The sequence below is a fragment of the Triticum aestivum genome, chromosome 6B (genome assembly GCF_018294505.1).
Source record: "Triticum aestivum cultivar Chinese Spring chromosome 6B, IWGSC CS RefSeq v2.1, whole genome shotgun sequence".
In the NCBI taxonomy this organism is placed as follows: Eukaryota; Viridiplantae; Streptophyta; class Magnoliopsida; order Poales; family Poaceae; genus Triticum; species Triticum aestivum.
Window position 1 is genome coordinate 704,212,733 of NC_057810.1, and position 72,089 is coordinate 704,284,821.

Consider the following 72,089-nt stretch of genomic DNA (forward strand, 5'->3'; position numbering starts at 1 on the left):
GAGGATGGGGGCATGGCGCAAGGAGGTGTGTTGGTTGAGAGGGATCCAACATCCCGCGCGCGACCAGAGCAAGACTTAGTTGGTTGGCCAGGCATAATCTTTTTCCTATAACCTATAAGGCTTCCTTTGTTTTGTAGGAATTTTATACAAATTTTATCAAAGATAATTTTGATAGGAAACCTTTCTTTATGGCCCTTTGGTTTGTTGGAATGAATTTATATTCCTATATAGGATTGATTTATATCCTCCACCTTTCAAAGGAAAGAAATCATCACCTTACACTAGTAGAAAAAGGGTCAAACGTGAAGCACATTAGTGCCGGTTTGTATTTGAGCCGGCACAAATGTGTACATTAGTGCCGGTTCCAACGGCTAGCCGGGCCGCTCTCATTAGTACCGGTTCGTGGCTAACCTTTAGCACCGGTTCGTGCCACAAACCGGTACTAATGAGAGTGGTGGCAGGATGTTGTCAGTCTGGGCCCCCTCCAGCACCTTTAGTACCGGTTCTTGGCACGAACCGGTACGAAAGGTCGTCCTACATAAACCCTTCGTCCACCCGAGCTCGCTCTGTTCTTCCCCTTTCCCCTCTCCTCTCTGTTCTTCCCCTCTTCCTCTCGAGCTCATCACACATTTTGCCCAAAAATTGTCAAGATTTGAAGGCCCCCATCCATTCAAATGATCACAAAGGTTATCAACCTTGTCCTTTCATCTCTCATTGCTAGATTAGCTCTTGCAATGCTTTATATAGTTATTAATTTGTGAGTTTAGTAATTTGGGAGGAAATATATATATGTGCTAGTATTTGATTTATATGCAATTTGAGGTTAAAATAACACTTAGTTTGCATATGTAGGTGTGGTTTACTTAGTGCCTTCTAAATCTCCGTCGTAACCACCGCCGATCGCCCGCACCGTCCCGTCGCCGGCACCACCTTGTGGTGAGCCTCTTGTTCATGAAATTTTATATAAAAAATTGATGTTTGTGTGATTTGGATATATAGTTACTCGTATAATAATTATCTTACCCCTACGTTATTTGTTATACATAGTGCCATGGTTTTGATATCCGTCCCCGTCGGCCCTCGTCCTTGTTATGATTCGGATGTGGTATATTCTCTTTTAAAACTATTTGTCGCATTTCGTGTTTATGACAAATTATGCCCATCAAGTTGACATAGATATTTTTATCTAGGAGGTATGTGAACCGGAAATTCCAACCGACCCTATTGTCGAGAGGTTAAATTTAGTTGAAAGAGAAAACGAGTACTTGAAAGAAAAATTGAAAAGAATTGAGGGGGAGAAGATGGAATTGGAGTTGCATGTTGCCGATGTCGTCGATGATCACAAGATCAAGAAGGAGAAAATGCGCTTGAAGATTAGAAAGATTAGAAAATATGCCATCGATAGTGAGGCTTGGTATCATTATCTGTTGGATCAATTGTTACCTTAGTTGCGATCTTGATCGCATTTGTTGTTGCATTTAAATGCTTTAGCTAGAGAGTTATTTGTTTGTTGCATTTAAGTGTTGTATGAACTTTATGTATGAACTTGTATTAATTTGGTCTATTCGGTGTTGTGTAATGAAGATGAGCCGGCAATGGATGTACGATGACCGATGCTCTCCCCAGTTCGTTGAGGGCGTGCATACTTTTCTGCTTGCGGCTGAGGCAAACAAGCGGGCGGATGGTTTTATGCCTTGTCCATGTGCTGGCTGTAAGAATGGTCGCAATTACTCTACGTCAAGAACCATTCACGTCCACCTATTTGAGTCCGGTTTCATGCCCCACTATAATGTTTGGACCAAGCACGGAGAAAGAGGGGTTATGATGGAAGACAATGAAGAAGAAGAGGACGACGACAGCTATCCTGGCCATGGGTTCCCTGAATACGATGATACAACAATGGGGGAAGAAGCTGAGCCGGTAATGCAGGAAGAAGCTGAGCCGGCAATGTGGGAAGAAGCTGAAGAAGAGGCATCAGATGAGCCCGGCCCGTTGATGATCTAGGTCGGGCCATTGCCAATGCAAAGAGAAACTGCGCAAGTGATTTGGAGAAGAAGAAGTTGCAGCGCATGTTAGAGGATCACAAAAAATTGTTGTACCCGAATTGCGTAGGTGACAAGAAAAAGCTGGGCACCACACTGGAATTGCTGCAATGGAAGGCAGAGAATGGTGTATCTGACAAGGGATTTGGAAAGTTGCTGGTAATGATAAAGGATATGCTTCCAAAGGACAACGAATTGCCCGAGAGTACGTACGAAGCAAAGAAGGCTGTCTGCCCTCTAGGGTTAGAGGTGCAGAAGATACATGCATGCCCTAATGATTGCATCCTCTATCGCGGTGAGTACGAGGATTTGAACGCTTGCCCGGTATGTGGTGCATTGCGCTATAAGATCAGCCGCGATGAGCATGGTGATGTCGAGGGCGAGCGCCCCTGGAAGAAGATTCCTGCCAAGGTGATGTGGTATTATCCTATAATACCATGGATGAAAAGTTTGTTCCAAAACAAAGAGCATGCCAAGGCGATGCGATGGCACAAAGAAGACCGTAAGAAAGACGGAAAGTTGAGAGTACCCGCTGACGGGTCGCAGTGGAGAAAAATCGAAAGAAAGTACGGGAAGGAGTTTGCAGATGAAGCAAGGAGCGTATGGTTTGGTCTAAGCGCAGATGGCATTAATCCTTTTGGGGAGCAGAGCAGCAACCATAGCACTTGGCCTGTGACTCTATGTTTGTATAACCTTCCTCCTTGGTTGTGCATGAAGCGGAAGTTCATTATGATGCCAGTGCTCATCTAAGGCCCTAAACAACCCGGCAACGACATTGATGTGTACCTAAGGCCATTAGTTGAAGAACTCTTACAACTGTGGAATGGAACAGGTGTACGTGCATGGGATGAGCACAAACAGGAAGAATTTGACCTAAAGGCATTGCTGTTCGTGACCATCAATGATTGGCCTGCTCTCAGTAACCTTTCAGGACAGACAAACAAGGGATACCACGGATGCACGCACTGTTTGGATGATACCGACAGTATATATTTGAATAGTTGTAAGAAGAATGTGTACCTGGGACATCGTCGATTTCTTCCGAGCAGGCATCCCGTAAGAAAGAAAGGCAAGCATTTCAAAGGTGAGGCGGATCACCGGACGAAGCCTCGCCACCGTACTGGTGCTGATGTACACGATATGGTCAAGGATTTGAAGGTGATATTTGGAAAGGGTCCTGGCGGACAACCTGTTCCAAAGGACGCTGACGAACGCGCACCCATGTGGAAGAAGAAATCTATATTTTGGGACCTGCCATATTGGAAAGACCTAGAGGTCCGCTCCGCAATCGATGTGATGCACATGACGAAGAATCTTTGCGTGACCCTGCTTGGCTTCTTGGGCGTGTATGGGAAGACAAAAGATACACCTGAGGCACGGGATGACCAGCAATGTATGCACGGAGAAGACGACATACATCAGGGTCATGCAAGCTACGCTCTTACCAAAGAAGAGAAGGAAATCTTCTTTGAATGCTTGCTCAGTATTAAGGTACCGTCTGGCTTCTCGTCGAATATAAAGGGAATAATAAACATGGCAGAGAAAAAGTTCCAGAACCTAAAGTCTCATGACTGCCACGTGATTATGACGCAACTGCTTCCGGTTGCATTGAGGGGGCTTCTACCGGAAAACGAATGATTAGCCATTGTGAAGCTATGTGCATTTATCAATGCAATCTCTCAGAAGGTAATCGATCCAGAAATCATACCAAGGTTACAGAATGATTTGGTGCAATGTCTTGTCAGTTTCGAGTTGGTGTTCCCACCATCCTTCTTCAACATCATGACACACGTCCTAGTTCACCTGTGCGAAGAGATTAATGTTTTGGGTCATGTATTTCTACACAATATGTTCCCCTTTGAGAGGTTCATGGGAGTCTTAAAGAAATATGTTCATAACCGTGCTAGGCCAGAAGGAAGCATCTCCAAGGGCCATCAAAATGAGGAGGTCATTGAGTTTTGTATTGACTTTATTCCTGACCTTAAGCCGATTGGTGTTCCTGAATCGCGGCATAAGGGCAGACTGGATGGAAAAGGCACGCTAGGAGGGGAACAAATAATATGTATGGACGAACATTCTCTCACTGAAGCACACTACACAGTTCTACAGAATTCCGCCTTGGTGGCTCCGTATATGGATGAACACAAGAATTTGCTACGCTCCAAACACCCGGAGCGGTCTGATGACTGGATTACACGTGAACAAACCAGGAGTTTCGCCAGCTGGTTGCAGACACATACCATGCATGACACCTCTATTGAAGATGACCTGTACTTGCTGTCCCAGTTACCATCTTCGAATATAATGACTTTCAAAGGGTATGAGATAAATGGTAATACATTTTACACGATCGCCCAAGATAAGAAGAGCACCAACCAAAACAGTGGTGTCCGCTTTGATGCAGAAACCAAGACGGGAAAGGAAACATATTATGGTTATATACAGGACATATGGGAACTTGACTATCGACGTGGTTTAAAGGTCCCTTTGTTTCGGTGCAAATGGGTTAATATGACACGAGGCGGGGTAACGGAAGACCCGCAGTACGGAATGACAACAGTGGATCTCAACAATCTTGCGTATGCAGACGAACCATTCGTCCTAGCCAATGATGTGGCACAAGTTTTCTATGTGAAGGACATGTCTACCAAGCCAAGAAAAAGAAAAGATAAGGAAGCGAATGCATCGTACGATCAGCCAAAGCGGCACATAGTTCTTTCTGGGAAGAGAAACATCGTGGGAGTGGATGACAAGACAGACAAGTCAGAAGATTATGAAAAGTTTGATGAAATTGCTCCATTCACAGTGAATATTGACCCGAGCATCCCGTTAAATGATGAAGATTTTCCATGGTTACGGCGCAAAGGGACACACGCGAAGAAAAAGTTTCACACCCAAAGATCTGGGATGTGATCGGCTTCACTAGGTATCATCACTTTCTTCTGTGTTTCGCACCGAGAGGGGAATCTCTGTAATAGTTAGGGTAGTTATGTGTTTTGGCATTTGAAACGCGAAGAAATTTTATGTGCAAACAAATTCACACTAATTTCAAATAATTCAAAATTTAAACTATTCAAATTTGAAAACTACGGGCACTAACAGAAAAAATAGCAGAAAAGAAAGAAAAACTATAGCTGAAAAGAAAAAAACTATATAAAAAAACTACTCAAAAATAAATATAAGAAAATAAATATAGCAGAAAAGAAAAAACTACTGAGAAATAAATAGAAGAAAAAATAAAGCAGAAAAGAAAAAAATTATTATTTGCTATTTTTCAATCGTTTACAAAATGACCGTGAAATTGAAAATCACTACAAAATGAACTCTAAAAATGTTGAATTTTGGCAAACTAGATGAAAAACTACTCACAAATAAATAGAAGAAAATAAATATAACAGAAAAGAAAAAACTATACAAAAAACTACGCAAAAATAAATAGAAAAGAAGAAAACTATAAAAAAATTGGGGCGCTGCCCTGTGGGCCTGATAGGCCACAGGTGTGTAATTACAGGCCTTAAAGGCCCAGCAAACTCACAGGGCAGCGCGCAGAGTTTAGGCCCACAAGCCTGCTAGCTATATAGAGGAGTTCGAAGTGGTAGCCGTGGCTGGGTTTATAAACCAGTGCGGCTGCCCTTCGCCCGGCGAGGTGGGACTAAACTTTGGGGTGGCAGTGCGACCCCTTTAGTACCGGGTGGTGGCACAAACCGGTACTAAAGGGGGGCCCTTTAGTACCGGTTTGTGCCACCACCCGGTACTAAAGGGGGTCGCTTCCCGCCGCTTGGCCTGGCCAAAACAGGCCTTTAGTACCGGTTGGTGGCTCCAACCGGTACTAAAGGTGCCTTCTCTATATACAACAGCTACGAAAAATTCAGTTTCCCTCTCTGTTTGTTCCTCTGTTTCCGTCTCCGTCGCCGTCGCCGCCGCCCTCGATCGTCTCCGTCGCCCGCTGTGAGCTCTCCCCGTCTAACCCCTCTCCCTCGCCCCCGGCGGCCACCATGGGCGCCGCCCCTCCCCGAGCCCATACACACACACACAAGCATGCATGAACACACACACACATACGTACATATGTATTTTGTATGTTTAGTTAGTTTAGATTATTTAGTGTTTAATTAGTATATACGTATTTTGTATGTTTAATTAGTTTAGATTATTATTTTTTCACTATTATATATGTATGAATGCATGTTAGATGGATATAATTAGTGCTTAATTAGTATGGAATTTTTTTATATAATGTTGTTTTTCAGTTTTTTAATGGATGTATAGAAGTTGTGTTTTGTGTTTTTAGTGTTAGATGCTTAATTAGTATGAAATAGTATATAGATTTTTGAAATAGTAGAAATGTTAGAAATTTTAGTTATCAAAATCCAATCATTAAAAAAATATTACTTTTTGCGGGCATATAACTAGTATTTGTTCTCGACGATGCCCGGCCCGCATCCTCGCCGTCGACCCGCCCGCGACGACGTCCAGCCGACCCATGTCCGGGACTGGGCTCCGCCGGGCTGGCACTGGGAGGTGCTGCCTGGAGGGGCGCGCCGCTTGATGAGGAACCCGGCCCCGGATCCCGTCGTCGACCCTGATCTCGTTTGGTGGCGTTCGCGTGGGCCAGTTTCGGTGCGGAGGGATCCGGCCCCGCCGGAGGTGGTACGTCGCCGTGTTAGGGAGGAGGACGAGCACGTCCATCGCTACATGGTTGCGTTAGAGGGCGGCAGGTTCTCCAATACCTGGCAGTATCTTCGGGGATCTCACTTCAGCTATGATCCTGTGAGGGTTCCTTCTCTTTGGGTGTCCACCGCCCGCGCCGCAGGAACCGCGAGTGTCCTAGATTCTTCTGTAGTATTCGATCTTTAATTAGCTAGCCAGTGATGTACTATTCAATATTATATATTATTTGAGACGATGTATTCGAGATTATATCTATTATTCTAGATGAAGTATTCGAGATTATATCTATTATTCGAGACGATGTAATTTGAATACTAAATTGTTTTATATTTCTTTTGAATTAGTTAAATAAAAGCTATGGCAGACAATACCGACAGAGAGGGAGAACAGACCATGTTCGATATGATGCGCGGGCCAGATGATGATCAGAATGAAGAAGATTATGACGGCTCCGAATTTCTAAACAACACCGGAGAGGGTGATATGATATTCGATCGCGACGACCGAATTGATGAAGTCATGAACTACGATTATGACGATGACGAAGAACATGTTGATCCTGAAACAACAAAGACCGGCGAGGTATATATATTTATATAAGCAGGTATCTGGTGATCATCACATGTTTTAAATGACTTGAAGATATATTAACGAATCGATCTTTCTTCTTTCAGCCATCCGGATCGAGCAAATCTTCAGGCAAAAGGACGAAACGAGGCCCAAACAAAAAGTTGAAGGAGGGCGTAAAGTACAATATCGAGGCAGTCAGACCTAATGGCGAACCATTAGCGCCTAAGAAGATTGCGGACAAGTTCATTCGTCAGTGCGGAGTTCTTGTGAAGGACCAACTCCCGATCTCCCTTCAAGAATGGAGAGAGCCAGCAAAAGACAAAAGACAAAAAGGCAAAGAGGACGCTGCTCCACGTCCAGATGTTACTTTTGTCGACAAGAATCAAAAAGATCTGCTTTGGGATACTCTCATGGAACATTTCACCCTACCAGATCATTTCACAGAAGTAGATGTGCAGAAAGTCAAGGACGCTGCTCTTAGGAAGATGGCGGTTGCATTCAAGAACCACAAGCATCGTGAATGGGACAAGTACGTCAAGGGAGGAAGGAAGACTCCAGTATTCGAGGGAACACTAGAGAACCAACATGCTCATTGGGACGATTTCGTGAAATTCAAGGATTCGGAATTAGCTAAGGAACGGTCGAGAATAAACAAGAAGAATGCCGAAAAAAGGATAAGTTCCATAAGCTGGGGCCAGGTGGCTATGTGGTGGCAATGCCTAAGTGGGATAAGTCTGAGAAAGAGATGGAGGATGCAGGTGCCACTCCAGTTACTAAGAGCAGACCCCCAGGGTCAAGACTTGGTTCTATGCGCATGGGGGGAGTTGGACCCGAAGACAGGCAATGTTTCGACGAGGGCAAGTCTGAAGGGAGCCGACGATGCGATACTTGTTGCAATAGAAGAGGCACGATCAGGGGTGTTCCAGCCCAACAGAGAGAACGACGAGCTTACGCGTGCCCTGGGATATCCTGAACACCCGGGAAGAACACGAGGCAAGGGCGCTATTCCGTGGTATGAGGGGTTTTCAGACTGGAACACCGACTACAGAACCCGTGCAAGAAAGAAGATTGCGGAGGAGAAGAAGAGGAAGATGGAGGAGGAGCAGAGGAAGCGGGACTATGAATGCCTTCAAGGCCTAGAAGCAAGTCAAGCGGAATTGGTAGTCAAATTCCAGCGGCAGCAGGAGCAGATCGACTCACTTACCCAGCAAAGGGGGTCTCAGCAGCTGCAGCAGCTAGCGAATGATCCGGCATTGGATAGCACCGCCCCATCCATGCCGAGAAGCATCGTGGGTTCCGCCCCGGACGACGCAATGCTGGGTAGATACCCCGTGGATGACATCACGGAGAACACTAGCTGCGAGCTACACGTCAAAATGAAGAACATATCCATGAAGGTGGCGGACGCATTTGCTTTTACAAATCCCCCCGAGGCAACCTTCCATTGCAACCTGATTCCAGCGGGCTATGCTCGTGTCTTGGTTGATGAGGTGGTGGACCCATATTCGGAGCTAGAGCTTGACTATCCTGGAGGTGACGACGAGCGCTTTCTCGGAGACGCCAAACATCGTATCATCCTATGGAAAAAGGATTGCATCATCTTTCGAAGGCCACCGACACCGCGTCAGCCGACTCCTCGTCGAAGTCCGCCACCGAGTCAGCAGTCTCCCGCTCCTGCAAGTCCACCAAGTCCGGCAAAGTGTCAGGCCACTCCTCCTCCAAGTCCGGCAAAGTGTCAGGCCACTCCTCCTCCTCCAAGTCCGCCACAGCGTCAGACATCCACTCCTCCTCCAAGTCCGGCACAACCTCAGGCCACTCCTCCTCCAAGTCCGGCACAGCTTCAGGCGGCCACTCCTCCTCGTCCAACTCAGCCCCGTCAGCCGTCTCCGCCGCCTCAGCAATCGCAGAAGAGACACCCCGCAGCTATGGTGCGTAGCGGTACGAGTCGAGGTAGTACAGGAAGTACAGGCGGAGGCAAGCGATATAAGTATGGTCCAAGCCTCATGCCTCTTCCGCAGAGGGCTTATGACAGGTCGGAGGAGGAAATCGCAGCCATATCGAAGTCCGAGGTGGAAGCCCATTTTGCACCGGAACCGCCACCGCCGCCAAGGGAGAAAGTGCCTGAGGAAATGATTGACCACTTCATTCGTATGGCTCAACCACCAGCTCCCAAGCCTGTTGACACAGACTATGAGCGCCACATCAGGAAGTTAAATCGAGCACGTCTACGTAAGGAGGCGAGCTCGGGATCGAGCAAACAAGAAGCAGCTGTCAAAAAATGCGGGAAAACCATTCCCCAGCTGGGAGAACAGGCGGCGCAATCGATCCCCTCGCTTGTTGTGCCAACAACACGTGACAGTACGCGCGCCCAATATTATTGTGGGCAAACAGTTTACGTTCCTGAGGTGGGCAATGTGGTAATAACGGAGGAGCATATAATGCAGGCTGAAGTTCTCAAAATCACTGTTGGACAACTCCTCGAGATCGAGCCCATGCCTGTGCTTAGAGAGGATGAAATAAAACGGAAATATGTCCGGGGCCAACCTTTGGTCGAGCCAGACAAGGTCAAGAACCTCCCAACGAGAATGTATGAATTGCATCAATGGTACATGAACATTACCAAGATTTCCGATCGATTGTCCCTCATGGTGAATGTCAAGGAGGGGCATTACTACCATGAGAAAGCTGTGTCCGTTGAGTATTCTGAACTGTTTCAGTTATACAATCAAGACGCACTCGAAAAATCTATCGTCAGTTGCTATTGTCTGTAAGTGATTTCTTTTTGTAATTTAAGTCTCAAGCTAGCTGTAGTGATCCTTTTGATCAATCATTACCTGTAATTATCCTCACTATATTCTTTTCTGTGGTATTATATGCAGGATGAAGATGTATGAAATGAGAAAAGGTGGACGCTATGGCATTGGGTTCATTGACCCAAACACCGTTAATGAATACACATGGAAAATAGATGCACGTCATCAAAAGGCCGTAGAGGACATCATGCTAGAGTTCTTGAAGCGCCTCAAATACAATGAAGATATACTACTTCCTTACAACTTCCAGTGAGTCACACTGTCTTGTACTACAAATTCTCTGTTTTTGCCTACTAGCTAGCTACATGTTTTTGCTTACATATGTCCGCTTAATTAAGACATGCAAACGTGTGTGCATGCAGATATCACTGGGTCTTGTGTATCATTAAAGTTGACGCCGGAACAGTTGAAATACTGGACTCACTACTCAAAGAAAAAACTGACTATAACATCTTGTTTGGGATAGTAACAGGTAATTTCAATCATTATTAACTATATATCTCGGCCTATTTACTTCGTCATTTCATGATATGAACTATTTAATAACCCCTTTATTCATTTTCTTTGTCGGCGGGCAGGGCTTGGGCAAGGTTCATCAGCGTCATGGAAGGCGAATGGAAAGAAAAGCTTAAATGGGAAAGACCCAAGGTAAGTAATTAAGTAGTACTAGCTAGCTAGTTAGCTGCCATCTCTTTAATTATCATGCTTGATTAATTATTATCTGATCAAATTCCATTCTCGTAAAGTCCCTGAAGCAGGCACAGGGGACCGATCTGTGTGCATTCTGCGTTTGCGAGAACATTCGCATGATGGCGTCCGAAAGGAGCAGATCTCAAAGACAGGAATGGGTACGCTTGTCAAAACACTATTCACAATTTTTACACCATTATCGATATCTAGTCACACAACTAATACACATGCATATTGATCTCCTTCTTAACAGTTCAGAGAGGTGTGGGAGAAGCTCCTAGAAACGAAGCGCGTAGAAGCACTTCAAGAGGAAATAGCGGGATTTTTGCTCGACCAGGTCATAAATCCGAAGGGAGAATACTATTACCTGCTACCGCCCCCATGATAACCACTTCCAATTGTCATCGTGCTCCGAAGGCACCAATTAGGCTAATGCCACTGGCTCCGAAGGCAACATGCATATGTAGGAGAAATTGTATATAGCTATACATGTGTGTATGTGTGAATTAATTAATATGATGGTTTGTGAGACATTGATGATATATATATATATATATATATATATATATATATATATATATATATATATATGCATAACGTGTATAATGTGTAGTATCGTAAAATACCAGCAAACGAAAAAGAATTAAAATGGAAACACAAAATTAAATGAAAAAGAAATCATAAAACTAAAAAAACCCCAAACCTTATAGTACCGGTTGGTCTTACCAACCGGTACTAAAGGGCTCCAGGCCCCTGGAGCTGGCTCGTGCCACGTGGTTTCACTTTAGCACCAGTTCGTGCTGAACCGGTACTAAAGGGGGGGGGGGCTTTAGTGCCCACACTTTAGTGCTGGTTATGGAACCGGCACTAAAGGGCCTTACGAACCGGTGCTATTGCCCGGTTCTGCACTAGTGTTAGTCATAATAGAAAAAAAATATTCTTTCATCTGAATAAAATGACATCTCTTTCCTTTACGAATTGAGAGAGATACATGCTACCTCATTTTCTATGAATTTTCTATTCCTATGATTACTATCCTATGACCAAAGGAGGTCTAAAATTTTATTCTATCATGCATTTCCATTTCTCGGTCATTTTCTTCCTACTTGACTCACTTTACTCTAACCTTGATTTCTAGGCCCCCTGATGTCTATTCCATTGGTTTCAACACCATTCCTCCTCCTATGAAATAGGTGACTCCTCGTCGCGAACCTCTTCACTCCAATGAGGATTTGTCAATGTTACCATTTGCCAACATGGGTTCGCAATCAACAATTTTTTCAATGTGACTTCCACACTCAATGTTATTTTTCAATGGGAATGTGATGAAGAACAAATAAAAACATAAAGCATCGACAACTACAACATAACAAAAGGCATCGATATCTACAAAGGAATGTCACGATGCTTAGAGAGTAGTGAAAATATGAAGGAAACATCGCTTAGGGGGTTTCTATAACACCATACAACGCAGGGGAAAACAGACTGGGTCTAAAAATTAGGGGCAAATGTGAGTAGTGGGTTTGATTTAGGGGTAGAAATACTTGCAAGAATGTGTATGTGAGTGTGAGGGCATGCACACCAAGATGATCTCAATATTTATCTTACTACAGCCATCTAGGATAATGTTTCTATAGTAAAAAAACCTTGAGGATCTATGCATTTAGTAGTGTTTTTAAACATCCAGAGAAACAAAAAACATAAGACGCTGGGGTGATGTTAGCCTTTATTTTAGTGAGGCCATGTAGGATGACCGCTGACTTGAAAGAGGTTGTGAAAAGACAAATGTTTCATTGGTGGACATTCTTCAACGAGATAACCATTAACTTTAAAGAGATGTAAAACGAAAATAAAAGTCTTCATCTTCACTTAATTAATGTCATCCTCTTAGCATGACGTAAGGTAGTATATGCTTAAGTTAATTGTGTGCGTGAGTGTGTGCCCGTCGGGAGGGGGGTGAAGGCGAAGAAGTTGGGGGTGGAGGTGGTGGCAGCGCATAACCTGATGCCCAAGGATAGGTATGGCTCCTCTTCAAGGTTTTTCCTATTCCAACATCTCTAGAATCACACGAACGAAAAGAAGCCCTAGGTATGGCGTCATCAAAGTAATAAGGAAACTATTTCAAGTCAGCAATTGCTATTAGTAGCTGTCGATCCAAATCTTCTCATATTTTCCATACGTACACATTCTAAAATCTGGTTGAAGGTTCAACATAACGACTAAAAAATAGTTATTTCTTGCCTGCTTGTAAATTATCGAAACAATTCAAATCACACTCTAGTTTGTCTTTTTTTTTGTTTCACTGGTCATTTTCTTCTCATGATCTTGTCTATTTTATATAACCCTTTTACTCGTCAACTTCAACCTTGGCTCTAACTCCGACAAAGTGTTTTCCATTTGTTTCAACACAAACCTTCCTCCAACGTCATAGGTGCCCCAATCTCGCAAACCTGGCCACCCCAACGAGCCTATGTCATTATCAAGATGTGGCAAATTTGGTTCACATGTGAATGATCTTTTTCAACATGTTCTCCGCACTCATTGCTGTGTTTTCAACATTACCGATACTTTACTTGTAATAGTGTTCATCTGTTCATTTACCACTGGTGGTAGTCAATAGTTTCATTTGTTGGATTTAGTTATTATTTTTTCATAGTTCAATTTTTAACATTAAGTGCGACAAAAACTTAAATAAGTAGCTGTTGTATATAAAGAAAATAGCCGGCACGTGCATGTGCAACGTGAGGGAGTGTACACCAGAGCAACATAAGCTTTCTTTTAGTGGATAATGCAGATTTGGAAAAATGAAAATAAATGTTTCTACGGTTAACTGTTTTTAACGAGATTTGCGCATTCAATGATGTTTTCAATTACCCAGTTCGTTTACTACATGTCGTAGTCACTCGCCTCATTCCATGGATTTAGTTACTAATTTTCACGACTCTACTACATCAAAGAGAAACATAAGACATAAATCGGTACTACTATAATAGCCACCAGACATACTTTGCAATGGGATGAAATATGCACTAGGGTGATTTAACCTTTCTGTTTTATGTTTGTAAAGCCAAGTAAGATAACCGTTCACTTATAAAAAGTAAACTAAAGGAAACATATATATCTTTATGTAATTAAGGGTAAAAATTCATGTCCCATAAAAAGTTCTTCTTTTACAACTAGTAACTTTTACATACTAATTTTTGAAGAGACAAATCACTAAATATGATGACAGGAAGAGGCGAAGAGCTAACATAAGGCTGGCTTTTTCAACCACGGTTTACTTAGCTGTTAGGTCCGTTACTATCAAATCTTGGTAACTAATTGATGGATTAATTTTGATGGGTTAAGTCGCATATCAAATGCATCCATTCCTTTTTATTAAACGGGATCTCCACACTCAATGATGTTTTAAATATCACGATACTTTACCGATAATAGTATTAACCTGTTCATTTACTATGAGTACTAGTCAATAGTTTAATTCAGTGGATCTTGTTATTAATTTTCATCGTTTCACTTTTTAAAGTTAAGCAAGACAAAAGTCGTAAATAAGTAACCATTGTATATAAATAGATAATTAGCATGTGTCTATGCAACGCGAGGGCGTGTACAGCAGGTTGGCATTAAGCTTTCTCTGATTATGTAGGATACATTTTTTATTTTACAACAAATCAATCTTTACAAACTATTTTTGAAAAAGACAAATCACTAATACATCTGATAAAGGAAAAAACATATGACAGGAGGCTATCTAAAAAAAAGCAGGTGGCTGGTTTTTTCAATCACAGTTTACTTAGTCGTTAGGTCCGTTACTATCAAATCTTGGTGGGTAATTGATGGATTAATTTTGTTGGGTTAATTCACATATCAAATGCCTCCTTTCGTTTATTAAACGGGTTCTCCGCACTCAATGATAATATTAAAATCAGCGATACTTTACCAGCAATAGTGTTAAACCATTCATTCACTACCAGTAGTAGTCAATAATTTAATTCAGTGGATCTTGTTATTATTTTTCATCATTCCACCTTTTAATGTTAAGTAAGACAAAAACGTAACCGGGGTATATAAATAAATAGTTAGCACGGGTCTATGCAACACGAGGGCGTGTACACCAGGGTGACATCAAGCTTTCTTTTAGTGGACAATTCGCACTTGGAAAAATAAAAAAAATCTCCATAGTTACCTTCTTTAAACAAGATCTGCGCATTCATTGATGTTTTTCAATTAACCAACTTGTCTAATTTATACATTGAATTTAGATTTTTAGTTTTCGTGACTGTACTTCTAACATCAGAGAAAAACAAAAGACTTAAAATGATATTACAACAATAGCTAGAGCATGCAAATTGCAATGTGACGGGATGATACATCAAAGTGACTATTAAACTTATTTGTCGTGAAGCCATGTAGGACAACCGTTGACTGAAAAGACAGGTAAACAAAAGAAACGTATTTCTCCTTATTCAGTTAATCAATGGTAAATTCTACTTCTCATAAAAGGATACATTTTTATTTCACAACTACTCAATTTTCACAAACTATGTTTGAAAGAGACATATCAATTAATATAAATCTGATAAAGGGAAAAGGAGATATCAGGAGGCTGACTTTTTTCACCACGGGTTACTTAGCCGTTAGGCCCTTTACTATCAAAATCTTGGCAGGTAATTGATGGATTAATTTCGCTGGGTTAATTGGCAGATCAAAAATCAAGGGACTGTCTATTGTCCATCCGGATGAAATTCAATTGGCCTTCATCCATATTTTTCATCCAATTACAGGATGACAACTTTCCACTGTCCCTTGTCATATGTCTGTCCTCGTAAGCAGACTAACGGGTCCACACATGCACGTTTTCAACCCGGAGCGAATAGACAGGCAGCCCCTTGTCCTCTGTTTGTCCTTTTCAGTAGACTAACGGGTCCACACATGCACTTTTCCAACCCGGAGCGAACAGACAGACAGCCCCTTGTCCTCTGTTTGCCCTTTTCAGTAGACTAACGGGTCCACACATGCACTTTTCCAACCTACAAAAAATACATTGACAAGAAAGAGGTAAAATTACAATGATATTACCATCAAGAAAACTGAGTGTAAAACCCACTAAAATAGACACTAATTTCTACCATGCCCCACTAAGAATTAGAGTGTAAGATGGCAATTGAAAAATGACACTGTAAAGAACCACTAAAATGACATTGTAAATCCACTAAAAAGACTGGTACTTTAAAAAATCCAACAATAATCCAGAAAGAAATGATAAAGTCAATTACAAACAAAGACACAGTAAAAACATGAACTCTATTAAGCATGCCAGCAAAACATGAATTTGGAAATGGGACCACACTCCCAACTTTACCAAAAGTCAGTCAAAAAAGCAGCTAAAAAAGAGGAGGACAAAGCCCCCAAGCTAACAGCCACAAACACATGGGGATCGCCTTGCTGGTCAAGGAAAGAGGTGGGCAAAACGCTAATAAAAAATCAAAATCCCTTGAGAATTACACTGTAACGCCAAGAGAGTTACAGTGTAAATCTTGTGAGAAATTACACTGTAAAAAATCAAAATCCCTTGAGAATTACACTATAAACAGTGTAAAAATACTTTGAGAATTACACTATAAATCTTTTGATAATTACACTGTAAAAAGTCCACAACGAGAATTACACTGTAAAAGAAAAGATATTTACAGTGTAAATCTTGTGAGAAATTACACTGTAAAAAAATCAAAATCCCTTGAAAATTACACTGTAAAACAAAAGATAATTACACTGTAAATCTTTTGATAATTACACTGTAAAAAGTCCACAACGAGAATTACACTGTAAACGAAAAGATAATTACAGTGTAAAAATACTTTAAGAATTACACTGTAACTCTTTTGATAATTACAATGTAAAAAGTCCACAACTGACTAATGAGTGCAAAAATCCTTTGAGAATTACACTGTAAAACAAAAGATACTACAACAACAACAACAACAAAGCCTTTAGTCCCAAACAAGTTGGGGTAGGCTAGAGGTGAAATCCATAAGATCTCGCAACCAACTCATGGCTCTGGCACATGGATAGCAAGCTTCCACGCACCCCTGTCCATAGCTAGCTCTTTGTCGATACTCCAATCCTTCAGGTCTCTCTTAACGGACTCCTCCCATGTCAAAATCGGTCGACCCCGCCCTCTCTTGACATTCTCCGCACGCTTTAGCCGTCCGCTATACACTGGAGCTTCTGGAGGCCTGCGCTGAATATGCCCAAACCATCTCAAACGATGTTGGACAAGCTTCTCCTCAATTGGTGCTACCCCAACTCTATCTCGTATATCATCATTCCGGACTCGATCCTTCCTCGTGTGGCCACTGTAAAACAAAAGATACTACAGTGTAAAAATACTTTGAGAATTACACTATAAAATCTTTTGATAATCACACTGTAAAACTTTGAGAGAACTCACTAAGGAATTAGAGTGCAAAATCTTTTGTGAATTACCAGTGAGATACAGTGGGGAAACTATCCGTGTAGTAAAGAAAAATTACCAGCTCATTACGGATATCTCTGTGGTATGATGAGTTCTCTCCATAAGCCGAATCGAGAAACACAAAAGCTCTATCTTTGATACAGACGACAAATGAGAACCAATGCTCATCGTGACCAATAGGGAAGTACAACTGAAATTAAGAATCAAATCAGTAAAACAACATCTAGAAATGCAGGAAATAAACAAATAAAAATGAGAAGAGAATGAACATGGACTTACAAAGTCTGATCTCCACAAAACAAACGCGCTGCAAGCACCCTCAAAAGCATTTCGGACAATATTTGGATTACGGGTCAATGGATTGTTGTTATTCAGAATGCACTCCTACAGCAAACAAAAAATAAAAAGTAGAACAGTAAAAAAAAGGGAAACATGAAAGGGACATAACTTCATAATCCAAAGAAATTAAAGAAAATGTTCAAGCTAGCATACCCCAATATAACTGAAGAAGAAATGTTTCTTTGATTTTGAAGGATGACACTTGTTGAAAAGGAATCGACAAAAACACAGAATGAGGAAGTTATCTAGATGACCACCTGGGCATAGGGATGAAAGAGAGCGATACGAGCAGAACGCTCTATCATATCTAATAGCTTCATATCTACACAAAAAGGAAGAAAATGAAAGATAAATCAGTGACAAAAAAATTAAAAAACATGGAGTACACAATCAGCAACAAAATCGAAAGAAAAGCATGAAAGGTACAAGGAGAAGAAAAGAAGAACATACTTGCACCAAACTTTGTCGCTGCCAATGCGATTCATTGCAAAATAATGCTTCCTTTCTTGCAAAGTAACAGGAAAACGATTCAACTGCTGAACATAAGGATCTGAGTTGAACCTAGCAGCTCCGACAATCCTACGAGGAACGTGCTGGGTCGTCGCTGTTGAACAATTAGAAAATTTGGAAATAGCGAGCTCATTGCGCTTTTGAGCAGCATTTAATTCAGCAACACCTTCAGGATCAGAGATGATAAGGACTTCAGGACTGTTTGAAACACCCTGTGAAAAAAATAGGGATTGTCAAGAAAATAAATAAGAAGTCCCATAACCTAGGAAATATGAAATAGAAAATAGTGATATTACAGAAATCCACTAAGAACTACATTGTAATTACACTGACAAGATAGGAAAATTACAATGAAAAACTACTACGAATTAAACCGTAAAAATCAAATGATAAAAAAGATAGCAACGGAAATACAATAAAATAAAAATAAGAATGAGTGAAAAAGCACAAAGAAAAAACGCACTGGTCTAACGGAAGAAGATGATGCTAAATTGTTCAGCCGGTTATAAGCTTCATTCGTCTTCTTTGCGAAATTAACACAACGGTCAGAAAATGTGGAGGTGCCAACTACTTGAACTTCATCAAGACCGACCAGCTAGAGAAGAAAACAAAATGAGGAACAATCACAAATAATCCGGAGAAAAGGAAGTTAAGAATCGAAAATAAAGAACACATGAAATTACATCATCTCCTCTGTTAAAGAACTCATTTAATGCTTCTGGAGAGCTGAGATCAACATGATTTGATTGGGATGCCTGAACTGACTTTGAAATGTTGGAATGAGGAATCGTCACCAGTTAAACACAGTCCTGATATAGAACAAAAACTAATAAGCAAATGGGGAGAAATAACTAAGATAAATAGATATATAAAGGAACTGGAAAAAGAAAGTAAACTAAAAAGCTGAGAAAATAACCTGTTCAAAAGGAGACACATGAGAGTTAAGAAGCCTTTCAGACACATATTGCGAACACTGAACTTGGTCGACCTGCAAGCAGAAACAAAAAAAATGGAACCAATCAAATACACTAGAAACAATTCATTTCTCTCCATTAAAAAAGACATACCATGGCAGAGATGCACTAGAAACAAACCCCACACATAAATGACAAAAAAAGAGAATCCAACCTCATCTATAAAATGCCGGGATAGCCTCACTGGAACAATAGGTGAAAGGTTGTTTCTAGTTGGGTGAAATTCAAAGTCAACATTAGCTGAACCGATATTCTGATCCGCCTTGGTAACAGGACGAGCATCCTTTGATTCGCAATCAAAATTGAAGCTAGCCATGGAAGGTCTTCTGTCATATATGACATCAACATTAGGCTTGTGCCTTTTCAAAGGGCTACCTGGATTCAACCACAAAGAAAAAATAAACCTCATGAGAAACATAAAAAATAAACTGATCATACAGATGTTTAGTACATACACATTGTCAGATGCATATAATGGATCATGCAAATAAGAAAAAAGAACACACGAACTAAATCAAAAGAACACGAGGGCATGCGATTAATTACAACAACTGAGCTGGAAAGGGACCAAATGAGGAATTAAAAAGAATACAATTACAATAAAAAATCATCACTGGATTACACAAAATAAAATGAAAATAAATTACACTTTATCCAGCAACTAACTATACAACACCCTGCAAAAAAATTAAACAAGGATTAGCATCAAAGCATGACAAAACAAACCTATGAAAACAAATAGAATGATCTAAATGCAGTCAGTAGTTGCAACATAATTCCTATATGATATACAGTGTAAAAATCAATGATAAGATAAGCAAAAAACAGTACAATGACACTAAGAATTACATAGTAAAACACACTAAGAATTACAGTGTGAATACACTGAGAAATACACTGTAAATCCACTAAAGATACATTGTAAAAAGCACAAATAATTATAGTGTAAATATACTGATGAGATACAGTGCAAAAATACACATTAGTTTTTCATGGTGGTGGTTATGATTACTAGTAGTAGCATGGCAGTGGCAGTGGTAGTGCTAATTCATTCAGCCAATCATCACCAATCCCAAATCCAAAAGGACATACAGTGTAAACCGCCTAAGAAAATACACTGCAAAATCTATTAGGAATAAAAGTGTAAAATCAATGACAATTACACTGTAAGTCCATAGCGAATTACACTGTAAATGCACTAGAAATTACATTGTAAAAACAAATGGGAAATATCCAGTGACAAAGAACAGAACCACAACAAATTCAGAAACACAACAAAATCTACCGACTCATTCCTATAGTCCTGTATCCACAATGTAGGTGGATGTGTGTGAACTGTATTGTAAAATACAACCACGCAACCAAGTGGATGTCAGCCTAAGGGGAAACCTGCATGCACAACCTAGGGATAGATCACCATCGCATATTAGTACAAGTAAAACAAACCAATCTAATCAAACAACCACCCGAATACATAACAACACCGCAGTTACAGATCAATGAAAACTAACAGTTAAACCCCCTCATGAAGCACCACTCTAGTCATCTCGCCCTGCCCATGGACATGGACGAGCGGCCTACGAACGAGAAACTGGAACTACCTCCCCCTACCACAATGCACTCCGCCGCCGAAATCCGCCATGGCAAACGAGATTCAAACCCAGAAAAACGGCGGAACCTCAGAATCCGGATCTGACTATACGAATGCTGCGGGGAAAATACACATAGATCTGACTATGAATCTGCGGAACAAGAGAAATCGAGAGAAATTACCGAATCAGACGAACAAAAAATCGGAGGGAGGGGGGAAATTGGGGCCAGGGTTGGTGCGGGGGGCGACGGGAGGTCGAGCGGGGCGCGGAGGCAGCAGGGGAGTGGGATAGAGAGCGCAGGCGAGTCACCAACAACAAACTGCGTCGATCGCCGAGAGGGAGATCCAAATCGCCATGGCTATCTCTCCCAACCTCTCTTCCAGGGGATGCGTGTGTGAAGTGGCAAAGTGGAAACGACGAGGCTGTGGAGGGAGGAAGCGACAGAAGCGGGATAGCGAGCAGAGCGTAACGGGTCGGATTGAAAAATTCAGCGGGCCCGATAAAGAAAGGTCAGCGCCCGAAAGAGGACAGGAGAAAAGGAAAAACACGAATCACGACGCGACAGAACGTACGGCTCAGAAAAGGGATAAAGACGAATAATTTTCATCCGAATGAAAATTAGCAATTCCGAAAATCAAATCCCTCCTCAAAAAGATGGCCGCATTGAAGCGCGACCAAACCCAAAAGCCAAAACCCCGCCTCAAAAACCACCCAAAGCCATGGCCACCCGACCCAAGACCAGCAGAGCTCCACCACCACCACCCGCCGCGGCAGCGAGCAGAGCAGCAGCAGCAGCAGAACCCACCTCTCACCTCTCACTCCTCCCCCTCCCCCATCGACTGCGATGATGGAGATTCCACCACGCGCGCCCGCATAACCCAGCCGCCCACTCTTTTCATCCCCCTCCCTCCTCCCCCCTCTGTTCTCCGAGCGAGCTTGAATCTTGGGGAGGGAAACGATGGCCAAGGCGGAGAAGCTGGTGGTGGAGGTGGTGGCGGCGCACAACCTGATGCCCAAGGACGGGCAGGGCTCCTCGTCGGCCTACGTGGAGGTGGAGTTCGAGCACCAGAAGCGCCGCACCCGGCCGCGCCCCCGGGAGCTCAACCCCCTCTGGAACGAGCGCCTCGTCTTCCCCGTCGCCGACCCCGACGACCTCCCCTACCGCGCCATCGACGTCGGCGTCTACAACGACCGCGCCGCCGCCGCCTCCGGGAATAGCCCCCACGGCCGCAACTTCCTCGGCAAGGTCCGCGTCCCGGCCGCCGGCGTGCCCGCGCCAGGGGAGCCGGTTGTGCCGCAGCTCTTCACGCTCGAGAAGCGGAGCTTGTTCTCGCATATCCGCGGTGAGATCACGCTCAAGATTTACCGCGCCGGCGCCGGGGCCGGCGAGATGGTCGCCAAGGGCAAGCAGGAGAAGCCCGCCAAGGCGGTGGTGACTGGCCCCGAGGTCGTCGCCGCGCCGCCTGTGAATGGCGGCAAGAAGCACCAGCAGCAGCAGCAGCACCGGCACCAGCGCCAGCAGCCGGTTGTGGCCGCGCGGCCGCATCAGCCGGCGCAGCAGCCGCAGCAGCCCATGGACGTCATGCCGCAGCCCCAGCCGGCGGCCATGAAGCCGGTCATGCTCGCCGACCACTACCCCGTCCCGGCCATGTTCCCCGGCGGGCCCGCGGACTTCTCCCTCAAGGAGACGCGGCCACACCTCGGCGGCGGCCTGACGGCCGACAAGGCGAACGCCACCTACGACCTGGTCGAGCAGATGCAGTACCTGTACGTGCGCGTGGTGCGCGCGCGCGGCGTGGCCACGCCCGGCGAGGCCGTCGCGGAGGTCAAGCTCGGGAACTACCGCGGCGTCACGCCGCCGGCCGCCGCGCACCAGTGGGACCAGGTCTTCGCCTTCTCCAAGGAGACCATCCAGTCCTCCTTCGTCGAGGTGTTCGTGCGCGCCCGCGGCAGCGACGACCAGGTCGGCCGCATCTGCTTCGACCTCTCCGAGGTGCCCCGCCGCGCGCCGCCCGACAGCACGCTGGCGCCGCAGTGGTACGCCATGGAGGACCGCAAGGGCGAGCGCGGCAGCGTGGAGGTGATGGTCGCCGTGTGGTACGGCACCCAGGCCGACGAGGCCTTCGCCGAGGCGTGGCACTCCAAGGCCGCCGGCGTCCAGGGCCACGGCCCCCTGGGATCCATCAAGTCCAAGGTCTACGTCGCCCCCAAGCTCTGGTACCTCCGCGTGTCCGTCATCGAGGCGCAGGACCTGCTTCCCATGGACAAGGGGCCCATGGCGATGGGCCGGTACCCGGAGCTCTTCGTGCGCGCGCAGATCGGGAGCCAGATGCTGCGCACACGTGCGTCACCGATCATGGCGAACCGGGGGCCGACGAGCCCGTTCTGGAACGAAGACCTCATGTTTGTGGTTGCCGAGCCATTCGAGGAGTTCTTGGTGGTGTCTCTGGAGGATCATGTGTCGCCGGGCAGGGACGACATCCTCGGCCGCCTCGTCGTCCCGGTGACTGCCATTGAGAGGCGCTGGGATGAGAAGCTTGTTGTCTCCAGGTGGTTCGGGCTGGACCGCGGCAACGGCGGCGGCAATGTCGCCGCCAACAATCCGAACAACAGGTTCGGGAGCCGGGTGCATCTCCGGCTAAGCCTCGACGGCGGCTACCATGTTCTGGATGAGGCAACGGCGTACAGCAGTGACCTCCGGCCGACGGCGAAGCAGCTGTGGTACCCGCACGTCGGGGTGCTCGAGCTCGGCGTTCTCGGTGCCACCGGACTGATACCGATGAAGGGCCGGGCCGATGGCAGGGGCGCGACGGCGGACTCGTACTGCGTCGCGAAGTATGGGCAGAAGTGGATCCGCACGCGCACCGTCGTCGACTCGGTGTGCCCCCGCTGGAACGAGCAGTACACCTGGGAGGTGTTCGACCCCTGCACCGTCATCACCGTCGGCGTGTTCGACAACTGCCATGTCGACAAGCCGGCGGCGTCAGGGAACAACAACACCACGGTGGCTGTCCGTGACAACTGCATCGGCAAGGTCCGCATCAGGCTCTCGACATTGGAGACCGACAGGGTGTACACTCATGCCTACCCTCTGCTCATGCTGCATCCCTCCGGCGTTAAGAAGATGGGGGAGCTCCACCTGGCCGTGCGCTTCTGCTCTAGCAATGCCGGCAACATGTACCATGCCTACGCCCGCCCGATGCTCCCCAAGATGCACTACGTGGAGCCGCTGCTGGTGCGGCAGGTCGAGAGCCTGCGGTTCCAGGCCACGAGCGTCGTCGCCGCCCGGCTCGGCCGCACCGAGCCGCCGCTCGGCAAGGAGGTCGTGGAGTACATGTTGGACCACCGCTCGCACCTGTGGAGCATGCGGCGCAGCAAGGCCAACTTCTTCCGCCTCGTCTCCGTGCTCTCCGGCGTGATGGCGGTCGGGCGGTGGTTCGAGCTGGTGCGCTCCTGGCACTACCCGGTGCACTCGTGCGTCGCCGTGTTCACGTTCCTGGTGTTCGTCCTGATGCCGGAGCTGATCCTGCCGACGGCGTTCCTGGTGATGGCCTTCACCGGGCTGTGGCGGTACCGCGTGCGGCCGAGGCACCCGCCGCACATGGACATGCGGCTGTCCCACGCGGACGCGGCCACCGGCGACGAGCTGGACGAGGAGTTCGACACGTTCCCGTCGAGCCGCGGCGACGTGGTGCGCTTCAGGTACGACCGGCTCCGCAGCGTGGCCGGGAGGGTGCAGACGGTGGTGGGCGACATCGCGACGCAGGGCGAGCGGATGCAGGCGGTGCTCAGCTGGCGCGACCCGAGGGCGACGATGCTCTTCTCCGTCGCCTGCGTGGCTGCCGCGGTCATCGCCTACGCCGTGCCGATGAAGCTGCTGGTCGGGCTGTGGGGCCTCTACGCCATGCGCCCGCCGAGGTTCCGCAGCCGGATGCCGTCCCCGCTCATGAACTTCTTCCGGAGGCTGCCGTCCAAGGCCGATATCCTGCTATGATCTCAATCTCTGCAGCTGCAAAATTGGTGACTCTAACCTTGCGACCGATTCAGTTAGTGGTTTGGTTATTTTGGAGGGGAGTGGATGATGCTTGGAAGGAATGTAGTGGCAAGAAACAAACTTGTATGCCTTCTGTAGGTGGTGCCTGGTATGCTAGTTGCTTAGCTTAATTGCTGTTAGTGTTAGTTAGTGTATCCTGCTGGTTTGTGTGGTGGTAGCAACAGCAGAAGTAGAAGAAGAAGACTTGTGGTAAGCCCAGTGACGGTGCTGTTCTTCTAGTCCCAGTTTCAGACTTTCAGCTGTGCAAGGACTAAGTTCAGTAGTTGGCAGTTTAATCTATTATGTGATGATGAAAGAAGGGTTAATTAAGTTCAGTACATTGCTGTTAATCTGTGTCATGATGATGATGTGTTGATGAAACGGCCAGGTTTAATCTACAATTGAAAAACTGGTGTTATGAAATGTATGGTGTTCATTTTATTCCATTATAGCAGTAGCAGAGTAGCAGACTTGTTGCAGTCATTGTTTCACTTGTGCAAAGGCTGAGTTCAGTCAATGGCAGATAATCTATGTCATGATGATTAGTTGATGAACCAACCAGGTTTAATCCATGATGAGCCGCAGATGTCTGGATGAAGTAATAGTAAATGTTTGGTCTGTACTTCTAAGACCGGGAATGATGCCTCTCACGTGCATGTGTGTTGTTGCTTTTGTTCACTGGTGAGAATAAAAATCTTGTCTTTGGAGTTGAGGCACGTGGCGCCTCTCTTTGTCTCAGTTTGTCTCCACAGTATGTTCCCACGTGATTGGAGGCTTAAACTAATGGTACAGGGAATTCTTGCTTACGGTCTGAAGTTTGAACATGCAAGTGTTATGTCTTCTTTCTGTTAACTGTCCATGATCTACAGAGAAATGATATCCACTACTTGCCTGGTTACTGAAAGCTGTTCTTGTCTAGTGCCAGTGGTTACTGAATACAGATTCTAGAAAAAAATGCCGTCTTGTATGAACTCAGAACATGCAAAGAGGTCCAATTGTCTTGTGTTAGTGGTTACTGCAAGAACTAACTAATCCGTGTCATCTGTTGAAGCAATCAGAGCAAAGAAAAGTGGCATCTTTATGATCCTGAAAATTCAGAATGTTGCAGCTCATGAGAACTTGGCTAAACTACTGGCGTCCATATTTGCCTTTCTAAATTCAAAAGTAAAACTACAATTAAAAGCTAAAGCTCTATGTTTGGTTTCAGTGATGATTGCTCCATAAGATCCTCTGCTACCTTCCTCAATGTCCTTGATCACCTGTTTTGAATCCAAAGCTAAGATGAAATTGTGCAGCATCACATCTTGGGCTAAAGATAAACCCTCGCGGCATGCTACCGCATCTAGCGTCGCCATGTCCGTGATTCCATTGATGACCAATGCTGAGCTCCCCATAAAGTTACCTGCTGCATCTCTACATACTATTGCGGCATCGCCTCGATCATGATTGCGTGAAAAAGCAGCATCAACATGAATCTTTGCAAAACCCTGGGGTTGAGCCTTGGGTCTAGCATTGCGGTTTCTTGGAGTTGCTGGTGTCTTGACATTCTTTCATGGCAGAAGATCGATGTCCGCAATAAATCAAGATATAAAATGGTGGGTGGCTGATGGACTCTCATAGATTTGCTCGTGAATGGCCTTCCTTAGAGCACATGGTAACCACCAATCTGATGAATGCATCATGCGATAATGTTTCAATCATGGTAAACAGCCACTGTCGAGCACTTGGTTCTGTAGTCTTGGTTTGAAGGTTGCGTTTGGGCTTATTGGGCAGTGATATAGGCCCATATTTGGTTTGTATATACCGTAAGTAAGTTGCAATTCATGCATGCATGCCCCTGTCGTTTTCATAAACAATATGGTATTATGAAACTGTTTTAGAATCCAGTAAAGCCGTAGCTTTTGAAACACTTCAAACTAAGTAAGTTGGAATTCATGTATGCATGGCTCTATCAAGATCATCATGGAACCAAGCCAATTAGTCTTGATCTATAGACTCCATCAAGGGCTTTTCCAATTGCTTCATCACTGAGCCCAAAACGCATGTGTTCAATGCATGTTGTCATTCATGTTTGAGGAAGTGGATGGGGGTGAGGAGGTGCTCCAATATAGGAAGAAATAGTCTATAAGAGAGGATAAAGAGGTAGGCGATACTACTACCAAGCTACAAGCCTATGGGCTGTAGTCAAGTGATGGGCACACATGGTGACCCCCGCCAAGCCAAGAAGATGCTATCAATACATTATGCTATGCAATTAAGCAATCTTAGCTCTTTCCATCAGTTGCTCTTCTTACCATACCAATACAATGACCTGCAAAAAATCAAGCTCATAAGCATAAACCAAAACAAGAAATTTATAGGAAAATATTATGAAGAATTTAGGACAACATCATAATTTGCCAAATTTGAATATTCAACCTTTCTATACGGGACGAGAATTGGGGAGACCCAAATAAAAGTATGTTCAGAATCGTGTAAATAACTTGTTCTAGATGCCAATAAATATACATTCAATTTGAGTGGCCCAAAGTATATCACATATATTGTACAAAGGTAAAACAATGAATATCAGCCTACAAGGATAAGCTCGAGGTGATCAGAATGAGTATGGCGCGTCAACTTACACTAAACCATTGGTCAAACACATCGACTGCGCTCCTCCAATGGACATCCTTCAAGTAGTACATTCATCTTTGTTAACAAAATTTCTATGTTTAATTCCATTTTATGTGTTTCTTCTAAACTAGGAGGATCTCTTGCATACACAAAATCAAACCAAACGCATGACAAGCATGCCAAAAATCAAGTTGTACATCTGCAGAAATAGAATCATCTGTATTTTTTTTTTGTTCACCACTGATTACTATAAGCGATGTCAATAATAAGTATAAAGGATGCACACCGTGTAAACTTATTTCTGAACACAACATGCAAAAACATTTGCCAACCCTCCAATTTATATTTAGAAGTTTCTATAAACATGTTTATCAAACAATACACTAGAAACGTTTATTGAGATATTAGTTAGATCACAGAGATCTCTGCCATGATATCTAATACTAATACTAAAATATATGTGAACACACACACACACACACACACAAACATATATGCATACATTATATAGTATGTGCAATTGTAAAAAAATATTCAAAGAGAACTTTGCAACACACAGTTTAAATTTAGCATAATGGAAAAGTTTAGTAATGTACACCACAAATGTATAACAAATAACAACATAAGAAATATTTAGAAATTAACATAATCATATAGTTAATTATATCCATTAATAATGGAAAATATACTAATTAAGAATTATGTATGAGTTTTTTTAAATATAACAGCTTAGTATAAAATTAGAGCACATGCCTTACGCTACGCTTGGCTGCTCAGTATTTTTGAGTTTTAGGAGAATACCATGCTTTTTTTAGAAACCTCGGTTTTAAATACTTTGACGTGTTTGGCTTCGACAATTACTGCAGTTTTATAAACCATAGTATATCTAAAACCATGGTTTTTTTGTTGTATAGGAAAACTAGCTTTTCACAGGTCCACCGCCTTGCTCGCACTACGGTGTGGAGGTTCTGGTACATGGCGGGCGCCGTGTGCAGTTCACCCAGCGACACCAGTGTTGGAAATATGCCCTAGAGGCAATAATAAAATGGTTATTATTATATTTCCTCGTTCATGATAATTGTCTTTTATTCATGCTATAATTGTGTTATCCGGAAATCGTAATACATGTGTGAATACATAGACCACAACATGTCTCTAATGATCCTCTAGTTGACTAGCTCGTTTATCAATAAATGGTCACGGTTTCCTGGCCATGGACATTGGATGTCATTGATAACGGGATCACATCATTGGGAGAATGATGTGATGGACAAGACCCAATCCTAAGCATAGCACAAGATCGTGTCGTTCGTTTGCTAGAGCTTTTTCAATGTCAAGTATCATTTCCTTAGACCATGAGATCGTGTAACTCCCGGATGCCGTAGGAGTGCTTTGGGTGTACCAAACGTCACAACGTAACTGGGTGGCTATAAAGGTATACTACAGGTATCTCCGAAAGTATCTTTTGGGTTGACATGGATCGAGACTGGGATTTGTCACTCCGTATGACGGAGAGGTATCTCTGGGCCCACTCGGTAATGCATCATCATAATGAGCTCAAAGTGACTAAGTGGTTGGTCACGGGATCATGCATTACGGTATGAGTAAAGTGACTTGCCGGTAACGAGATTGAACGAGGTATTGGCATACCGACGATCGAATCTCGGGCAAGTAACATACCGATTGACAAAGGGAATTGTATACGAGATTACTTGAATCCTTGACATCGTGGTTCATCCGATGAGATCATCGAGGAGCATGTGGGATCCAACATGGGTATCCAGATCCTGCTGTTGGTTATTGTCCGGAGAGTCGTCTCGGTCATGTCTGCATGTCTCCCGAACCCATAGGGTCTACACACTTAAGGTTCGGTGATGCTAGGGTTGTAGAGATACTAGTATGCGGTCACCCAAAAGTTGTTCGGAGTCCTAGATGAGATCCCAGACGTCACGAGGAGTTCCGGAATGGTCCGGAGGTGAAGAATTGTATAGAGGAAGTCCAGTTTCGGCCATCGGGAATGTTTCGTGGGTCACCGGTATTGTACCGGGACCACTGGAAGGGTCCTGAGGGTCCACAGGGTGGGGCCACCTATCCCGGAGGGCCCCGTGGGCTGAAGTGGTAAGGGGAACCAGCCCCTGGTGGGATGGTGCGTCCCCCTTGGGCCCCCTTTACGCCTAGGGTTGGAAACCCTAGGGGTGGGGGCGCCCCACTTGGCTTGGGGGGCAAGCCTCCCCCCTTGCCCCCCCTTGAGATCCAATCTTTAGGGGGCCGGCACCCCCCTGGCCCCTATATAAAGAGGGGGGAGGGAGGTCAGCCGCACCCAAGTCTCTGGTGCCTCCCTCTCCCTCTGCAACACCTCTCCCTCTCGTAGAGCTTGGCGAAGCCCTGCCGAGATCGCCGCTGCTTCCACCACCACGCCGTCGTGCTGCTGGATCTCCATAAACCTCTCCCTCCCCTTGCTGGATCAAGAAGGAGGAGACGTCTTCCCCAACCATACGTGTGTTGAACACGGAGGTGCCGTCCGTTCTGCACTAGGATCATCGGTGATTTGGATCACGACGAGTACGACTCCCTCAACCCCGTTCTCTTGAATGCTTCCGCGCGATCTACAAGGGCATGTAGATGCACTCCTCTATATCGTTGCTAGATGACTCCATCGATTGATCTTGGTGAAGCGTAGAATTTTTTTATTTTCTGCAACATTCCCCAACAGTGGCATCATGAGCTAGGTCTATGCGTAGTTTCTATGCACGAGTAGAACACAAACTTGTTGTGGGCGTAGATGTTGTCAATTTTCTTGCCACTACAAGTCTTATCTTACTTCGGCGGCATCGTGGGATGAAGCGGCCCGGACCGACCTTACACGTACGCTTACGTGAGACAGGTTCCACCGACTGACATGCACTAGTTGCATAAGGTGGCTAGCGGGTGTCTGTCTCTCCCACTTTAGTTGGAGCGGATTCGATGAAAAGGGTCCTTATGAAGGGTAAATAGAAATTGGCATATCACGTTGCGGTTTTACGTAGGTAAGAAAGGTTCTTGCTAGAAACCTATAGAAGCCACGTAAAAACATGCAACAACAATTAGAGGACATCTAACTTGTTTTTGCAGCATATGCCTTGTGATGTGATATGGCCAAAAGGATGTGATGAATGATATATGTGATGTATGAGATTGATCATGTTCTTGTAATAGGAATCACGACTTGCATGTCGATGAGTATGACAACCGGCAGGAGCCATAGGAGTTGTCTTTATTTTTTGTATGACCTGCGTGTCATTGAATAACGCCATGTAAATTACTTTACTTTATTGCTAAACACGTTAGCCATAGAAGTAGAAGTAATCGTTGGCGTGACAACTTCATGAAGACACGATGATGGAGATCATGATGATGGAGATCATGGTGTCATGCCGGTGACGAAGATGATCATGACGCCCCGGAGATGGAGATCAAAGGAGCAATATGATATTGGCCATATCATGTCACTATTTGATTGCATGTGATGTTTATCATGTTTTGCTTCTTTTTGCTTAGTACGACGGTAGTAAATAAGATGATACCTTATAATAATTTCAAGAAAGTGTTCCCCCTAACTGTGCGCCATTGTGAAAGTTCGTTGTTTCGAAGCACCACGTGATGATCGGGTGTGATAGATTCTAACGTTTACATACAACGGGTGTAAGACAGATTTACACATGCAAAACACTTAGGTTGACTTGACGAGCCTAGCATGTACGGACATGGCCTGGGAACACAAGAGACCGAAAGGTCGAACATGAGTCGTATGGAAGATACGATCAACATGGAGATGTTCACCGATGATGACTAGTCCGTCTCACGTGATGATCGGACACGGTCTAGTTGAGTCGGATCATGTATCACTTAGATGACCAGATGGATGTCTAATCTAAGTGGGAGTTCATTAAATAATTGGATTAGATGAACTTAATTATCATGAACTTAGTCTAAAAACCTTTGCAAAATATCTTGTAGATCAAATGACCAACGCTCATGTCAACCTCAACATCAATGCGTTCCTAGAGAAAACAAAGCTGAAAGATGATGGCAGCAACTATTCGGACTGGGTCCAGAACCTCAGGATCATCCTCATAGCTGCCAAGAAAGCATATGTCCTAGAAGGACCACTAGGTGAAGCACCCATCCCAGAGAACCAAGACGTTATGAACGCTTGGCAGTCACGTGCTAATGATTACTCCCTCGTTCAGCGCGGCATGCTTTACAGCTTAGAATCGGGGCTCCAAAAGCGTTTTGAGCAACATGGAGCATATGAGATGTTCGAAGAGCTGAAAATGGTTTTCCAAGCTCATGCCCGGGTCGAGAGATATGAAGTCTCCGACAAGTTCTACAATTGTAAGATGGAGGAAAATAGTTCTGTCAGTGAGCACATACTCAAAATGTCTGGGTTGCACAACTGCTTGTCCCAGCTGGATATTAACCTCCCGGACGAGGCGGTCATTGACAGAATCCTTCAGTCGCTCCCACCTAGCTACAAGAGCTTTGTGATGAACTACAATATGCAGGGGATGGTGAAAACTATTCCTAAAGTATTTTCAATGCTGAAGTCAGCAGAGGTGGAAATCAAAAAGGAACATCAAGTATTGATGGTCAATAAAACCACTAGTTTCAAGAATTGCAAGGAAAAGGGACACTGGAAGCGGAACTGCCCCAAATACTTAGTGGACAAGAAGGCCGGCAACACCAAAGGTACATGTGATATACATGTAATTGATGTGTACCTTACCAGTACTCGTAGTAGCTCCTGGGTATTTGATACCGGTGCGGTTGCTCATATTTGTAACTCAAAGCAGGAGCTGCGGAATAAGCGGAGACTAGCGAAGGACGAGGTGACGATGCGCGTCGGGAATGGTCCAAGATCGATGTGATCGCCGTCGGTATGCTACCTCTACATTTACATACGGGATTAGTTTTAAACCTCAATAATTGTTATTTAGTGCCAGCTTTGAGCATGAACATTGTATCTGGATCTCGTTTAATGCGAGATGGTTACTCATTTAAATCCGAGAATAATGGTTATTCTATTTGTATGAGAGATATGTTTTATGGTCATGCCCCGCTGGTCAATGGTTTATTCTTAATGAATCTCGAACATGATGTTACACATATTCATAGTGTGAATACCAAAAGATGTAAAGTTGATAACGATAGTCCCACATACTTGTGGCACTGCCGCCTTGGTCACATTGGTGTCAAACGCATGAAGAAGCTCCATGCTGATGGACTTTTGGAGTCTCTTGATTACGAATCATTTGACACGTGCGAACCATGCCTTATGGGCAAAATGACCAAGACTCCGTTCTCCGGAACAACGAGCGAGCAACCAACTTATTGGAAATCATACATACTGATGTGTGCTGTCCAATGAGCGTTGAGGCTCGCGGAGGATATCGTTATGTTCTCACTCTCACTGACGACTTGAGTAGATATGGGTATGTCTACTTGATGAAACACAAGTCTGAGACCTTTTAAAAGTTCAAGGAATTTCAGAATGAGGTAGAGAATCAACGTGACCGAAAGATAAAGTTCTTACAATCAGATCGCGGGGGAGAATATTTAAGTCACGAATTTGGTACACACTTAAGGAAATGTGGAATCGTTTCACAACTCACGCCGCCTGGAACACCTCAGCATAACAGTGTGTCTGAACGTCGTAATCGCACTCTATGGATATGGTGGGATCTATGATGTCACTCATCGATTTACCGCTATCATTTTGGGGACACGCTCTAGAGACAGCTACATTCACTTTAAATAGGGAACCGTCTAAATTCGTTGAGACGACACCGTATGAATTATGGTTTGGGAAGAAACCTAAGCTGTCGTTTCTAAAAGTTAGGGGATGCGATGCTTATGTCAAGAAACTTCAACTGAAAAGCTCGAACCCAAGTCGAAAAAATGCGTCTTCATAGGATACCCTAAGGAAACCATTGGTTATACCTTCTACCTTAGATCCGAAGGCAAAATCTTTGTTGCCAAGAACGGGTCCTCTCTTGAGAAAGAATTTCTCTCGAAAGAAGTAAGTGGGAGGAAAGTGGAACTTGATGAAGTACTACCTCTTGAAAGTAGCGCAGCTCAGGAAGATGTTCCTGTGGTGCCTGCACTGACTAGAGAGGAAACTAATGATGATGATCAAGGTACTTCGGATCAAGTTACTACTGAACTTCGTAGGTCCACGAGGAAACGTTCCACACCAGAGTGGTATGGCAACCCCGTCCTGGAAATCATGTTGTTAGACAACAATGAACCTTCGAACTATGAAGAAGAAATGGCGGGCCCAGATTCCAACAAATGGCTTGAAGCCATGCAATCCGAGATAGGATCCATGTATGAAAACAAAGTATGGACTTTGACAGACTTGCCCGATGATTGGCGAGCGATAGAAAACAAATGGATCTTTAAGAAGAAGACAGACGCGGATGGTAATGTTACCATCTATAAAGCTTGACTTGTCGCTAAGGGTTATCGACAAGTTCAAGGGGTTGACTACGATGAGACTTTCTCTCCCGTAGCGAAGCTGAAGTCCGTCCGAATCATGTTAGCAATTGCCGCATACTATGCTTATGAGATATGGCAAATGGACGTCAAAACAACATTCCTTAACGGTCATCTTAAGGAAGAACTGTATATGATGCAGTTGGAGGGTTTTGTCGATCCTAAGAATGCTAACAAGGTATGCAAGCTCCAGCGCTCCATCTATGGACTGGTGCAAGCATCTCGGAGTTGGAACATTCGCTTTAATGAAATGATCAAAGCGTTTGGGTTTATGCAGACTTATGGAGAAGCCTGCGTTTACAAGTAAGTGAGTGGGAGCTCTGTAGCATTTCTCATATTATATGTGGATGACATACTTTTGATGGGAAATGATATAGAACTTTTGGACAGCATTAAGGCCTACTTGAATAAGTGTTTTTCAATGAAGGACCTTGGAGAAGCTGCTTACATATTAGGCATCAAGATCTATAGAGATAGATCGAAACGCGTCATAGGTCTTTCACAAAGCACATACCTTGATAAGATATTGAAGAAATTCAATATGGATCGGTCCAAGAAAGGGTTCTTGCCTGTGTTGCAAGGTGTGAAATTGAGCTCGGCTCAATGTCCGACCACGGCAGAAGATAGAGAAAAGATGAGTGTCGTCCCCTATGCCTCAGCCATAGGGTCTATCATGTATGCCATGACGTGTACCATACTTGATGTAAACATGCCGTAAGTTTGGTAGGAAGGTACCAAAGTAATCCCGGCATGCAACACTGGACAGCGGTCACGAATATCCTGAAGTACCTGAAAAGGACTAAGGACATGTTTCTCGTATATGGAGGTGACGAAGAGCTCGTCGTAAAGGGTTACATCAATGCTAGCTTCAACACAGATCTGGGTGACTCTAAGTCACAAACCGGATACGTGTATATTTTGAATGGTGGGGCAGTAAGCTGGTGCAGTTGCAAGCAAAGCATGGTGGCGGTATCTACATGTGAAGCGAAGTACATGGCAGCCTCAGAGGCAGCGCATGAAGCAATATGGGTGAAGGAGTTCATCACCGACCTAGGAGTCATACCCAATGCGTCGGGGCCGATAACACTCTTCTGTGACAACACTGGAGCTATTGCCCTAGCCAAGGAGCCCAGGTTCCACAAGAAGACCAGGCACATCAAACGTCGCTTCAACTCCATTCGTGAAAATGTTCAAGATGGAGACGTAGATATTTGCAAAGTGCATACAGATATGAATGTCGCAGATCCGTTGACTAAACCTCTTTCGCGAGCAAAACATGATCAACACTAGAACTCTATGGGTGTTCGATTCATCACAATGTAACTAGATTATTGACTCTAGTGCAAGTGGGAGACTGCTGGAAATATGCCCTAGAGGCAATAATAAAATGGTTATTATTATATTTCCTCGTTCATGATAATTGTCTTTTATTCATGCTATAATTGTGTTATCCGGAAATCATAATACATGTGTGAATACATAGACCACAACATGTCTCTAATGATCCTCTAGTTGACTAGCTCGTTTATCAATAGATGGTCACGGTTTCCTGGCCATGGACATTGGATGTCATTGATAACGGGATCACATCATTGGGAGAATGATGTGATGGACAAGACCCAATCCTAAGCATAGCACAAGATCGTGTCGTTCGTTTGCTAGAGCTTTTTCAATGTCAAGTATCATTTCCTTAGACCATGAGATCGTGTAACTCCCGGATGCCGTAGGAGTGCTTTGGGTGTACCAAACGTCACAACGTAACTGGGTGGCTATAAAGGTATACTACAGGTATCTCCGAAAGTATCTGTTGGGTTGACACGGATCGAGACTGGGATTTGTCACTCCGTATGACGGAGAGGTATCTTTGGGCCCACTCGGTAATGCATCATCATAATGAGCTCAAAGTGACTAAGTGGTTGGTCACGGGATCATGCATTACGGTACGAGTAAAGTGACTTGCCGGTAACGAGATTGAACGAGGTATTGGTATACCGATGATCGAATCTCGGGCAAGTAACGCACCGGTTGACAAAGGGAATTGTATACGAGATTACTTGAATCCTTGACATCGTGGTTCATCCGATGAGATCATCGAGGAGCATGTGGGAGCCAACATGGGTATCCAGATCCTGATGTTGGTTATTGTCCGGAGAGTCGTCTCGGTCATGTCTGCATGTCTCCCGAACCCATAGGGTCTACACACTTAAGGTTCGGTGATGCTAGGGTTGTAGAGATACTAGTATGCGGTAACCCAAAAGTTGTTCGGAGTCCCAGATGAGATCCCAGACGTCACGAGGAGTTCCGAAATGGTCCGGAGGTGAAGAATTGTATAGAGGAAGTCCAGTTTCGGCCATCGAGAATGTTTCGTGGGTCACCGGTATTGTACCGGGACCACCGGAAGGGTCCTGAGGGTCCACAGGGTGGGGCCACCTATCCCGGAGGGCCCCATGGGCTGAAGTGGTAAGGGGAACCAGCCCCTGGTGGGATGGTGCGCCCCCCTTGGGCCCCCTTTACGCCTAGGGTTGGAAACCCTAGGGGTGGGGGCGCCCCACTTGGCTTGGGGGGCAAGCCACCCCCCTTGGCCGCCGCCCCCCCTTGAGATCCAATCTCTAGGGGGTCGGCGCCCCCCCTGGCCACTATATAAAGAGGGGGGAGGGAGGGCAGCCGCACCCAAGTCTCTGGCGCCTCCCTCTCCCTCTGCAACACCTCTTCCTCTCGTAGAGCTTGGCTAAGCCCTGCCGAGATCGCCGCTGCTTCCACCACCACGCCGTCGTGCTGCTGGATCTCCATCAACCTCTCCCTCCCCTTGCTGGATCAAGAAAGAGGAGACGTCTTCCCCAACCGTACGTGTGTTGAACGCGGAGGTGCCGTCCGTTCTGCACTAGGATCATCGGTGATTTGGATCACGACGAGTACGACTCCCTCAACCCCGTTCTCTTGAACGCTTCCACGCGATCTACAAGGGTACGTAGATGCACTCCTCTATCTCGTTGCTATATGACTCCATAGATTGATCTTGGTGAAGCGTAGAATTTTTTTATTTTCTGCAACGTTCCCCAACAACCAGCTGTATGATCCGACTCAAACCAAGGAGGTGCTGCAGCGCTTCGAGCTGGCCATTCGTACAGATGATGGAGAGTTCTGCCATGGTGAGGAGGCGTCGCGGAGGGCGTGAGGTGGCCGGCTCGGCGTGGCGGAAAGGTGTGGCGTGCTAGGCCGCTGTGGCGAGTTGCTGGTCGTCGTCGCGGCCAGCTACAAATGAACACGACAAAACATTTAGTCCCTCTTTGATTTGTAGGAATTTCAGAACGTAGGAACAGGAAAAATACAGGGTTTGGATGGCATGTCCATCTGAATTCTATAGGATTAGCATATAGTCTTTGATGCCAGAGGAAAAACAAAGAAATTGTAAAAAGTTGGAGTGGATGCTTGATTTCTAATGAAATGTAGTACACTTCACTAGCTATGCCCGCGCGGCGACACGCCGCGCCCCATCAATACAATACGTGTGTTGTGGTATTTTTATTTTGTGTGAGAATTTAGACCCAAAAAAATACTTTTATGCACATATGTTTGTAGTCACGGAAACGAAAGTCATGCATTGAAGTAATTTAAAAAATATACATTTATCATTACCACATTTATATAGAAAGAAACACTCCAGAAATTTCGGAAGAAGCGGTGTCGAGAGTCTCAACACAACCACACCTTACGATTTTAGCGCGGGGCGCAACTACGTGCATGGGAACATGTGGTCATATCATGCATCCATGCACATGTGGTCATATCATGTATCACGTTAGTTATCATGCAAAAGATAGCAATGTAAGAAGCAAACCGACTGATCTCTACACCGATGGAGAAGTCTGCCTACTGGAGCACTACCATAGTCGGTTGAGGATCTGATGCGCTCGTTAGAAAGGATCACGTGAAAAAAAAGGAGGCCAGGCACCCGATGACTGGCTTGGCATCCATGCCAGCTATAATCCTGGGAACGTTCAGTATTTTTACGAAACGACCAGCAATTGGAACATAGCACCTGCATTGTAGATACCCTCAACAGCAAAACATGGATCACACATCAACAAACAATTGGCAATCCACCCAAGAAAATGTGCCCAACAAAATCCCTGAATAATTCAACATAGATTAGTCCAATGAACACAAACAGAAGTTCAAACACAAAAGCCTCTTCGAAAAAGCGAATCAAAGATATACATATTCATCGAATGGTAAAATAAATTTTAGACAAACAAATACCATTTTGTAAATAATAACCAAATGGAGAAAACAGGAGCACAAATAAAAGAAACAAAATGGTACAATATGTGATTTCAGTAAAAAATGTAGAAGTTTTCACTAACCAAATAAATCAATTGTATAATCAATTAACTAAATAGAGAGTCAAAGATAGACAGATTCATCGAGTGGTAGAAGATTCATCAACTGGTAGAATACAATTTCGACAGATAATTACATACCAATTTAAAATAATAGCAAAATGGGAAAAATGTGCAGCACAAGTAAAACAAATAAACTGGTTACGATTTCAGTAAAAAAAATGTTGGTAGAAGTTATTTCACTAACTAAATGAAGCAATTGTATAATCAATTAAGTGCAAATAGGCATTGAACAATCAGCTGTATCAAGTAATACTCCTATTATGAGAGAAATTGATACTTAGTGGAAGAGATCCATGCATGTTTACAGCAATCTGCAGATCAGATTCAGACTTGGGGGAAAATCATGTCTAGAAACTACATTTTATACCAATTTATTTAAGGAAGACCATACGTGTTCAAGATTGTCTATTATCTAAGCACTAAGCAAGTTTGGAGCATGATTTTGCCGAAACCTCCACAAATGTCATTTCATCACAAAAATTGGCACGCATGTGAAAGATACATAAATGTTTGTTGCCAAAAAGTTTCAGATTTTTTTGATTTCTAAAAAGATTGATTTTACTGTAGCAAAGGGTGCATGTGAGCTCGAGCTCACATACTCCATGCCCTATACATACACATACACACGTATATATAACACACGTATATATAACTTCTAGAGTTGTAATCGCACCAGGAATAAATAAAGTAAACAACAGCCACGTAACATGCCCATGTTTTTTTTCACCAAAGAAGTGTCAGGAGCTCTGTCATTTCTATTAAGATGAGTAAGAAATAGTACATAATCAGACTACAGATACGGCAGGCTTTAGAAAGCACATGAAAAGCGGCACCGATTAAAGAAAACGATATAGTCAAAACGACAACGACAAGACAGGGAAGCACACAGAAGAAACAATGTCGTAGCTCGTACGGACTGTTCCCCAGCCAGCAAAAAACACTAAACTTACCAAGCAAAACTGTACGCTAGTTCAAAAAATTTGAAACAAAAATCTAGGCACACCACTCATTTCTACACAGCCATATACCAAAATAATACACGTGCCATATTCATATTTACCCATGGGTCATTTTCAGCCAAGTGGTTTAACCTTAGAACAAAAACTTGGTTAGATATAGTGGTTTTGGTATTAGGTCCCGACCTATTTTTCTAAACTGAAACCACTTGCTCAAGTCCATCTTCTTTCTGGCCGTTGATCTCTTCAATCTTTGATTATTGTGCTAGCGCAGTAAATAGGCAGCCTTTAGATTAGATTGTTCTAGACATTTGATCCGATTAGATGGCGCTCGCACACATACAAATACTATGATTTAGCATCGACTTAGCACATCCGCATCCGCAGAGGTTTAGATCATGGAGTGGATCGATTGATAGTTGGGCATAGCTATAAAGTGTCGGGGAACGTAGCAGAAACTAAAAAATTTCTATGCATCACCAACATCAATCTATGGAGTCATCTAGCAACGAGAGAGAGGAGTGCATCTACATACCCTTGTAGATCGCGAGCGGAAGCGTTCAAGAGAACGGGGTTGATGGAGTCGTACTCGTCGTGATCCAAATCACCGATGATCTTAGCGCCGAACGGACGGCACCTCCGCGTTCAACACACGTACGATTGGGGAAGACGTCTCCTCCTTCTTGATCCAGCAAGGGGGAAGGAGAGATTGATGGAGATCCAGCAGCACGACGGCGTGGTGGTGGAAGCAGCGGTGATCTCGGCAGGGCTTCGCCAAGCTCAGCGAGAGGGAGAGGTGTTACGAGGGGAGAGGGAGGCGCCAGGCGCTAGGGTGTGCAGCCCTCCCTCCCCCCTCTTTATATAGGGGCCCTGGGGGGCGCCGCCCCCCTAGAGATCCAATCTCAGGGGGGGGGGGGCAAAGGGGGGACTTGCCCCCCAAGTCAAGTGGGGCGCCCCCACCCCTAGGGTTTCCAACCCTAGGCGCAGGGGAGGCCCAAGGGGGGCGCCCCAGCCCACCAGGGGCTAGTTCCCTTCCCACTTCAGCCCATGTGGCCCTCCGGGATAGGTGGACCCACCCGGTGGACCCCCGGGACCCTTCCGGTGGTCCCGGTACAATACTGGTGACCTCCAAAACTTTCCCGGTGACCGAAACTGGACTTCCTATATATAAATCTTCACCTCCAGACCATTCCAGAACTCCTAGTGACGTCCAGGATCTCATACAGGACTTCGAACAACTTTCGGGTTACCGCGTACTAATATCTCTACAACCCTAGCGTCACCGAACCTTAAGTGTGTGGACCCTACGGGTTCGGGAGACACGCAGACATGACCGAGACGACTCTCCGGTCAATAACCAACAGCGGGATCTGGATACCCATGTTGGCTCCCACATGTTCCATGATGATCTCATCGAATGAACCACGATGTCGAGGATTCAAGTAATCCCGTATACAATTCCCTTTGTCAATCGATACGTTACTTGCCCGAGATTCGATCGTCGGTATCCCAATACCTCGTTCAATCTCGTTACCGGCAAGTCACTTTACTTGTACCATAATGCATGATCCCATGATCAACTACTTGGTCACATTGAGCTCATTATGATGATGCATTACCGAGTGGGCCCAGAGATACCTCTCCATCATACGGAGTGACAAATCCCAGTCTCGATCCGTGTCAATCCAACAGACACTTTCGGAGATACCTGTAGTATACCTTTATAGCCACCCAGTTACGTTGTGACGTTTGGTACACCCAAAGCACTCTTACGGTATCCGGGAGTTACACGATCTCATGGTCTAAGAAAATGATACTTGACAATAGAAAAGCTCTAGCAAAACGAACTACACGATCTTGTGCTATGCTTAGGATTGGGTCTTGTCCATCACATCATTCTCCCAATGATGTGATCCCGTCATCAATGACATCCGATGTCCATGGTTAGGAAACCATAACCATCAATTGATCAACGAGCTAGTTAACTAGAGGCTCACTAGGGACATGTTGTGGTCTATGTATTCACACATGTATTACGATTCCCGGATAGCACAATTATAGCATGAACAATAGACAATTATCATGAACAAGGAAATATAATAATAACCATTTTATTATTGCCTCTAGGGCATATTTCCAACATAAAGAGCAAGCTAAAGCTAGCTAGCTGATCGATTCATTGCGGCCAGAGGTTAGAGGTATAATATAACTCTATTACAGATCCTAGCGTCTACGAGATACGACTACATGCAAGCGGCGGCTGTTAATTCACATAGGCTTATCACATAATTGTATAACACTTGAGTGTAGCTCAGTTTGGTTCAGCTAGCTATCTTCAGGATTATATATGCAATGAGTGGCCAAAAGTCAAAACCAGAAAATTGAGAAAAACTGCAATTGCCAAACATGTTGGTAGTTTTGCTAAAACAGAGAAAAAACTTGGTTTTTTAGAAACCGTAGTATTCATTGCCACACATTGAAATACCGAGGTTTTCAATTACTCGGCCATGTCTGCATGTTCCCGAACCCGTAGGGTCGCACGCTTAACGTTCGGTTGCACTAGGATAGTATTGAGATATAAACAGTGGAAAATCTGAAGGTTGTTCGGAGTCCCGGATGATATAAACGAGGAGCTCTGGAATGGTCCGGAGGTAAAGATTCATATATGGAAAGTTCTTATTGGGGTTCCAGAAAAAGTTCGAGTTTTTCGATATTATACCAGGAAGGTTCTAGAAGGTTCCAGAGTGGGGCCCACCTGCATGGGGGGACCCACATGAATGTGGGTAGTGGGGAAAGTCTCCACACCCCTGGTCTAGGCACACCAAGCTCCTTCCTTAAGAGGAATAGTATTATATCCCAAAGGGATAAGATCAGGATCCCTAAAAAAGGGTGATAGCGATCGATGGGGAAGGAAAGGAAGGATTTCCTTCCTCCCCCTTTGGCCAACGCTCCTAGGGCCTTGGAGGGAAATCCACCAGACCCCTCCACGTCTATATAAAGGTGGGGAGGCATTGGGGGCAGCACCCTTCGACCCTTGCCCGTTACCTCTCCCAACTCCTGCGATGTTTCACCAGTACGCGCTTGGCGAAGCCCTGCCGGAGTTTCGTTGCCATCACCATCACCACGCCATCATGTTGGTTCAGATCTCGTCTACCTCCTCTCTCCATCTTGCTAGATCAAGAAGGTGAGGACGCCGTCGATCCGCATGTGTGCTAAACCCGAAGGTGTCGTCCGTTGGGCACTTATTGATCGGGAGTTTGTGGACGGATCGTGAAGCCGTTCGACTACATAAACCGTGTTTATTAATGCTTCCTCTTAGCGATCTACAAGGGTATGCGGATCCAATCTCTCCTCTCGTAGATGTTCATCTCCTAGATCGATCTTGGTGAGCGTAGGAAGTTTTTTGTTTCCCATGCAATGTTCCCCAACAACACCCGTCCTCTTCCCATCCTCTATCTCGTTATGTGCCCGGTGACAACTCTTGCTGCACACCTGAAATGCGCCTCCCACTACTTCCCTCCTCTTCACAATCCTAACGTCCCGTGTTGCTGCAGTTGGTCGCCTCCCACCGCTACTGTCGGGGATATACCCAGCGGTATGACCTGGCCGGAAGTATGACCTGGACGAACTTGGCGCTTCATCGATGACCTGCCGGAGGACTGGCGACTCATGGGTCAGGCGGCTCACTGGTCCGGCGACTTATTAGCCAGGTGACTCACGGATGGCTCCGACGGCGGGTCAGATGGATAACAAGACTCAATGGCCCATAAGGCGGCTCATGGAAAGGCCGACTTATGTGATGATGGGCCGGCTTAAGAGAAAGCACAAGGAATATTCTCCTACAAAGGAAGCAAGACTAGGACTCCACTTGTAATAGAGTAATCCTAATCCTACTAGGACTAACCCGCCGCTTTAACATATAAGAAGGGGCAGGGCACCCCAAGAGGGAGAAGAGAATAATTGCTAAGGCTAGACATAAATAGAGGAGAGCCGGTTATACGATGTCTCCCTCATGAGCATAATGAGACCTGGACACAAACATCATGTAGGGCTATTACCGTATGATGTTTCCCGGGGCCCGAAGCTGTCTAAATCCTTGTCTTATGTGTTGATCCGCCTGGCGTCTCTTGATTCCGACCAACCCATTCAAGTTACCACCTAGATGCGTTGGCCTCACGACTAAGTCCTCACACTAGGACATCTGCCGTGACAAATCCACGACAGCTACCCTTCCCTTCGGACCCCTACTCCCTCCGCAGTCGCTGCCGGCCACATCTAGCCACCTTCGAACTCCTCTCCCTCACGTCTTGATTCATCTCTTCCCATCCCCATCCCTTCTGCAACCATGTACATGTTGGAAATATGCCCTAGAGGCAATAATAAAAGTATTATTATTATATTTACTTGTTCATGATAATTGTCTTTTATTCATGCTATAACTGTATTATCCGGAAATCGTAATACACGTGTGAATACATAGACCACAATATGTCCCTAGTGAGCCTCTAGTTGACTAGCTCGTTGTGATCAACAGATAGTCATGGTTTCCTGGCTATGGGCATTGGATGTCGTTGATAACGGGATCACATCATTAGGAGAATGATGTGATGGACAAGACCCAATCCTAAGACTAGCACAAAAGATTGTGTAGTTCATTTGCTAGAGCTTTGCCAATGTCAAGTATCTCTTCCTTCGACCATGAGAGCGTGTAACTCCTGGATACCGTAGGAGTGCTTTGGGTGTATCAAACGTCACAACGTAACTGGGTGACTATAAAGGTGCACTACAGGTATCTCCGAAAGTATCTATTGTTTTATGCGGATCGAGACTGGGATTTGTCACTCCGTGTAAACGGAGAGGTATCTCTGGGCCCACTCGGTAGGACATCATCATATGCGCAATGTGACCAAGGAGTTGATCACGGGATGATGTGTTACGGAACGAGTAAAGTGACTTGCCGGTAACGAGATTGAACAAGGTATTGGATACCGACGATCGAATCTCGGGCAAGTAACATACCGATAGACAAAGGGAATTGAATACGGGATTGATTAAGTCCTTGACATCGTGGTTCATCCGATGAGATCATCGTGGAACATGTGGGAGCCATCATGGGTATCCAGATCCCGCTGTTGGTTATTGACCGGAGAACGTCTCGGTCATGTCTACATGTCTCCCGAACCCGTAGGGTCTACACACTTAAGGTTCGATGACGCTAGGGTTATAAAGGAAGTTTGTATGTGGTTACCGAATGTTGTTCGGAGTCCCGGATGAGATCCCGGACGTCACGAGGAGTTCCGGAATGGTCCGGAGGTAAAGATTTATATATGGGAAGTCCTATTTTGGCCACCGGAAAATGTTCGGGATTTTTCGGTATTGTACCGGGAAGGTTCTAGAAGGTTCCGGAGTGGGGCCCACCTGCATGGGGGGACCCACATGGACGTGGGTAGTGGGGGCAAGGCCCCACACCCCTGGTCAAGGCGCACCAAGATCCCCCCTTAGAAGGAATAAGATCATATCCCGAAGGGATAAGATCAAGATCCCTAAAAAGGGGGGATAACAATCGGTGGGGAAGGAAATAATGAGATTTCTTTCCTCCCACCTTGGCCAACGCCCCAATGGACTTGGAGGGCAAGAAACCAGCCCCTCCACCCCTATATATAGTGGGGAGGCGCATGGGAGCTATACACGAAGTTCTGGCACAGCCCTACCTCTCTCCCTACTCCTCCTCTCCCATGGTGCTTGGCGAAGCCCTGCTGGATTGCCACGCTCCTCCACCACCACCACGCCGTTGTGCTGCTGTTGGATGGAGTCTTCCTCAACCTCTCCCTCTCTCCTTGCTGGATCAAGGCGTGGGAGACGTCACCGGGCTGTACGTGTGTTGAACGCGGAGGTGCCGTCCGTTCGGCACTAGGATCATCGGTGATTTGAATCACGACGAGTACGACTCCATCAACCCCGTTCACTTGAACGCTTCCGCTTAGCGATCTACAAGGGTATGTAGATGCACTCTCTTTCTACTCGTTGCTGGTCTCTCCATAGATAGATCTTGGTGACACGTAGGAAAATTTTGAATTTCTGCTACGTTCCCCAACAGTGGCATCATGAGCTAGGTCTATTGCGTAGATTCTTTGCACGAGTAGAACACAAAGTAGTTGTGGGCGTTGATGTTGTTCAATATGCTTACCGTTACTAGTCCAATCTTGTTTCGACGGTATTGTGGGATGAAGCGGCCCGGACCGACCTTACACGTACTCTTACGTGAGACAGGTTCCACCGATTGACATGCACTTGGTGCATAAGGTGGCTAGCGGGTGCCAGTCTCTCCCACTTTAGTCGGAACGGATTCGATGAAAAGGGTCCTTATGAAGGGTAAATAGCAATTGGCATATCACGTTGTGGTCTTGCGTAGGTAAGAAACGTTCTTGCTAGAAACCCATAGCAGCCACGTAAAACATGCAACAACAATTAGAGGACGTCTAACTTGTTTTTGCAGGGTATGCTATGTGATGTGATATGGCCAAGAAGAATGTGATGAATGATATGTGATGTATGAGATTGATCATGTTCTTGTAATAGGATTCACGACTTGCATGTCGATGAGTATGACAACCGGCAGGAGCCATAGGAGTTGTCTTTATTTATTGTATGACCTGCGTGTCATTGAAGAACGCCATGTAAACTACTTTACTTTATTGCTAAACGCGTTAGTCATAGAAGTAGAAGTAGTCGTTGGCGTGACAACTTCATGAAGACACGATGATGGAGATCATGATGATGGAGATCATGGTGTCGTGCCGGTGACGATGATGATCATGGAGCCCCGAAGATGAAGATCAAAAGGAGCAAAATGATATTGGCCATATCATGTCACTATTTGATTGCATGTGATGTTTATCATGTTTATGCATCTTGTTTGCTTAGGACGACGGTAGTAAATAAGATGATCCCTTACAAAATTTCAAGAAGTGTTCTCCCCTAACTGTGCACCGTTGCTACAGTTCGTCGCTTCTAAGCACCACGTGATGATCGGGTGTGATGGATTCTTACGTTCACATACAACGGGTGTAAGACAGTTTTACACAGCGAAAACACTTAGGGTTAACTTGACGAGCCTAGCATGTGCAGACATGGCCTCGGAACACGGAGACCGAAAGGTCGAGCATGAGTCGTATGGTAGATACGATCAACATGAAGATGTTCACCGATGATGACTAGTCCGTCTCACGTGATGATCGGACACGGCCTAGTTGACTCGGATCATGTGATCACTTAGATGACCAGAGGGATGTCTATCTAAGTGGGAGTTCATAAGATGAACTTAATTATCCTGAACATAGTCAAAAGACCTTTTGCAAATTATGTCGTAAGCTCGCGCTTTAGTTCCACTGTTTAGATATGTTCCTAGAGAAAATATAGTTGAAAGTTGATAGTAGCGATTATGCGATCAGTAGAAAGCTTATGTCCTTAATGCACCGCTCAGTGTGCTGAACCCCAACGTCGTTTGTCGATGTTGCGAACATCGGACATACACGTTTTGATAACTACGTGATAGTTCAATTAAATGGTTTAAGTAGAGGCACCAAAGACGTTTTCGAAACGTCGCGGAACATATGAGATGTTTCGAGGGCTGAAATTGGGATTTCAGGCTCGTGCCCACGTCAAGAGGTATAAGACCTCCGACGATTTTCTTAGCCTGCAAACTAAGGGAGAAAAGCTCAATCGTTGAGCTTGTGCTCAGATTGTCTGAGCACAACAATCACTTGAATCGAGTGGGAGTTGATCCTCCAGATGAGATAGTGATGTTTCCCCAAAGTCATTGCCACCAAGCTGCTAGAGCTTCGTGATTAACTATAACATATCAGGGATAGATATGATGATCCTTGAAATATTCATGATGTTTGACACCGCGAAAGTAGAAATCAAGAAGGAGCATCAATTGTTGATGGTTGGTGAAACCACTAGTTTCAAGAAGGGCAAGGGAACAAAGGGATACTTCATGAAACGGCAATTCAGCTGCTGCTCTAGTGAAGAAACCCAAGGTTGAACCCAAACCCGAGACTAAGTGCTTCTGTAATAAGGGGAACAACCACTGGAGCAGCATTACCCTAGATACTTGGTAGATGAGAAGGCTGGCAAGGTCGATAGAAGTATATTGGATATACATTATGTTAATGTGTACTTTACTAGTACTCCTAGTAGCACCAGGGTATTGGATACCGGTTCGGTTGCTAAGTGTTAGTAACTCGAAATAAAAGCTACGGAATAAACGGAGACTAGCTAAAGGTGAGCTGACGATATATGTTGGAAGTGTTTCCAAGGTTGATATGATCAAGCATCGCACGCTCCCTCTACCACCGAGATTGGTGTTTGCGTTGAGCATAGACATGATTGGATTATGTCTATCGCAATACGGTTATTCATTTAAGGAGAATAATGGTTACTCTATTTTTGAATAATACCTTCAATGGTCTTGCACCTAAAGGAATGGTTTATTGAATCTCGGTCGTAGTGATACACATTTTCATGCCAAAAGATATAAGATAGTAATGATAGTACCACTTACTTGTGGCACTGCCATGTAAGTCATAATGGTATAAAACGCATGAAGAAGCTCCATGTTGATGGATCTTTGGACTCACTCGTTTTTGAAAAGTTTGAGACATGCGAACCATGTCTATTGGTGTATATGCATGAAGAAACTCCATGCAAATGGATCGTTCGGACTCACTTGATTTTGAATCACTTGAGATATGCAAATCATACCACATGGGCAAGATGACTGAAAAGCCTCATTTTCAGTAAGATGGAACAAGATAGCAACTTGTTGGAAGTAACACATTTTGATGTGTGCAGTCGAATGAGTGCTGAGGCATGCAGTGAATATCATTATGTTCTTACTTCACAGATGATTCGAGTAAATGTTGAGTATATTTACTTGATGAAACACAAGTCTGAATTATTGAATGGTTCAAGTAATTTCAGAGTGAAGTAGCAGATCATTGTGACAAGAGGATAAAATGTCTATGATATGATCATAGAGATGAATATCTGAGTTACGAGTTTTGGCACACAATTAAGACATTGTGGAAATTGTTTCGCAATTAATACCGCCTGGAACACCATAATGTGATGGTGTGTCCGAACATCATAGTTGCACCCTATTGGATATGGTGCGTACCATGATGTCTCTTATCGAATTACCACTATCGTTCATGGGTTAGGCATTAGAGACAACCACATTCACTTTAAATAGGGCACCACGTAATTCCGATGAGATGACACCGTATGAATTATGGTTTAGAGAAACCTAAGTTGTCGTTTCTTAAAAGTTTGGGGCTGCGACGCTTATATGAAAAAGTTTCAGGTTGATAAGCTCGAACCCAAAGCGGATAAAATGCATCTTCATAGGAAACCCAAAACAGTTGGGTATACCTCCTAATTCAGATCCGAAAGCAATATGGATTGTTTCTAGAATCGGGTCCTTTCTCGAGGAAAAGTTTCTCTCGAAAGAATTGAGTGGGAGGATGGTGGAGACTTGATGAGGTTATTGAACCGTCTCTTCAACTAGTGTGTGACAGGGCACAGGGAGTTGTTCCTGTGGCACCTACACCAATTGAAGTGGAAGCTTATGATATTGATCATGAAACTTCGGATCAAGTCACTCCCAAACCTCGTAGGATGACAAGGATGCGTACTACTTCAGAGTGGTACGTAATCCTGTCTTGAAGGTCATGTTGCTAGACAACAATGAACCTACGAGCTATGGAGAAGCGATGGTGGGCCCGGATTCCGATAAATGGCTTGAGGCCATAAAATCCGAGAGAGGATCCATGTATGAAAACAAAGTGTAGACTTTGGCAGAACGGCTCGATGGTCGTAAGGCTAATGAGTACAGATGGATTTCAAAAGGAAGACGGACAATGATGGTAAATGTCACCATTAAGAAAGCTCGACTTGTCGTTAAGATGTTTTCCGACAAGTTCAAGGAGTTGACTACGATGAGATTTTCTCACTCGTAGCGATGCTAAGAGTCTGTTGGAATTATATTAGCGATTACTGCATTATTTATGAAATCTTGCAGATAGGATGTCAAAACATTGTTTCCTCGACGATTTTAATGAGGAAAGGTTGTATGTGATACAACCGGAAGGTTTTGTCAATCCCGAAAGATGCTAATAAGTATGCAAAGCTCCAGCAATCCTTCTAAGGACTGGAGTGAGCATCTCGGAGTTGGAATGTATGCTTTGATGATGATCAAAAATTTTGGGTTTGTACAAAGTTTATGAGAAACTTGTATTTCCAAAGAAGTGAGTGGGAGCACTATAGAATTTCTGATGAGTATATGTTGTTGACATATTGTTGATCAGAAATGACGTAGAATTTCTGGAAAGCATATAGGGTTATTTTGAAAGTGTTTTTCAATGGAAAGCCTGGATTAAGCTACTTGAACATTGAGCATCAAGATCTATAAGGATAGATCAAAATGCTTAATAATACTTTCAAATGAGCACATACCTTGACATGATCTTGAAGGTGTTCAAGATGGACCAGTCAAAGAAGGAGTTCTTGCCTGAGTTGTAAGGTACGAAGTTAAGACTTAAAGCTCGACCACGGCAGAATAGAGAGAAAGGACGAAGGTCGTCCCCTATGCTTAAGACGTAGGCTCTTCAGTATGCTATGCTGTGTACCGCACCTGAAGTGTGCCTTGCCATGAGTCAGTCAAGGGGTACAAGAGTGATCCAAGAATGGCTCACAGGACAGCGGTCAAAGTTATCCTTAGTAACTAGTGGACTAAGGAATTTTCTCGATTATGGAGGTGGTAAAAGAGTTCGTCGTAAAGGTTACGACGATGCAAGCTTGACACCTATCCGGATAGCTCTGAGTAGAGAGACCGGATACATATAATGGAGCAATAATTTAGAATAGCTCCAAGTAGAACAGTTGTTTGGAATAGCTCCAAATAGAGCGTGGTAGCTGCATCTAGGAGATGACATAGAGATTTGTAAAGCACACACGGATCTGAAAGGTTCAGACCCGTTGACTAAAACCTCTCTCACAAGCAACATGATCAAACATAAAACTCATTGAGTGTTAATCACATAGTGATGTGAACTAGACTACTGACTCTAGTAAACTCTTGGGTATTAGTCACATGGCGATGTGACCTGTGAGTGTTAATCACATGGCGATGTGAACTAGATTATTGACTCTAGTGCAAGTGGGAGACTGTTGGAAATATGCCCTAGAGGCAATAATAAAAGTATTATTATTATATTTCCTTGTTCATGATAATTGTCTTTTATTCATGCTATAACTGTATTATCCGGAAATCGTAATACACGTGTGAATACATAGACCACAATATGTCCCTAGTGAGCCTCTAGTTGACTAGCTCGTTGTGATCAACAGATAGTCATGGTTTCCTGGCTATGGACATTGGATGTCGTTGATAACGGGATCACATCATTAGGAGAATGATGTGATGGACAAGACCCAATCCTAAGACTAGCACAAAAGATCGTGTAGTTCATTTGCTAGAGCTTTGCCAATGTCAAGTATCTCTTCCTTCGACCATGAGAGCGTGTAACTCCTGGATACCGTAGGAGTGCTTTGGGTGTATCAAACGTCACAACGTAACTGGGTGACTATAAAGGTGCACTACAGGTATCTCCGAAAGTATCTATTGTTTTATGCGGATCGAGACTGGGATTTGTCACTCCGTGTAAACGGAGAGGTATCTCTGGGCCCACTCGGTAGGACATCATCATATGCGCAATGTGACCAAGGAGTTGATCACGGGATGATGTGTTACGGAACGAGTAAAGTGACTTGCCGGTAACGAGATTGAACAAGGTATTGGATACCGACGATCGAATCTCGGGCAAGTAACATACCGATAGACAAAGGGAATTGAATACGGGATTGATTAAGTCCTTGACATCGTGGTTCATCCGATGAGATCATCGTGGAACATGTGGGAGCCATCATGGGTATCCAGATCCCGCTGTTGGTTATTGACCGGAGAACGTCTCGGTCATGTCTACATGTCTCCCGAACCCGTAGGGTCTACACACTTAAGGTTCGATGACGCTAGGGTTATAAAGGAAGTTTGTATGTGGTTACCGAATGTTGTTCGGAGTCCCGGATGAGATCCCGGACGTCACGAGGAGTTCCGGAATGGTCCGGAGGTAAAGATTTATATATGGGAAGTCCTATTTTGGCCACCGGAAAATGTTCGGGATTTTTCGGTATTGTACCGGGAAGGTTCTAGAAGGTTCCGGAGTGGGGCCCACCTGCATGGGGGGACCCACATGGACGTGGGTAGTGGGGGCAAGGCCCCACACCCCTGGTCAAGGCGCACCAAGATCCCCCCTTAGAAGGAATAAGATCATATCCCGAAGGGATAAGATCAAGATCCCTAAAAAGGGGGGATAACAATCGGTGGGGAAGGAAATAATGAGATTTCTTTCCTCCCACCTTGGCCAACGCCCCAATGGACTTGGAGGGCAAGAAACCAGCCCCTCCACCCCTATATATAGTGGGGAGGCGCATGGGAGCTATACACGAAGTTCTGGCACAGCCCTACCTCTCTCCCTACTCCTCCTCTCCCATGGTGCTTGGCGAAGCCCTGCTGGATTGCCACGCTCCTCCACCACCACCACGCCGTTGTGCTGCTGTTGGATGGAGTCTTCCTCAACCTCTCCCTCTCTCCTTGCTAGATCAAGGCGTGGGAGACGTCACCGGGCTGTACGTGTGTTGAACGCGGAGGTGCCGTCCGTTCGGCACTAGGATCATCGGTGATTTGAATCACGACGAGTACGACTCCATCAACCCCGTTCACTTGAACGCTTCCGCTTAGCGATCTACAAGGGTATGTAGATGCACTCTCTTTCTACTCGTTGCTGGTCTCTCCATAGATAGATCTTGGTGACACGTAGGAAAATTTTGAATTTCTGCTACGTTCCCCAACAGTACATTGCGTAAGATTGGCATGTTTTGAACTCCTATCCCTCTGCTAATTGATCTGGTTCACAAGACCAATGTTTATTGATACAGTTGAGGGATTTGCTTGTTTGTTTGCCATATGGAGCTGATCTTGCATTGTATCAAAACTTCCACCCCCATAGTGTTCACTTGGGTAGTTTATAGCCTTGGTTGATCTTGCTTCATGCCTAATTTGTGTTTCTGTTGTGTTTGCAGTGTGGACTAGGATCACAGTGATATGCCCATTTTGCATCATATTTTCCTACTGTTATATATTGTCTTTGGTCATTACTCCACTTTATGATGCAATTCTAATGCCTTTCTCTCTTAATTTGCAACATTTACATTGAGAGGGAGATTACCGACAACTGGAATTCTAGACGTAACAGAGCTACATGAGAGATACATATTCTACAGAGCTCCAAATGACCTAAAACTTCACGGAGATTTTTTATTGAATATATAAAAAATACTAGAGCAAAGAAATACCAGAGGGGCCCACCAATTGCTCATAGGTCAACAGGGCGCGAACACCCACTAGGCACGCCCCGATGCCTTATGGGGCCCACAGCTGGCCTCTGGTGCCCATCTTCGGCTATATGAAGGGTTTTGACCTAGAAAAAAGAAGGCTTTTGAGACAAAGCGCCGCCGCCTCGAGGCGGTCTGGGCAGGAGCACTTTTTCTCTTCGGCGGAGCGATTCCGTCGGGGATACTTCCCTCTAGGAGGGGAAAATCGAAGCTATCAACATCACCGACGATCCTCTCATCATGGGAGAACCAATCTTCATCAACATCTTCATCAACACCATCTCGTCCCAAACCTTAATTCATCTCTTGTATTCAATCTTTGTCCCAAAACCTCAGATATGTACATTAGTCCCCTTTCAAAAGGGTGAGTCACTAGGTCTTAGATTGTAATTATTTGTTGCGTAGAATCTGTGCCCACACACCGTCAGTCTCAAATGATAACCTAGATAACCATTTGCTCAGCAAGTACTTATTTTTAATTTCTAAGTTCTCAATCCCAAACCCCCTTGGTCTTTGGGTCTAAAAATAATATCCCACTTGATGATTTTGTCCTGGCCAGCAGATCATGTCAATATCATCATACTGATTTGTCATAGCGCCATTACAAATGCAGCCACCACTATTCTTCGAAGCAGTGTTCCGGGAGTGTATGCACTCAAAAACTCTCTTCATCAGAACCTTCTCAGAGCCACATCTCTTGTTGTACCTCGATGTCACAATTAGTACAAAATCCCATCTTGATTGCATAATCATTCTACACGCGTTGTGCTTCATTAACATTGTCAAAATGCATGCGAATGAAAGGGATAATGGGCGGCGATGATACATCCTCATCATCTGGTTACTCAACAAGTGTCACAACATTTTCATCGGCGTTTTTATGGGCATCATGGTCATTGGTTTGCGTTGCATCATCCAAGTTTTCTGCCGCATCATCCATGTTGCAACATGTTGTCTTCACTATCCGTTTTCGAAGGCCCATTCAGATCAAGGCCACCTTTTTCATCTGCTGCCGTAGCATCTAGCAGTTCATCATCAAGGAAAATCAATGGCTCTGGAGCACCATCCTACAACAAAATCAGTGCACAAGTTATTGTTTTTGCAACTTCAAATATATATGAAGATTCTACCTAATGGATGCAGCATCTGAAACATAGTTTACATGTGCATGTAGGGGCCACTTTTATTTGAAACTCAAATCAATCAACAATTTTTTTATGCTAAAGACAAACCATGAAACTAAAATTTGAAAATATTAATACAAACAACCCTTCTATCAAGCATATGTTTCTATGAGGGGGGTTTCTTATGATGCTATATTTAGTTTAGAAACAAAATTCATCCTCCGTAGCATTTTTAGAGCATACATGCATGGCATTTTTGAGTAAATATTCAGACCACATGTCAATAGTTTGTAACTGAACACAAAAGCTATGTTTTCAGGTAAGTCGGACCGTGTTTTTTTTGCTACAACCAGAGCATGCTTTTCTCAACCAACTCATAGCATGTCCTGTTTATTAGTCCTCTTCGTATTTAGGGTCATATTTTGATCATGATTTTAAGTAATAAAATATAAATTGAGAAAAATAATATCATAAGAACTATGTTCAAATACGAATCCAACACTATATTTCTTGTGACATGCATTAACATTTTATTAGTTAAATCTATGGTCAAAATTTGACACAAAATACAAAGAGGAACAATAAATCAGACAGAGGTAGTAGCATGATGCACAAGTTCAAATATCAACTTCTTTTCTTTAATTTTGAGTAAATTCTTCTGCAGCATGCAGCATGTGGCAAGTGTCTTTGCAGCATTTTCTTTTGCAAATAACACTAAGAAACCTATACTAGCATTCAATTTTAGAAGCATGCAGAGGCATCCAACTGAACTTCTGTACATGTGGTGCTCATGAACAAAAATCAAGGAATCATTGCAAGAATTCCACGAGAGGATGTATCCTAACAAGGGAGGTCGAGTCGAGATCCATGGGGGCTAGCAGCTTCTCACGGATGCAAGACACCGGTTGGCGGTTCCGACCGGCAGAGGGGACTACCGGGGGTGACACACACCGCACCTCCCCTGTTCTCGGGTGTCGTCGGGTCGGACGAATCAGCCGTTGTAGCAAACGGTCAGGTGTTTCGTTGCAATGATCGTGGGACGCACTCGTACGCTAGATTGGACGGAGGTGGGTTGCTACATCGTGCGGGTGTGAAGCGACCGGCCGAATTGTTTGCACACGGTCGACACGCCCGGCCATGCATGCGAACGTGTGGTGTGGTGTGTGGTGGCGAACTGGCGACGGACGACGACGTCGACCTCGCTAGGAACCCAGCGGGGCAGTGGAGTAGAGCCAGCGGAGGCGAAACCGGAGTCGGGCGCCCGCCCATGCCGCGGCGCCACGCAGTCCAACCAAATCCTTCCACCTGAAGCAAGCAACACAGCGCACACACAAACACAACCGGCCGCCGCCTCGCGTTTGCCGACGGCGTGGTGGGGCCCCGGCGCCGGGAACGCGGAGGCCGCGTCGGCTTCTACGTGGCGGCGTGCCTCGCGTCGATTTGGATGTGGCTGGCTCGTCTCCAGCGTCGTGGCCCCTCCTTCACCTACGATCGCGTCGCAATAAACAAAGGCCGGCTGTGCTGCGTGCGTGCAGCAGAGAGAGACACAGGGTTGGTTACTTGGCTACAGTGCAAGTGTATGTGCACATCGGTCGCGTCGGTCGAGAGCAGTGGGTCCCGCTTCATATCTGCTCCGTGTGGCTCGTCCCGGAGTGGGTCAGGCTGGTCAGGCTGGTCATAGTGGGGAGTAACTTAGACTAGTAACATACATATGTTACTAGTCTATGTTACTACCTTCATAGTGGGTAGTGTCATAGGTGTGGTAACATAGTTGCCTTCATTTATTACTTTGTAGACTCATTATGCATTGGAAACCGCTATGTGATGATAACATATTATGTTACTCTATTTGCTTCTCTCCTCATTAACTACTTGCCACATCATCATTTTTACTTATGTGGCATCTATGTTACTACCTATGTTACTCCCACTATGACCAGCCTCATAGTGGGAGTAACATAGGTAGTAACATAGATGCCACATAAGCAAAAATGTTGATGTGGCAAGTAGTTAATGAGGAGAGAGGCAAATAGAGTAACCTAATATGTTACCATCACATAGCGCTTTCCAATGCAAAATGAGTCTACAAGACAATAATTGAACATGTGTATGTTACTACACATATGACACTTCCCACTATAAGGGTGGTAACATAGAGTAGTAACGTATGCATGTTACTACTCTAAGTTACTCCTCACTATGACCAGCCTCACACATCCATGGCTTTACTGTCGTGTTTGTAGTACACCACTGACCACTCCTCGCTCGCCGTAAAAGCGTATAGAACCGTGCGCATCACGGGTCGGCCACGAAGCAGAACACATTTTTCGTGTTGGTGTCTGTCTGGAGAAATGCTGCTCCGTATCATACAGGACGAAGGGAATTTGGTTATCCACAGCGGGGCCCGAGCCTAGCAGCATAACTGTGAAAACACGGTTGCGCCGCTGGTCAACCTAGTACGTGCAAGAACACGGCCTAGTACTCCTCTGCCGCGTCGGTCGGTGTCCGGCGGCCTGGGGGTCGGTATTTGGCAATGGCAAGTGAAGTCTATTTTAAACCTTAAACTTGCAGAGGACTGAATTGAACCTTGACCTGCCAATCCCTTAAATTGACACCCTATACTCGTTAATCACCGTCAATTTTAACCCCAAATCGACCTGAGACCTGTTTGTAAGTACAATCCCGGTCGGGGTAGCCCGTTTCTCTCACTGACATCATGGCCCCACATGTCATATCCATCTTCTTTATCTATCTACCCTCCTTTCTTTCTGTCTCTTGGCTTCATCCCGTCGTCGGCGCCTGCTAACTCTAGTTTGCCCGGGCCGCATCCAACTCCCAAGCACCCGAATTCCAGGGAGGCAGCATAGTGTGTCCGCCACACGCAGGAGCAGTCGGGACTAGGTGGCGTGCACGGTCGCAAGCACGGCGGCCGGCGGTCCCCTGCACATCATGTCGCGTCCCTCCCGGCAGAGGACGTGGGTACTGAATACGCCCTCCGTATGCAGCCGCGAGCTCCGGCATCCCATCCTTCGAGGCAGCATCCTACAGCCTCACGCACTGCTCACCCCGTATCTGCCACATCAGTTCTCGCCGTAAAAAATTACAACAAATAAATTGAGCAATGGCTTGTGAGCTAGCTAGTAGAGGCGGAGGTGCGCACTGAGGCCAACTCCACCGCGCGACCCAAACGGACGTCCGTGTCTGTCTGTTTGGGGTGTGATTTGGCGGACGTCCGGGGACGGACAAACGAACGAAAGCATCTGCGCCCACCGCGCACGAGGCATCCCGACCGCAAACGGACATGCCTCGCCCGCGCCAAGCTCCTCCGCCTTGCCGTGGTTCCCTGCCTCGCCGGAGCGCGCCCGTCCCTAGCTCCTGGGCCATCCCGCGCTCGTCGGCGCGCGCCCGCCCTGCAGCCCCGCTCGACCTTCCTGACAGCCCCGTGCTCGCCCGCCCCGAGCTCCTCGGCCGCCCCACAGCCCCGCGCTCGCCAGAGTGCGCCCACCCCGAGCTCCCAACCCGCCACAAAGCAGCCAGAGCGCGCCGTCCCGAGCTCCCCAGCACGCGCGCCGCCCCAGGTTGTGCTCGATGCGCTCGCCCTTCGCCAGGTCGTGCTCGACGCGCTCGCCCTTCGCCAGGTCGTGCTCGACGCACCCGGCTGGTGCTGCTTCGCACGCATGCACATCTCCGCGCGCTCGCCCGAGCCCGGCCACGCGCGTCGCTCGTCCACCTGCACTCGCCGGGTCGCTCGGAACCGCGCGCTCGCTCGCGCCCGGTCCCGACTCGCTGCAGCATGGGCGCTGCTAAGCTAGCACACATGGGCTGGCTGGCTAGCTAGCTAGCAGCTATGCATGCACGGGCGCGCTTAGTAGCTAGCTAGCTAGCTTGCTAGAGCCAAGCTGCTTCTGCAGCACTTGCGCACGACGGAGCCGCTCCGGCGTAGCGAGGCGAGGGACACGGGGAACGGGCCGGAGAAGCAATTCCCGACGACCTGCGCGGCGAGGGGAAGGCGGAGGAACGGTGGCGGCCTGCGCGGTGAGCGGGGAGGCGAAGGGACGGTGGCGGCCTGCACGGGGAACCGGGAGGCGGAGGTACGGCGGGGGCCAGTGGGGCGAGCGGGATGTGCGGTCACTGATTTGTGGGCCAGAGGGTGGACGAGAGCGGACGAGAGCCACCAGCGACCGCGTCCTTTTCGGCCAACCGCATTTGTCGCTCAAATTTGGTCCAGGTTTGGGGTCGGGAGGATGAAAAACGAACATCAGCGGATAGTTTTGTCCGTTTGTGTATGCCCGCTGTATCGCGTTTTACCTCAAATGGACTAAAGCGGATAATTTGGGTCATGCGGTGGAGTTGGCCCGAGTAGAAGACTTGGAAGGTACTGCTAGCAATGAGAAACAACACTCCGTCATCCGCGAGAGCACTTTAGTCCTTGGGCGTGGAGGAGCTGCGCGGACGTGGATGCATGCTTATTAGGGCGTGTCTGGTTCAAGTTTCAAACAGTAGTCGCATTGCATACACTTCTCAATCCAGCCTGGGTGAGCAAAAATAGCCCCAAATACGTCATCTGCAAGTTGTTTGGTTGTCTGCATCGAGCGTCGCTGCATTAGGTAATACCCAAGTGCACTTTGTTTGCATTAGCTCAAGTGGCACATGAACACGGTGTTTGGTGGCCCGCATGGGGTGTGATTAAGAGCTAGCACTTGCACTTAGCACACAGGGTTAAGAGCTAGCAGAGGAAGGAGGAGAAGAAATGAAGTGTGCGCCGGACCATGGGGACTGCAGTGGATAGTGGTTGTGGCGCCGTGTTCGACATGACGAGCGACCCCGTCGGCGGCACGGCGAGCGACACTGTCGACTAACAATAGCAAACAGCACCAACTTGGCTGCGAGCTGAGCAAGCAAATCAGGGCCTACCTCTCTCAATTGGTCACTGCTCCCTCCAGCTTGCTCCCACAGCTGCGCCATGGGCCGCGGCCGTCTTGATTCGCGCTGGTGACTGAGGCGGTCAAGAAGGGAGGTCGAGGGAGGGGTCGCCGGCCGCCCGCCATCCTGGACCGGAGCACAGCCCCGACGAGAGAGATAAATGGGGGCGGGGACTAGGCCGTCCGCGCCAGCGGCGGCTCTGCTCGCTGTCGCCACCTGTTGTGCGGCGCTCCTTGTCGCGGCCGCGCCGCTGCAGCACCACCAGCCGCAGCAGCAACACAAGCACGTCAGGATCGTCAGTGCAGTAGACTGCCGCTCAAAGAGAGATGAAGCTACGATCGTCGAAACCAAAAAATTACAACACGAATGTTGTGAGGAACCGCGAGATTAGACTGCTGGTCAAAGGAAAACTCGAACGATCGATCGTGCGCGGTGAATCTGACAAAATTCGTCAAGAACAGCTTCAAACGGGAACACAAGATTAAGAACTTATGGCCGACGAAACTACGAACCGATCGTCTGAATGGAACCGTAGCATCGAGGTGTATCTTTTTTGTGTAGAGCTTACCTCGAACCGAAGCACCGATGTGTAGATCAGAGGGGCATGGAAGAGAGGAGATTAGGGAGGAGCTTACTGGAGGTTGAAGAACACACCACGTAAACAGCTCGCATCCCTCCTGTTTCTCCTCGTGCAGGGGCCAGCTCGCTACGCTTTCGCTCGGCCTGGCTCGAGAGAAACTGCCGATTCCTGCGTTGGCAGCGAGCCAGGCCCAAAGGTGCTTTAAGAAGCGTGCGATGAAAGCCCAATAGTAAAAACAGGCAACCAAACAGACCATTCCCTTCTCGCGCGGGCCTGATTGGGCCTTAACCAGGCAACCAAACACGCCCTTACTGAACAGGCACAAACTATAGCGCGTTCTCTGCTGGGAGCTGAGCTGGTGCCTTCAGGATCTAAATTTTGGAGAGAAGTACCGACGCGGCCAGCCTGGATGCCGCGCACGGCAAGAACTGCGCCCTGCACTGTCTGGGCCACACCCGTCCCTGAACGACGTGATGTGCTCGAGCGTAAGGCATCCAGGCACGGGAGCCGGGAGCGAGTTGCAGGGCAGTTGAGGAGGAGGTGCATAAGGTACAGGCCAGTGTAGTCAGTGATAGAAGACTTTGATTCCTGTCGGATCGATCTTTTCCCGGTGTGCCAAACAGGTATGAGGTCGAAATTGACCGGGATAGATAAGTACAGGGTATGGACTTTAGGGATTGAGAGGTTAGGGTTCAATTTTGACGGGCTGCATGAATTCAAGGTTTAAAATGGACTTCACTCATGGATAGGAAGCTGCTTCGACCCCCTAGCGTGGTACTCCACCGGCACTGCTCGTACACGCACCGCCCTGCATGTTGCCACTCAGATGCGGTGACCAATGACGCGTCCCGCCAAGGTAGCGGCATGAGATTGAACACCACACAAGGTACGCAGGCATAAATGAGGTCGTTGCATGAGATCGAACGAGACGCCCCGGCCGGCCGGCCGTCGATCGTGTCGTCACTCCGGCCGTACCTCGCGACGAACGACTCCGGCGACCGGTCATTTGCCAGTTTCGGCCGGCTCGTACCGCCGACGTGCAACGTGACAGGGAGGACGCATGAAGCTGAAGGGTTTGAATTAGTGTTCATGCTACTACACCCAATGGCGGTCGTTGCGCTAGTTGGAGTAAAGGAAACGAAAGCCTGCGCCGTCTGCGACGGCTACATGCATGGCGATGGCCATGCATGCATGCATGCATGCCGGAGGCCGTGCCGTCTGGTTGCCGAGGTGCATGCAACTCCAGAGAGACGAGACGATGAGACCGGTAGGGGGCCCCGGGGCCGAGAACACGGAAAAGTTGTAATTCCGGCGTCGGGGCGCGTGGGCGTGGCGGCATCCGGCTGGTTCTGTTGGCCTCCTGGCGTCCTCAAATACACCGAATGCGCATGGAGCGTGGACGTGTACGACTATTTATTTACTGGTTGCAGGACGCCGCAGGCAGCCAGAGAGAGAGAGAGAGACGGCGTCGCTACCGCAGCAGGGTACACTACTCCCCTTGGCACCTGCTCTCGGCAAGCTCTGGACGGTTTGGTTAGTTAAAGAGCTCCTTGAACCTGTACACGAGTGGGTCACGTACGCGCACAGTGTCCTGTCTTCCGTGCATGTAGTATCTCGTTAAAGACTAATCAAGCTGTTAATGACGAGCTAGTAGTAGCTAGAGCTCTGTCGCTTGGCGTGCTCGTGCTCTTGTGACAAGGAACAAACACACTCCTCGGGAGCACGAATGTTGTTGCCTCATCCTCTCGCATCGTCGCCACCCCATCCCCAGTAAACCCAGGCCACGATGATGACATGCGGGCCGTGGTGCTGGGGTCGGGCGCGCGTGCGCTTGGGGAGGCGGGGTCCGCGCGCTGTCAAGGGAGAGGGAGCGAGCGCGTGGAGGCCTATTTTCGTGTTTTAACCCTTTTGTTAAAATTTAACTGGATCTGACCCTTGAAAATATTTCAGGAACTGACCCTTTTTTCTACCGCCATTGTCCATGGCGGTAGAAATTGGTCAACATTCAGACGGCGTTTATACATGACAGAAGCCTACCGCCAAAGATGGTGGCGGTAGCATTCAATATCATCCCGCCATGGCATCTGGCGGTAAGGCCAACTCCACCGCGCGACCCCAAACGGACGTCCGTTTTGTCCGGTTTCGGTCCGTTTTGGTAGGGGTTTGGGGTCGTGTCCGGGCCTGTCCTGGGATGCGGTGGCCGTGCGCCCAGCGCGCGGCCGCATCCATTTGCCCCATCCTGTCCGTGAGGGCCAAAAATGCCTAAATTTGCACCAAGCTACTTCCAACCCAAATGTTTGTCTGAAAATTAAAATAGTTTTACAACCCAATTGAAATTGTCTTGATTAAAATAGTTTTACAACCAAATCAAAATTGTCTTGACTGAACATAAATTGGACCAATACATCTATTGGTTGCCAATGTGATCCCAGACGTGCTCAACCAAGTTATTTTGAAGATTCAAATGAGTGTGCCAATCACGCATCTCACGGTGGAATTGGACAAACTGTTCAAATGTGGCCGGGTCTTGGTGCACTGGCCGCTCTGGAGCTCTCGTCGGAATCTGCCTCGGCCGCCGTGGTCCGTCGCCGGCAGTCGTGTCCCCTCCGGCACCGGAAGGACGGCGACGGCCAAAACTACGGCGAAAGCGCGGGCGTGGTGGCGGCCATGTCCAGACGTGGTTTGTTATGGACGGCGGGGGGGCTGCGCGGTGAGGAGGCGGCCGGAGAATACGGCGGCGCCGGCGGCGGGGCGGGGCGGGGAGAGAAGGTGAAGCGTTGGGGAGCGGAGGGACTGCTAGTGTCCCCGACAGGCGGGCCAGTGGGGGGGGGGCAAGGGCGTGCGTCGCGGTCGTCCGCGCGCGTCCATTTCACCCCAAACCGAGCGCAAGTTTGGGCCTGGGATGGGTCGAAAACGGATGGAATCCGGACATTTGTCCGTTTAAGGCCGTGCGCTGGGCCGTCTCTTTTGTCCTTTTTATCCCAAACGGACGGAGCCGAACAGGAGAGGGTCGCGCGGTGGAGTTGGCCTAACTACATTTCCATTACACACGGCCGGCCGCTGGCGCTAATGCATGTGTTAATTACCCACAATCATGTACTAATGCATGTGCTACGCAGCTATAGCAAATGGTATTACGGTCGACCATGTTGGATTTGAACTTGAATCATCCGAAAGCATCATGCGTATGTGAAAGCTAGCAAGCAAGCAAAGTGCTTGATTGATTTTGCTGGACCAAGTACGTATACGTATGTGTAGCCGCGTAGAGTACGATACCTATGTGAACCTGGATCGATTCTAGCTTCACGGAACGGAAGAGCTCTTCCTCTCTCCAGCACTCTCGTAACTTAGCAAACAAAATAGAACAGATGAAATATTTTGCGATGGGTGCAACTTGGATGTTTTTATTGATATTTTTTTCTAGTATTTATAGGGGTACATGGAATTGCCGTGTTCAACACGTAATTTAGTTGGAGACCAACACGACGCGGCCTGGTGTTAGTTTACAGTTTTGCTGCATGCTAGTCGCCTGAATATATAGAGTCGATTTCTGTTTGGGAAGAAATACGCACGCAGAGGTGCAGCAGCCGTCGGCTTGCCAGGAACCAGCAGTCTCTTGGTCTATCTTAGGGGTGCCTGGGGGTGCAGGTTCACCGAAGAAGTTGGGTAGTTCGCCGGCTTTAGAGGGATGGCCGGGGGCGGCGGCAAGCTCGGCGGTGGGAGGAGGTCGAGGGAGGGCGGGGCAGTGAGGCGGCCGCTGGCAGTGGATGCAGGCGGTTTGGCCTGGGCTTGAAGGCGGCCAGAGGAAGAAGAAGAGTGTGCACCATCCAGAACCACGCTGTCCTCCTCCCCCCTGTCGAGCTCTTCCTCCTCTCCTCTCCGAGTAGCGATGTCGAAGTCCTGGTTCTCCCCGCTGGCCGGCGGCCACGGTGCCAGTTCATCGTCAGGCGGATCATGGCGTCACCGTCCTCGCTCACCTGTATCATCCGCATCCACGGCGGCGGGCTCCTCCCACAAGGAGGACATAGTAATCTCCTCCGTTGACGAGGATGACCAGCCATAGCAGCGGCGTCGGGGGCGCCACGGCGCCGGCTACCTGACGGCCAGGATCATCTTGCGCAACCGTGAGCTAAAGTTGTGGGAGACTCCACCACGCTGCAAATGCCACTCGCCGCTGCTGGAGCCAATTTAAATCCAAATTTTAATATTTTGTTTCTAGCAACCATCATATTAAAACTCGTATATTAAAATCATGACTAACCCATCATATTAAAACTCTTAATATTTTGTTCCTAGCAACCATTATATTAAAATCAAACAATATATGACATTAGCCATATAGAATATCTTAAATTATTTTGAAATATGATAGCTTTCAAGCCAAGAAAATATGAAATGTACTTAACTTGTCACTCAAGTGCAAAGTGCACAATAACTTAATTTCTTTCTTTCCTAGCATGACTAACCCATAGAATTAATTTTTTATTGTAGAAGACTTTTTCTTAAGTGCATGATATATAGGAAGGGAAACGGTTGATCCTTTGATTAGCTTTATGTACGTGCATGCATTTGACTAATGCATTGCATGTACTACCATTTTATCGCATAGTGTGCTAATGCAGGATTGTTGTCAGTCGAGTGCAGGATCAGAGTACTAGTCTTCAATAGCATGCTAGCTAGTGCACATGCTGATCCATATGCTGGGGTGATTAGCACATGCATTAGCGCAGCGGCCGGCGGAAAGTAGCTACCGCCAGGTGCTATGGCGGGAAGGTACTCAAGGCTACCACCTTCATCTTTGACGGTAGGCTTCTGTTATGTATAAACGCTGTCTAAACGTTGACCAATTTCTACCGCCATTGACTCTGGCGGTAGGTAGTTAAACCCTACCGCCACAGACTATGATGGTAGGAAAAGGGTCAGATCCCAAAATATTTTTGGATGAAGGTCAGATTCGGCTAAACTCTAGCAAAAGGGTTAAAACACGAAAATCGGCCCTCGTAGTAGCAGCAGCCAGCAGCTAGCACGAGAGAGAGAGGGGAGTAGTACATTGCTGTCAGAAGAGGGAGAGGGGGGTCGGGGGTTTAAGGCTTTAAGCGCCATTTGACACCTGACCCCGAGCTCAATGCCTCAGAGCTCTGACTAGCTGCAGTGCCAGCGAGACTGTTTGGCTTTGGGAATTAAAGCTCGCCGGCCGGGCCCCATTATATCCATGCCAATGTACGCATTCGTGCGTCCTGTGCGATGATGACGGCGATGCCCGCCGGCCGGCCGGACGGATTCCAGTTGTGCCTTTGGAGCTGGTTGGACGGAATGGGAGTGAGAGGGAGGAGAAAATATGGGCATGCCAGACTCTGAGGTAGGGTGGCCGGCGGGCGAGTGAGCTCACGGGATCGGCCACTGGCCTGCCCGGACCGTGCACGTGAGCGGCTCTCGTGAACTACCACCGTCGGCACGCCTAGACGCATGCGCGAGTAGAGATAGAACGAAGATGTGCAACAGAAAACTGCCGCGCATACAGTTGGAAAATGAGTACTACGTAGGGTATATATCGTGGCAACACTCTAGTACGTAGTGCAATGGTAAAAATCTCTGCCCGCACACGCTCGATTGTTGATTGGTTAGTTGGCCCTGTGTTGTGATTTGGCTCGTGGGCGGCAACGTACACGCGCCCGCGCCACACTGGACATGCTGCATGACCCGCCCGCTTCAATGCTTGCTTGCCCCTGCATTCTGCAGCTGGGAGCAATGGAGTGGACGCTGGCCAAGTGGCCAAGAGGGCATGATAAGATGCTCCCCGTGCCGTGTGCTTTTCTTTGAATCACTTGGAATCAAACACGACACGAGCTCGCACAGGTGTACAAAGCAGTAGTAGGAGACGTATATCGTCAAGTCCTAGGAGCACGTCCCGCAGAGTCACACTGTTGCTAGCTTTTGGCCATCTGCTCGCTACTCTTGCTTGCTGTACATGCTGTACGCTAAGATACTTACTGGCAATGGCGGCGGCAGCAGCTGGCAGCACCATGACGGGCACGGGCTATAGATGATGAGGATACAGACCTGGGGTAGGGTCATAGGCCTGACCTATACGTCCTACTCAAGGTCACTACCTCAGAAGATAAGATGACCAAGAATCCACTCGACGGTATAATCACTCGACCGTCATTCTTCAATTTCACTCGACCGTGTGGGGAATGACTCGACCATATTGAAGACCAGGAGTCGGAAGAGCGCACAACGGCCGGGCATTCCCTCCTTAGTCTTCATGAGCATTAAGAGTATTTAAGACTGCCGTTACCAGTAACTCCCTTACTTTATGTACATTAAGCTCCTTGTGATGGAGGTGAGCCGGGGTCCTGGCACACTCTATATAAGCCACCCCCTCCTCTGGGACAAGGGTTCGCACCTCCTGTAACACAACACACATAAACCAATCGACCGCCTCCGGGCACCGAAACATAGGGCTATTAGTTCCTCCGAGAAGGGACTGAACTCGTAAACCTCGTGTGTACATCTTCGCCATAGCTAAGATCTTGCCTCTCCATACCTACCCCCTTTCTACTGTCAGACTTAGAACCATGACAATTGGCGCCCACCATGGGGCCGGTGTCTTAGCGACTTGTTGGTGAAGTTGTAAGTTTGTTTTTCGATCATCATCATGGTTTCCGGCGGCGAGATGGTTGAGGGCTGCGAGATCCGTCTCGGCGCGCTCGTTTTCGTCGCCGGCGACTTGGCGTGGCTCCAGGAAGCTCTGCTCGATGTCGAGGCGCTCCCCATCCGAGGGGCGATGCACTTTCGCGCGTGCGTTCGTGGCGTCCTTCTTCGGCAGTCGTCGACCCAGTATCAGTCGGCTCCGGTGGCATCTCCCCTCCCCGCTGTTCGTCGCCGCAAGCGATCCGGTCGGTCGCGGCTTCAGCGGTAGGTGAGGCATGCGGTGGCTCGACGTTCGGCCACTCATCAAGTCGCGGCAATCGAGCCCGACAAAACTCTCCACAGCCTATCCGATCTGTCGACTGGCTCCGCGGAGACGGCGTCCGAGTGCGATAGCAGCGATCCTGCGACCGAAGTCTTGATGGTCGATGGTCCGCGTGGCCCACCTGGCTTTCGCCGCGAGGACGGCGAAGAGGCTGGTGGCGATCCATCACGGGTTCACGAGGAGTATCGTCCCGAACCTCTCTCTTCGCACCAGAGAGAAGATCTTCGTCGTCGCAACATGGACGCACTTCACACGCCCATCGTTGGAGAAACCCCCGAGGTTCGGGCTTTGGAGGAGGCGCGCTTGGCTAATTTGTCTGAGCGCACTCGACTGGAGAACTTGCAGCGCACTCTCGACGAGCGAGCCCGGGAACGAGTTCATGAGTCTAGTCGGCGGCAGCTTTTCCACCCTCCACCTAAGGTATACCATACTCCGATTCAGAACCTCACTGCTGCGGCCCGAATTGCAGAGTCGATTCAACCGTCCCAGTCAAAGGCTAGCCGAGGGTTGGAACAGATCCGGGCCCTGCTCAGAGCAGCAGGAGAGTAGAATTCTGCGATGTCTCAGTCGCGGAATAGGATACACAGTAGATCCGTGGCTGTGGATACAGTTCAGTCGGCCCATAGCCCAAGATCGCCCCCGCGTCGTGAGGGTCGTGGACAGTATGATCATCAATTCGACCGCGACAATCGTCGTCGAGAGCCAACGCCTCCTCCGAGGAGTGCGTCGCATGTGCCCCGACAGCACGATGACAGGCGCCGTCACAGGGACGAGCGCAGAGCTCCAGTCGACCCAAGGGAGCCAGGCTTCGATGCGAGATCCATTCTCGTCCAAGGCCTGGTCGACCGGAATAGAGCACATAGAGAAGATCTGGGCAGAGACCGTCCGAGTGGCAGCAGGTCACATGTTTCGGGCCCAGAGTGTCTCAGCAGAGCCATCAGGGCTGCAGTGATTCCTCCCAACTTCAGATTAGCAACAGGAGTCAGCAAGTTCACCGGAGAATCCAAGCTTGAAACTTGGCTTGAGGATTACCGAGTGGCTGTGCAGATTGGAGGTGGAAACGATGAGATAGCAATGAAGCATCTCCCTCTTATGTTGGAAGGGTCAGCCCGAGCGTGGTTGACTCAGTTGGCCCCGGAGAGTATACACAGTTGGGAGGAGCATCTCGAGTGTTTGTAAGGACCTTTGAGGGCACATGCAAGCGGCCAGCAGGACTTCCCGAGCTGCAGCATTGCATGCAGAAGGTGAATGAAACTTTGAGGGAATTCATTCAGAGGTGGACCACTTTGCATCACATCGTGGAGAATGTATCAGAACACCAGGTAGTGTGTGCTTTCAAGGAAGGTGTCAAATATCGAGAGTTGGTTCTGAAGTTCGGTCGGACTGGGGATATGACTCTGACCCGGATGATGGAGATAGCCACCCGGTATGCTAACGGAGAAGAAGAGGATCAACTCCGTAGCGGGAAGAGTAAACCGGTCGGTCAAGAGGCCGGTGGAGGTGGTTCCAATCGGAAACAGAAGCGTAAAGCCGAACGAGCAGCACCTGGTGAGATTGCAGCAGTAGCTCAAGGAAAGTTTAAGGGAAAACCTAAGGAGCCTGGCCTCCTAAGAAGGTAAAAGATCAAGCGGGAAATGATGTGCTGGACTTGCCGTGTCACATCCACACAAAGAAAGATAAGGAAGGTAATCTGATTTACCCAAAGCATACCACTCGGCAATGTCGACTCCTGATCCAACAGTTCCGAGAGAAACAACCCAATGAGAAGGATAAGGAGTCGGACAGAGATGAGGAGGAAGAAGAAGATGATGGTTACCCCAAGGTCAATTCCACCCTCATGATTTTTGCCGATGTTGAGAGCAAGAGTCGGTTGAAGGTCATCAACAGAGAAGTGAACATGGTTGCTCCGGCAACGACGACCACGTACCTGAAATGGTCTCAGACAACCATCATACTCGACCAGTCAGACCATCCTGCTCGCGTAGCCACCCCCGGGAGGCAAGCGCTGGTGGTCGACCCAGTGGTTGGTGGCACTCGACTGACTAAAGTGTTGATGGATGGAGGTAGCAGCCTGAATATCATGTATGTTGAAACCTTGAAGGGAATGGGCATCCCGATGTCCAAGCTTAGCGAGAGCAACATGAGCTTTCACGGCGTTATTCCCAGAAAGAAGGCCGAGTCACTCAGCCAGATCACTCTCGACGTGGTTTTAGGTGACTCCAAGCATTACCGAAAAGAAAAGTTGACATTTGAAGTCATGGATTTCTAGAGTGCTTATCACACCATCCTAGGGAGACCGGCGTACGCGCGTTTCATGGCTCGACCGTGTTATGTGTACCTCAAGCTGAAGATGCCTGGTCCCAAAGGTGTGATCACGGTCACTGGCAATCGGCAGAAAGCAGAAGAATGTTTCCAGAAAGGTTCCAAAATCGCCGATGCACAGATGGCGGTGGTTGAATTCCAAGAGTATCAGAAGAGTGCGGATCCGAGTGATTTACTCCGAGCCAAGAAACCTGCGATGGACTCTGCGTTTCAGTCGAGTGGTGAAACAAATTTGATTCATATTCACCCCACTGATACCAATGCTGCACCGACTCATATATCAACGACGCTCGACAGCAAATAGGAAGAAGAGCTCATCCAGTTCCTCCGTGAGAACTGGGACATCTTCGCATGGAAACCCTCTGACATGCCAAGTGTACCCAGAGGACTGGCTGAGCACCATTTGCGTGTCGACCCCAAGGTAAAACCCGTCAAAGAGCACCTTCGACGGTCCGCCGTTCAGAAGAGAAAAGCAATCGACGAGGAAGTGGCTCGACTGTTGGCAGTAGAGTTCATCCATGAAATCTACCACTCTGAGTGGCTTGCCAATGTCGTCATGGTCCCCAAGAAAGACGATTCACTTTGCATGTGCATTGATTTCAAGCATATCAATCGGGCCTGCCCGAAAGATCACTTCCCTCTCCCCCGTATCGATCAAATTGTTGACTCGACTGCGGGGTGTGAGCGCTTGTCTTTTTTAGATGCCTATTCCGGGTATCATCAGATCCGACTGTATGGTCCCGATGAAATAAAAACAGCCTTTATCACCCCATTCGGGTGCTTTTGCTATGTCACCATGCCATTCGGTCTTAAAAACGCCGGAGCCACGTTCATGAGAATGATCCAGAAGTGACTGCTCACCCAAATCAGTCGGAATGTGGAGGCATACATGGATGACATCATGATCAAGTCTCGCAAAGGTTCCAACCTATTGATTGATCTCGCAGAAACCTTTGCCAACCTAAGGAGGTACGATATCAAGCTTAACCCGTCAAAGTGCACATTCGGAGTTCTAGGAGGAAAACTGCTCGGTTTTCTTGTTTCCGAACGAGGGATCGACGCTAATCCAGAAAAAGTTGATACCATCCTCCGAATGAAACGCCCCGTGCGAGTGCATGACGTTCAGAAGCTGACTGGTTGTTTGGTCGCCTTGAGTCGATTCATCTCTCGTCTCAGTGAAAAGGCCTTGCCTTTCAACCGGTTGATGAAGAAATCTAATAAGTTTGAGTGGTTTGAAGAAGCTGATGCACCATTTGCAGAGCTCAAAGCCCTGCTTTCCACCCAGCCGGTGCTCGCTGCGCCAATCAGCAAAGAGCCTTTACTGCTTTACATTGCAGCCACTGGACAAGTTGTCAGTACAGTACTCACAGTCGAGCGAGAAGAGGAGGGAAAAGCGTACAAGGTTCAACGCCCAGTTTATTATCTAGCTGAAGTTTTGACTCCATCCAAGCAGTGCTACCCTCATTATCAGAAGCTTGTCTATGGAATTTACATGACCATGAAGAAGGTTGCACATTACTTCTCCGATCACTCCATTACAGTCGTTAGCGACGCACCATTGTCTGAGATCCTGAATAACAGAGATGCAACTGGTCGAGTAGCAAAATGGGCGATTGAACTCCTTCCACTGGACATCAAGTTTGAGGCAAAGAAAGCTATCAAGTCCCAAGCAATCGCGGATTTCCTTGCCGAGTGGATTGAACAGCAACTACCGACTCAAGTTCACTCGGAACATTGGACCATGTTCTTCGATGGTTCCAAGATGCTAAACGGGTCAGGTGCTGGAGTAGTATTGGTGTCCCCCCGTGGAGACAAGCACAATTACGTTCTCTAGATTCACTTTGATTCCTCCAATAATAAAGCAGAATACGAAGCACTTCTATATGGGTTGCGTATGGCCATTTCACTCGGCGTCCGTTGCCTCATGGTCTATGGCGACTCAGATTTGGTGGTTAACCAGGTGATGAAAGAATGGGATGTCAGAAGTCCAGCCATGACTGGTTACTGCAACACTGTCAGGAAGCTGGAAAAGAAGTTTGAAGGGTTGGAGCTTCACCATGTGCCCCGATTGAAAAATCAAGCTGCAGATGAGTTGGCGAAGGTAGGTTCCAAGAGAGAGGCCATCCCCCGCAATGTGTTTTTGGAACATATTCATTCGCCTTCGGTTCAGGAGGATCCTTTCACAGAAGAGTCGCCACAGCCCGAGAGTGCTATAGATCCGACTGAAGTTGACATCCCAGCCGTGGTCAACTTAGTCATGGAGGTTCTGGTCATCACTCCCGACTGGACGGTGCCGTACATCGCATACATTCTTAGGAAAGAACTTCCGGAAGAAGAAGAGGAGGCTCGACAGGTCATCCGGCGATCCAAGGCCTTTACTGTGATAAAGGGGCAGTTGTTCAGAGAAAGTGCAACTGGAGTTTGCCAAAAGTGTATCACGCCAGAGGAAGGTCGAGTGATCCTCAATAATATTCACTCGGGGACCTGTGGTCACCACGCGTCCTCTCGGACCATCGTTGCCAAAGCATACCGAGCTGTGTTCTACTGGCCGCGGGCAATGAGATGGCTAAGGAAATAGTGGACAAGTCTGAAGGCTGCCAGTTTTACTCCAACATGTCTCATAAACCTACGTCGGCTCTAAAAATAATTCCACTCGTCTGGCCCTTCGCCGTCTGGGGACTGGACATGGTTGTACCTTTGAGGACAGGCAGGAGTGGGTTTACTCATGTGCTGGTAGGAGTCGACAAGTTCACCAACTGGATCGAAGCCAAGCCCATCAAAAGCCTTGAAGCAAGCACAACTGTGAGTTTCATCAGGGAACTTATATTCAAATATGGCGTTCCACACAGCATCATCATGGATAATGGCTCGAACTTTGATTCTGAAGAATTCAAAGCCTTTTGCGCCTCCCAAGGCACGAGAGTCGACTACGCTTCGGTCGCTCATCCTCAGTCGAATGGACAGGCCGAGCGGGCGAATGGATTGATTCTCAAAGGATTGAAGCCTCGGTTGATGCATGACCTCAAACATGCAGCGGGAGCCTGGGTTGACGAGCTTCCATCCGTGCTGTGGGGGTTGAGGACAACCCCTAACCGGTCGACTGGAAGGACTCCATTCTTCTTAGTCTATGGAGCTGAAGCCGTGCTCCCCAGTGATTTGCTTCACAATGCACCTCGAGTCGAACTCTTCTCGGAAGAAGAAGCAGAACAAACTCGGCAAGATGCAGTTGACCTCTTAGAAGAAGAAAGAGAGATGGCCTTGATCCAGTCGACCATCTATCAGCAAGACTTGCGTAGATTTCACGCAAGAAACGTGAGAGGTCGAGCATTTCAAGAAGGAGACCTGGTTCTTCGGGTGGACCAGCAAAGGCCTCACAAGCTTGCTCCCGCTTGGGAAGGCCCTTTCATTATCACCAAGGTGCTCCACAATGG

At 46.9% G+C, this 72,089-nt stretch overlaps 1 protein-coding gene across 1 annotated transcript; it reads left to right on the forward strand.

Annotated features, from left to right (window-relative positions):
• Nucleotides 1-21,371: 21,371 nt before the first annotated feature.
• Nucleotides 21,372-25,059, forward strand: LOC123139720 (FT-interacting protein 3-like). Its single transcript, XM_044559449.1, has one exon. It carries the CDS (start codon nt 21,635-21,637, stop codon nt 24,668-24,670), a length of 3,036 nt encoding a protein of 1,011 aa, XP_044415384.1. The 5' UTR covers nt 21,372-21,634; the 3' UTR covers nt 24,671-25,059.
• The last annotated feature ends 47,030 nt before the right edge of the window (nt 25,060-72,089 follow it).

Excerpts from the sequence above, each read along its gene's own strand:
- LOC123139720 (XM_044559449.1), top strand. The coding sequence starts at position 21,635 with ATGGCCAAGGCGGAGAAGCTGGTGGTGGAGGTGGTGGCGGCGCACAAC.